This window comes from Mercenaria mercenaria, chromosome 17, assembly GCF_021730395.1.
Source record: "Mercenaria mercenaria strain notata chromosome 17, MADL_Memer_1, whole genome shotgun sequence".
In the NCBI taxonomy this organism is placed as follows: Eukaryota; Metazoa; Mollusca; class Bivalvia; order Venerida; family Veneridae; genus Mercenaria; species Mercenaria mercenaria.
The window spans coordinates 6099673-6171761 of record NC_069377.1 but is presented as its reverse complement, the minus strand read 5'-3'; the positions used below and the strand labels follow the sequence as shown (position 1 = coordinate 6171761).

Sequence of the window (72089 nt, the reverse complement as noted above, 5' to 3'; positions counted from 1 at the left end):
AAGGTAGTTTATATAGTCACTTCGGTTTTGATAAATATGAGTTAATAACCTTAGCATACTTGTGTTTTACAATGTGTTCCTCTGGTTGTCGTTTCGTTTGTATGCGGCTAAAATGGCCTTAGACTAGAGAAACTTTACTAGCACTTTCTTAAAATCAACGAACATGTAGGATGTACAAATTAAAGTTTGGCGCCAATAAACTCGTTTATTATAGTTTTATTTATGGGGTGATTAAATAAGAGAACAACAGTATGTTCCTGGTTCAACGAAAGTTCAGCTTTATAAAACCTTCCAGACTGCTGTGATGTACCAATTTGTACCAGGTAACAAGTACAAATAAGAATCACCTTGAGTGATTCTTGGTATTTTACAAGTACTATTGGTGACTCAGGTTGAGTTTAGTGTTACATGTGTTATGTATTTTTACGTTGCTTTGAACGTATTGCTGACCTTAAACGTATTAAAACATAATTCCGTATTTACTTTCTATCATTTTATTATATATTTTTATGTCATTGCTAATAATTATTAGAAAGTTTTGTCTTTGACTGAAAGGGGAATATCTCAACATTTTTACAGCGTACAAAGCCCTTTATGTATTATTAAAGACGTTTCAACAGGTTATTTCTGCACGGTTTTCACGCAAATGTCCTACAGAACTATGGTGCTCGATGACATCAGGTTTGTTGTTGTTCTGATGAAGTAGTGTAAATGGACAATTTATTACGTAAAAAGATATAGTTTCCTCATTAAGTTATTTTATACGAAATTTCCCACAATAATTTATGATGTTATAGAGGAGAAATAATATTTACGGGGACTTTCTTTTATGTTACTGGTACATGCAGATATCTTTATCTCGCACAATGTGAAATGTAATATTCTTTTCCACAGATTTTTTCCATTGACTGTTTAGTGTAATTACTGTATTTTTTCCTTAAAGAGAGGCAATTCAAAAAAATATAACATAAAAAGAAACATTGCTTCGTGAAGTCATCTTTTTTTGTTTTTGGATGCAGTTTCTTATTTTATCAATTTTAACAAAAATGGTAAAAGTTTGATTATAAAATCATTTAACAAAGCACTTTTTTCATTAGGTGGTGAAGATAAGCTAATTATGTTTTCCCATTGCCTCTGCTGTAATTGTCTATAAATATAATTGACAGCTCTCTTAATAATTTAGAAAGCAATCTACACTTTCTTGAACAGCATTAAAGTGAGAGCGTTCTCCTATTTCAAAATGCATTTACTTCCTGTGCACAGGTTTTTCTCAAACTATCCACTTTAATTTCGGAAAGAAAAATTCCACAGATTTCTTATTATCTTGCTTGATTATAACTATCTTACTTCATTAAACGAATGTAAATTAGCCATATCGTATCTGGAAAAACTGTTATTATTTTATTTCATATTTCTCTTTAAGAACAAACATATTATTTGCAACAAGATGTTCAAATTAACGATAAGCAGATACCAACTTTCAGTGACCCTTGTGTATTTAATATTGGTGCCAATACCTTAATATCTTAATATTTTCACAAAATTTAGCAGAATATTTACAATCATTTATGATGTTGGATTAAATAAAGAACTGCATTTATTTATGGAAAGGGTTCCTTGTCAAAGTCATTGTTAATCAGAATTAAAAACATATTTTTTTGTGTTTGAAATAAAAATCAAATATTCATGAATTAACTGAAAAAAGTGAGAAGCAGTACCTTAGAATTTTCATTTATAAGCATATCCTAAATTTGAATTGTTAACTGGCATTATATCAACAAGACCTTGGTGTAAACATTTCGTTTCTCAGTTCACTAGTTAACGAATGTTCAGAAAAAAATGTAGAAAAAATAAATAACAACAACAACAAAATACAAAATACTAAAAAAAAAAAAAAAAAAAACCAAAAAAAAAAAACAAAAAAAAAAAAACAAAACAAAACAAAAACAACAACACAAAAGCAACAACCCAGCAATAAAAAAGTTCTAAAATAAATCAATTTAGTGATCTAACTACCCAGATCTGCTGGTAAAATAAAAGTACTTGTTTTAATTTTTACTCTGTAATAAAAGAGTAAGGCAAGTCTTCGAGCTTTATTTGAAGGAGAAACCAAAGCTTCTCGGAGCATCATTTCAGGCATGGAAGGATACATAGTTAAGAGCTACAAACTTTCCATAAGACAGTTAGACGCGACCAGAGATTGGTTTAAACTACAGTATCAAGAAGCAAGTGATTCGAAACAAACGAGTTCAAACAACTTTGCTACCTATAGGTCTGTAATTCAAATGATGACGTCAGTTTCCAGCAGTGTAACTGATTAATGCGTGACTAATTAGAAAACGTTAATCAAAAACCCATCAAAATATAAAAGCTGGCTGAAAGACATGTAAAAATAAATGTAAAATTGATTGACAGTATTAACATCAACATGCCAAGTTATATGTGTATTGATTAATATGCAATAAAACATAATGATGTTATATATTATCAGTGGAAATTCAAGTAAATCAAGATGGCACATCATTGAATGTATTTTATTGTTTTTGAACAGGTGTTTTGATTAACAAATCTATAAATCAACGTCATCTTTAAAAAAAAATCCATATGTTATCCTTTGGACGTCGGGCACAACCTACTGACCATTTGCCAACACATCATTCGATATGTGTATTCTGTTATCATCGTAAATAAGTTGCAAGATGCCTCCATGGCCAAGTGGTTCTTAATGACTCATGCAAGAAGAAGGAAACATGAAATTGCTTATTCTTGGAAATCTCTTCGAACAATGTTCTAGCTATATGAAGTTGGCCAAACTTATATATTTTTCAGATATTTGCCTTTTGTTCAAATATGATATAAAACAGAAAAATGGAACATGACAAAAAAGAAAATGTTGCAGGATCGGTTTGTTTGAGACTGTTTGAGCCTGCGCATGGACGGTAATGAAAATTTATGCTTCATAGATTTAGAGAGAGGATCTGAACTTATGGAGCTTGCATATTACAGAAACTACCAAAAGACCACACTACAAAAATTAAAAAGCAGGCACCATATCCAAGAGGTAATAAATTATAATCCAAAGCTATGCAATCTGGAGAAATGGAACAACCCAAGCCGAAATGTTCCAGCTGAAAAATTGAACACTACTACAAATTTAACAAAAATTTCGTGCTAAACGATCTGAAAAGGTCGAATTATTAGAGTTATTATTAGATATACGGACCTTTACAGTCTCGATACTAAAATGTAAAAGGCGGTTACTGGCAAAACTATTTCAACAATATGTTAATACTGCACTTGAAACATTGAATTTACCATAATCTGTTTATAGGATGAATTTTATCTTCGGAGTTAACAGACGGTAGGTGTTTTACAATAAGATTACACCGGTACAAATTCAACATGTGGACATAATATCATTGTGTACACTGCACAAAAAAAGGAAATTTCAAAGGTTTCGGGAAGAAGCTTAATTTGGCAAGAGCCGATATTCGGTAAATTTACTTAAAAGTATTACAGGATGAAAATGTTCAATGTTTTCTGTTTACTACTAATATGACTTGAAGCAAATTACCGTCAAATCGAATAAATGTTGAAAGATATTAATAATTTACTCTTAGCATGTTAAAATTTTAGGAATGATTTGGCGGAGCCAATAAATTCAAGCAAATGGTTGCCTATAACGTTTGAGACTCTCTTCCTAACTACCAGTTCTTTTATATGATAAAACTATTAATTGTATATTTATTGAAAAAAGTCAGGAATGCTTTTGTGGAGGTAATAAATTAAAGCAATTATATGAAGTTTGAGACTCTATATCTAAAATAAGCATTCATAACTACCAATACTTTTATATGATAAAACTATAAACGGTACTTTTAAATATATCGAGTTACAAATATTTATTTGAAGCATAAAATGCAACCAAACAAAATGCGTCGACTGGTTATAAGATGTAAAGAAATATACAACATCCCTATGTCCCTCAGTATTGGCTTAAACGGAGATACATGTACAATATCCAAATAGTAAAGGGATTCCATGATTCCAAAAGAGTTATAGATTTTCCTGGTGAAAATAGAAAATACATTAAGAATTTTGAAAGAAGAAACAAATAGAAACTGTGTCCTGAAAGCAGTTAAGGGAATCAAGTGCAGTTTTAAACTAATAATGACGTCACTGAAATTTATTGCTTGTAAAATGCGGTCATACAATCGCAGCAGAACAGTGTTAGTTCCTGCGCAGACATTATTTTTTGTTAACTTAAAAAACAATATCTGGAATACGTTTAATCAGACTAGTAGGTTACAAGGTAACGAGTGCAAGTGGATTTTATATATCTTCTGGAAGGAAATGTTACATTGAAACTTGCTTTTCATTATGAGTAACTATCAATTTCAGCTTTTTGGCGCTTTCTATGAAATATTTATGTAAAAGGATTCCTTTCATTCATGACATGAAATAAATAGCGGAATGTGAATTTTACAATTATTCGACATTTAATAATGTCAAGGGCGATGTTCTTCGGTTTGATAAATGAAATGGTACATGATTCTATTCTGGTGAAATTACAAGTTGCTAAACCGGTTTCAAAAACCTTACATTTTCAGTGGAATAGGGTCAGCTTTCGATAAGCTCAATCAAAACGAGTCTGCAATTTTCACTGTTTGCATTGTTTTCGGTGCTTCCGAGGGATCTACTTTCCAGATTTTATTTACTTCACAACAGCAGGTGTTAAGTGCTGTGTGGCGGCCGTAAAAAGTCGCCTCGACTTCAATTCAGTGTTGTTATATTTTCTATTGATTTCAACTCATTTAGATTTGAAAATTGAATACTGCTTAAGCCGATGCTAGAGGGCGTGGGCAGTGTTGCATTTTCCATTACTGCTCATGAACAGACTCAATGAAACCGAGTCTGCAATTTTCACTGTTTGCATTGTTCTCGGTGCTTCCGAGGGATCTGCTTTCCAGATTTTATCTTTTATTTCATTATAAGATATACAGATATGCACGGATAACTAATAAGAAAGAAGTTCAAGTCTAAAATTAAATCAGCAGAAATGATGTTATGCTCATTATGATTATTTAAAAGACAAGTGTTGTTCATGTCAGATCCTATGCATTCGTTTATGAAACAATAGAAGTTGGCAATTTTGGCAATATACTTACCTCTAGAAACATTCTAAAAACAGTTTTAGATTTTAAAATATTTGACAGCTCTCATATTAATTTGCCAAAACTACAGATACAAGAAATCAAAACTATGTCACAGATTATCAGAACATATTGGAGTACATAAAAAGTTTGAACCAAATGTATTATCTCTTGTAAACAGGTGTTTATCAATTTAACGGTCAGTTCAATGCAAAACAATTTTCCATAGAGGATTTGGGAGCTTCGTTTTTACCTATTAATATCACTTGATAGACACAAAATCCATTCAAGCATTTTATGTCTTGGATAGTTTTCAGGATGTCATTTCATTATTTTATATTATTTGCATTGCCAGTTTCTAATGTATTTTATTGTGGTTGGTAGATACCAGCTCTATGCATATCTGATGCAACAAAATTTTATCCGAATTTATCAAAAACAATTTTACTTTATTTTGTTTTACAGTCTGAGATTTTCTGACACGATTAGAAAACTGTGTGTTAACTTTTGATTTGAGCGTATTGTTTCAAATCGCAAAATCTTGAAATTGTGAAGAGTCTCTGGTTAAAACATTCCGCGCTTGTACAAGTGATAACGCACCTTAACTATTCGTAAATACTGTCCGTTTTTGGTTCTAAGTCACACAAACACGATGCTATGTATACGGTGACTTTTAAGCCTTAAACTGTGGAGAAAGACTTCAGATGCTCCGTCCGGGTATCTGGGTAGAACCACTGACCTTCCGCAAGGGTAGTCAAACATTGATGATGGGTAAACATGTTATCCCCTTTAGTGTGTGTGTGTTCGGGTTTAACGTCTTTTAAAACAATTTTTCAGTCATATAAACGACGGTGCCTACTTGTAGCAGTGAGCTCAATGCCCATTTTTATAGTGCTGCCTCACTGGAATATCACGCCGTAGACACGTGACATGATATCCCACCCAGACACATTATACTGACACCGGGACTGACCAGTCCTATTACTATCCTCTTAATGCTGAGCGCCAAGCGAGGAAGCTACTAGTACCATTTTTTACGTCTTTGGTATGACGCGGCCAGGGATCGAACCCACGACCTCCCGCCCTCCCGCACTCGAAGCGGGCGTTCTACTACTAGGCTACCGAGGCGGTCTATCCCATTTAGTGACTATATCAAATGACTATAATAAGTTCTTAATGTCTTTTATCTGTTTAGGGATTTTAAAGACCATTCCAAAAATGTACAGGTTTGTGTACATGCTATATGGAATAAAAAGATAAAACAAAAGTAGATTTTAGCGAATAAAATTGCATTAGGCGTTATACGCCACTTAAACACAAACAGTCTAAGGAAGTATTCGATAAATGCCATGAACATGATTCTGTTTCCTGTCCATAGGTACTTCTCAAACTGTCATCTTTGATTCTGAATCGAAGCAAATTAGATCTTATATTTGTACTTCGTTAAATCAGTTTAAAACAAAATTGTGTCCGGAATATTATTTCATTATTATCTTTAACACACCAACTTCAAATGAAACGAGATTCTCGAATGTACGAGAGGCAGATAATGGCTTTCGTTGAACCTTGAGTATTTAATTTTGGTGTCAAAATATAAATCATATTAATATTTTTACAAAGTTAACAGTGGAACAGTTTGTCTACATTTGCAGTCATTTAAAATGTTTGTTTATTTGTATCAATATATTATGGAAACGGACCCCAGCAAAAAATATTGGTTATCTGTTTGTAAACTTGTAAATATGTAAATGTAAACTTGCTTAGAGCTTGTCAATGTAAACGTGCATAGAGTATGCAATTGTAAGCTTGCATAAAGTATGCAACTGTAAACTTATATTGTGCCATTTCATATTTTAGTGTTTGAAATTAACAAATTGCTCAGTGTACAGGAAACGAAGCTGTAAAAGGAAGAAGCAATATAAACAAACGCAATATCTACAGTTCTCAACGACAAGACTGAGCGGGACGCGTCTAAAAAATAAGATATATGCAAGTTGAAAAGGGGCCCTGACATTAGCAAAATGGAACCACGTGCCAAGCACGCATTTAAATTGGAAATTGGTAGCAAATTTTGGAGAAAGTTTCAATCCGCTTAATTCTAAATACTTTTTGGGTTACAAGTATTCCGTTTGGAAGTGAAAACAAGTATTTTCTATTTCCTGTGTCGTTTCCGTACGGATAAAACACGCAAGAAAATTGTATTTGTTTTCATTCGGTTTTTCAGGTTTCAAGGTGTAACGACACAACTCAGATCATAGGATTTTTGTGAGCACTCAATACTTTCCACAAGGCAGCCGGATGACACCCAAGCGGGGCCTCGACTGAATGAATAGACGGTCAAGGGATTCGAAGCAAGCGATTTTTATTTGCAGAGGCCACTCATGCAAAATGTTAATATTGTCACATGTTCGTTGACAGTTATATTAAGGTAACCCTAAAATAAAAAGTCATAAAATGCGGTGCCATCTGCAGAATTGAACAGTATTACAAAACAATCGCTAAAAGTTAGAACCCACCATCATTTGGACATGGGATACTATTCTGCAAGGGGGCGATATTGGTTGGGGGCGAGGGGGGGGGGGGGGGGCAATCTTAAACCGCGAAAGAAGAGTGCATATTTTTCGATGTAAAGCTAGTAATCATTCTGCTGCATATTGAACACATTTTATTTGTTGATTGAAAAAAAAAAGATAATTACTGAAAACCATGACATTTATTTATATAATATCATTATTGACATCACAAACCGAATACGAAACTTTTACCTAAATATTAAAACTAATGTTGCAACTTTACGGAAGTGAAAATTTGGTATGTCATAATGTATTTACATCAGTTCCTCACGTTCGAAGTCTTCTATTTTCAGGGTTTACGGAGCATGTGATATTTAATTTTAGGGTTATCCTATTGTAACTGTACAGCTCATTAAAGTAATGCCCAGGTGTTATTACTGTATTGAAATAACCAGAAAACTCAATTCAATTCATCTTTTTAACATTTGACAGAGATATAGACAAAAAAGAACAAGTTACATGTAGTTAAAATTGTTAGGTATGCAATGTGTAGTATGTTACACCTAACAGTATACCAATACTTCAGCTTAGATAGTGGATCTAAACTTACTGTGTTGGACTGTAAATCGTTTTGTATGTATTTGACAAACTTTGTTCACAAGGTTCTTCCTGCAATAATACAATTATAATTGGGGATTGGCTGGATAATCAGATAAGTCGCACTAAAAGGAAATTATATTGAAATAAGATATGTTTTAAACAACAAGCTTACAAACGTAGGGAATGGTTAACTTGATGATATACGAATTCATAGATTTCTAATTGTTTCTTTTTATCATTTAAATGTTTACGTACTATCAATAAAAATCTGGCATAAAGATTAAAGAAATATTAAAGGTACATATTGACTGACAGTACTAACATATACATGCCAAGTTTTATGATTAATATGCAATAAAACAACGTTACCTTATACATTATCAGAGGCAATCCGAATATATCAAGATAATACAGAAATGAACGTATATTATTCTTTGAACAGGTGTTTCAATTATCAAAATTCTGGTCACTGCAATCTTTTCTTTGGCACATCTATGCCACGTGACCAAGTGAGCAAATCCGATTGCGGATGAATTGTATTGTTATGTCTTAATAAATATAACAAGTAATCTATGCTTAATAAATATGTGGAAAATCCCGTTAAAATACTGCTTTAATTTGTAGATATAACTAGTACATACTGCATGTTACATTAATAGGTATAGTTTTCAGGCGCAATCGAATTAAGACAATCTTATCTCTTGTGACCATTTTCATGCAATAGTTTCTTTCTCGTTTGATGTTCAGCTGTAGTAAGGAACCATTTCAGATGATTTTAATCCCAAATACAGCATTCTTGGAGTAAACCTAAAAGAAATGATCATAGCGAAAGTAGGCATACCGTATTTTGATGACTTGCGAAGAAAGGTGTTGTTTACATCATCTGTTGTAGTCTTGCTCTACCTCCTGAAACTTACATGTATTACTCCTAGTCACAAGTCATTCACATTGTCCTTCAAACATTTGCCACATTTTCCAATTTAGAAATAAATTTTTCATTTCCTTTATGGATCTCTTTCATAATAGCAGACCCTTCAATGTCAAGTTTTTCAAGAACAATTACTTACCAGATTTATACATAACTTATTTTCCAAATGCACCGCGCCGACCATCTTTTTCATCTCTTTTAATTTAAGAAACTTCTTGTTTAATGTAACGTTTGAATGAAATAATATAAGACAGTTGTATAAAGTGCAAATTAATTAAATAAAGACTACACTTTAAATTCTTAAATCAAAGGACTATAATTTCTGAAAATGGCTTTGATAGTTAACTGAATCAAAATTACCTTAGTCATTCCTCTTGCCATTCATTTGCACTTATTTAATGCGATCGAACGGCTGAGAGGCATGTAAAGTGGTGATTCAAATGTCTTATTAATCGTAATAAGAGACAGTATGTGTATAAAAACTAAAATGAATAAGGAAAGTTAATAATTTGTTCTAGACATCAAAACTGCAGTCCTGCATGTTTAAATGTCCCAAACCACCCCGCCCCTCCCCACTCGCCTACTGAAGAGCCCTTGTACACCACTGTCAGACAGAGCTGGTGAGTTCTGGTGCTTTCCAACAAATATCAGTAAACCTGATAAAACATACTGTAAATAATTCATATCTGGTCAAGGGAATAATTGTGTAGTAAACAAGAAACAGCTATGAGTTTCCCGCATCGTAGTGAATAAAATCTGTAAAGAGATCCTTTGGGAGCAAAGAATGCAATCAAGCAGAATAATAGCAGACTCGGTTTGATTGAGACGCAAGAATGTAAAAGCTACACAGATATTTTGTACTAGAAATAAAATAAATTTTAGACAGTATTCAAGAATGCTATAGTAATAAAAATATCCGTAAGGTCCTTACATTAACTCGTAAAGAGAATTATTTTTAAAACAAGTAAATTAAATATGCAATTATATACATGCAAGCATTAGATTCTAATTCTTCTAATTCTTCATTAACTTTGCTTTTATAAACAAGGCAGTCTGAAAGACAGCTAAATCCCCCGCCACTGCTATGGATAGTGAAAGGGTAAACCTTTGATTTTAGCTGTGACCTTGACCTTGAACTGACATGGCTGACTCATGAATTCTGCACAACGTCTTGATGAGGTGATCATTTGACTAAAGTTTCATGAAAATCCTTCAAGGGGTTTAGGAGATACAGAGCTGAAACCTTTGACCTTCAGTTGTGACCTTGACCTTGAGTTGACATGGCTGACTCATGAGTTCTTGATGAGGTGATCATTTGACCCAACTTTGATGAAAATCCTTCGAGGGGTTAAGGAGATACAGAGTGGACACCAAATGGAAGGCTCAAACCTTCGACCCTTAGTTGTGACCTTGACCTTGAGCTGGCATGGTTGACTCATAATTTCTTCACATCTTTCTGATGAGGTAATCACTTGACCCAAGTTTTATAAAATTCCTTCAAGGGATTTAGGAGATATAGAGCGGACACGAAATGGAAGTCTCAAACCTTTGATCTTCAGTTGTGACCTTGACCTTGAGCCGACATGGCTGACTCATAAGTTCTGCACATCGTCTTGATGAGGTTGTGGTTTGACCCAAGTTTGATGAAAATCCTTCAAGGGATTTAGGAGATATAGAGCGGACACAAAATGGAAGGCTCAAACCTTTGACCCTAAGTTGTGACCTTGACCTTGAGCCGGCATGGCTGACTCATGGGTTCTGCACATCTTCTTGATGAGGTGATCATTTGACCCAAGTTTTATAAAATTCCTTCAAGGGATTTAGGAGATATAGAGCGGACACGAAATGGAAGTCTCAAACCTTTGACCTTCAGTTGTGACCTTGACCTTGAGCCGACATGGCTGACTCATAAGTTCTGCACATCGTCTTGATGAGGTTGTGGTTTGACCCAAGTTTGATGAAAATCCTTCAAGGGGTTTAGGAGATATAGAGCGGACACAAAATGGAAGGCTCAAACTTTTGACCCTAAGTTGTGACCTTGACCTTGAGCCGGCATGGCTGACTCATGGGTTCTGCACATCTTCTTGATGAGGTGATCATTTGACCCAAGTTTTATAAAATTCCTTCAAGGGGTTTAGGAGATATAGAGCGGACACAAAATGGCAGGCTCAAACCTTTGACCTTAAGTTGTGACCTTGACCTTGAACCGACAAGGTTGACTCATAGGTTCTACACATCGTCTTGATGAGGTGATCATTTGACCCAAGTTTCATGAAAATTCTTCAAGGGGTTTAGGAGATATGGACCGGACACGATTTTGTTACGGACGGAAGGACGGACGGACGGACGGAAGGACGGACGCAGACCATTCCTATAATCCCTCCGCCACGGCGGGGGATTAATTATTCTTTTACTTAATTAATGAAGTAATGTTAATATTCAATGAAATGTTTAACGTTGACGTAATTGCAACATATGTGCATCTAAAATATGGTGTAGGAAGAGAAAAAAGGGAATTTTTGAGTTCGTAAATATTACTTTAGAAGTTGTTTGATAGACAGTAGGTGTTCACCTATATATGCACTACAGACTTGAATTATGTGAACACATAGCACAAGAAACAAAATTTAAAAGGTTTTAGGAAGTACCTTGTTTTAGAAAGATCTGCGATTTGATAAATTAATTTACCATATCATGAATTTAACTGATTTTGTCAATTACCTGTTAACAAATTTGTCGGATATGCTCAGATAACGCCAAATCTAATAAAGTTTGAAAGAAATATAAAATTAAATACAGAAGTGCTTTTTGTTTTTTTTGAAATTGTGTAACGGAGCCGTGAAATTAAAGCAAAAACCAATGCTATAATGTTTTGTATGAAGTTTGAGACTAAATGTCTCATATAAGTCTTTATCAAATCGGTTCGTTAGTCTTGAGTTCAAGAGCCAGCAAAATAATTCATACATATCAGACAGGGAAGCAAAATATTGAACCTTTTATATTACGAGGTTAGCTTTTTGTAAAACATTTTTAAAGCTTATATTCGACATTAGTGAGACTGACAGGTTTGCGAAGAACAAATACTGGTATACCATCGACCAGTTACGCTAAAATGAAAACATCTTTTATTTAGAAAGAGTTTCTTTGGGTTTATATATTGTAATAGCTGGTTCTCAGCTTGACAATGTATTTGCAATAACTTGATGGGATTCAAAAGCTTTGTTGAGAAATACTGGCGGGTTCATTACCGAAGAGCTGTTAAACCGGTCCAGTGAGACAAGAACAGAACAGTGATGTCTCTTTAATTCTACAAGACTGATTGATCCAGCTGATGACGAGATTTTGAAGCCGATTGTTGACAGGTATTCTCATGATATAGGTAAGTCTCTGGAATAGTTCCTGTGAGCGGACCGACGAAAAAAATTCGACCGGACTGTATGACTTAAACAAGTAAAATGACTAGGACAGTGATGCCCAACTGGCCGTTATTTAGAGTTCTTGAATATAAGTTTGGTGGATCAGATGTACTTGGTTTTTGAGTTTGCTTATTTCATTGTTTTTTGAAAAAGAGATTTTCTTGATATGAACACGTGTGATTTTCTTTTTAGATATGTTGAACGCTTCACGACTGAAGATCTGAACACAAACGAGCTAAAATTAATTGTTATAGATACATGTTACTTTCTATATTTCAGAATATTATAAAGAGTGCTGTATTTTACCGAAATAAAATGTTGAAAAGATAAATAAGTTTTTTTGTGTGTAAAGTTCAAATTCGTATATAGTGTTTGTTCAATGTATGCTCTAGTTTTTGTCCAGACGAATAACATATTTAAGCCAATGGTACATTTAGCCTGGTGCAATGGATTACTTAATTTTTCCCACGTACTCAACGGAATATATGCCCGTCGAATCGGGAATTTTACCATCATCAAAAGTCTATAACACAAACATTTTTATCAATTATAAGCTTAGTAATGTATTAGTATCTTCTTTCTCCGGCTGGTTCTGCAATCTGGTTAGGTCTGTCATTATGAAGTTATCATGCACATGTACTTTTCTTACTTCGAACGAAATAGAAAACTAGAAACTAAATTTTTCAAAACGTAACAGTGTGGTGAGTTAATTTTACCAGGAAAGCAAACTCATCATTGGTTTTCAAATACAAGTCCTACGTATATATATCAAGCCCTAATGCTTTTTGTTCCGATATTAAATAAACAATTAAATAAAATATTATTTTGTATGTCAAAGCAAGACATTGATATAATGGTATATGTCAAGCTATCCAGACGCAAATCAAGATCTTGATAATATACGTAAGAGCTCTAAGTACAGCACATACTGATAAGATCTCTCAAAATTACTCACTTCGATCGTTTCGTCTGTCGTTCTTCTCTGCGTGTATAGCATATGGCAACAGAGAAAACCTGTTTTACAAAATGTATTTGGGCAAGCTCCAGTAACGCAACTTTGAGACGCGTAAAAACTTTGTTGTACTGCATTTTTCATATAGATTTGAACGACAGGCATGCCGCTATCGTGATCTGACAAAGCAAGCCAGATGCCGTGTAACAATAAGCATAAACACTACACACAAAACGTATATGTGCAATTCTATCAAGATCTTAGTTAAAGGTTTTACATTTTGACTCTTTTCCCCTTATGTCAGGAAATTAGACCTTTAAGTAAGATTATGTACTCTATAAATTAGTGAGTTAATTGCTATACTTTCCTTCGGAATGGAAAGAAACGTAAGAACAAGTATTTTATTACATACTCGTTTCTATTCCCCGTTAAGTTATACTGGTACCGGAAACGTCAATATTTTTCCATACACTGACGCCTGAATTTCATATCGGATGCGTGACGTAATTCAGTGTGTTTTGTTGCACTATTTTTTCTATTTTGTGCAGTTTTGTCAATCCTGTTCAGGCTATTGAACAAATTTATGATATTTACATTATATTTATACGTGTAGATGAGTATGTAATAAAAAGGTTATTATCTTTGCATCGGAAAATATGCACTCGTTCTTCAGCGGATAAATATTGCGCTCCTAAAGTCGCGCAATATTTTCGCTGAAGAACTCGTGCATATTTCCCGATACAAAGCTAATAACCTATAAATATTCAGCATTCAGATATCACCGAATGATATTTTGATCAGTAGGTCTGCATAATTTTCATCCTCCCTCACTTGTCCTTTCACTATTCAAGTACATATCTTTGTTTATATATAGGTCGGACTACGATTTCAATAACAGAATTTACTGACTAAATTTGGCAAATTTATGTGCGAACATCCTTTCTATTGAAACGAAGCGCACCAGTGGTGCTCGAATTGCGCGATAACCATGAATGTTATGAAGAGGGATATTAACAACTCTATCTTCTACTCCCTGAATAAGGACACTAGATCTTGTCCCAGAAAAAAAAGTATCAAATCTAATATAGTACGAAATTAAGAAGCTCCTGTGCCTCGTAGTATTTCAATACCTGGTAGTAGGTGGGCAAATAACAACCTTGCGTTTGTTATCGTTCTTTAGTTCTGTTGTTATAGCGGGGGCGAAAGAACGATACAAAAATAAATAAGAAAATATTGTTATAGCGAGAGCGAAAGAACGCTATTTTACTTATGTTTTGCTTTTTCCTTGTTTCGCTCTGTAACCTTATTCTAACCATAACGAGAGAACGAAACAACAGTTTTATGGCGCTATTCCGGTGTATACATAGGTTACATTTTTTCAATTTGTTACACTGCATTTATTATTCTGTTGCCCCAGCCGTAATGGCGGAACGAGACAACGAAACATCTTTGTGTGGACGAAAGAATAAGACAAGGACACAACGAAAGCACTGCAAAATATCGTTTCTTTGTGGCGGGTTATGGGAGGGCGACAGAATGACAGGACGAGATTGTTTGAAATAGCAATGAAGATTGAAAGTGTGACAATATCATGCATATTTTATCATAGCACGAAACGTCATTGCGGCGCGATGAAAGTTACTACGACACAAAATCGGCAAATATTTGGGGGCTGTCAAAAAGAATTAACATATTTCCTTGCCCTCGTGATGTGATTTTATTTCTTCGCACCTGCTCATGAGCGCTTGACAAAATATATTATTAAATGACAAATCACTATTTAAGATACATTATTTTTAAAGCTCGCGCTGCAGGACAAGATATGACACTTAAATATTTTTCATAAAATAATTTATCTTCAACTTCAAAAGCAACTTATCTGTTCAAAGGGAAATCAGGACGTGCACCTAGTACAACTAATGCACATGTGATTGCTTCCCTTGGATATTTACGATTTACAATCAACGATATTTTCTGCAGTTGTACTTCCTTTTTAACAAACGTTGTTGTCTTATTGTGGTTAAAAGACAGGAAAACAATAGGTATTAGGCGTAATGCGCATGTCCTCTTGAGTATTTCCTAGTCAATATTTGAGGTATAGGGTTGCCGTGCCGATATCAAAATACTGAAAACTACGTTAAAGATATTTTATTAGGTAATAGAAATCACACCATAACCGCATTCATCGTATTGCGTCCAAATATCTGTATAATATATGTTAGAAGGGTATACCTATATTTATGGTCTTTTATAGGATCGGCAAAAACAACACACAGTTACATTTACATAAACAATATTTGTGATCCAGGGAGTAAGTTTGAAAAAAAAGTTTCTATAGCTATGGCGTTATCGCGATTGATTCCATCTTTCTATGGCAAGGTCTGTTCGTTATTGCACATACTCATTGGTGTATTGGTATCTATTGTCTTTTTGTAGCATTCTTGAGCTTTGAGAAGGCCAGATAAAACACTTATGAGCCCCTTATCAGTTCTTTTAAAAACTATATCTCTTCGCCGGCTCTTTAGCTGCTCATAAAATAAAAGATAACGGAAAGTAACCTACATATACCTGTCAGCCAGTCAAAACCTTTAGAACATTTGACTGACCAATGATACGATGCAAGTGTAATAATGGTAATTATGCGTAGCTCTGTACGTTAAAAATATTACAGTCAATTATCGCAAACTTTACAGTAACTCTGTTAAAATTGTATTCCATTCACACAGAAAGGACAGCAATATAATTTCCACTAGCATTCAACATACAATACAAATATTCTCCACTTGATTTAACAAAACTTATGACACATAAATGTTATACTCTAATCATTAAGTAACATGACAACTATTGGCGTATATGAAAAAGACCGCTTGTGATCAAAGTCAGGATATGACACTTAAAATTCTCATCGGTAAGTGTTTTACCTTTATTGTTTTGTTTTTGATTGGTTTAGAGTAACATTGACAGCATTTAGATCATACAGTCACTTTTGCAACTTTTCATGGTAGCAGAAGGCCCCACGTGGCCTCGCCCCACTCCCAGGCGTTGTTTCAGGCATTTGCGAGCATTTGGACATAATCACTAAAATTCGCGTTGTAAAGCATATATTGCAACACATTTTTTTCTGCGATTAACCCTTACCATGCTAAATTTCTATTATGGACTGGTCCGTCTTCCAATTTGGGCAGTACCATTTATCATTTGAAGGGTGTTTACTAAAAATTTACAGACTGAATAGCGAACAGTGCAGACCATGATCAGACTGCACGGATGTGCAGGCTGATCTTGGTCTGCACTGGTCGCAAAGGCAGAATCACTTGCCGCCAGCAGGCTAAGGATTAAAAGAAATTCGAATCTGGTGTTGGAGCATATTTGTACCATAAGAACGATATTTTGACGCCCATAGATATTGAAACAAGCACAGAATAAGATGGGTCGGATCTTTACTTTTACTTTCAGTTAACCTTTAAGTAAGATATTTCATTACACATAAAAAGTGTTTAACGTAATTTACATGCCATCGGGTTGATATTAGACTGTTTTATTTTTTCATATTTTTTTTCTAAATGATTTTAATTTATTTCGAATAAGACTGGTTCATGCGTTTATTCTTTTTAATAATGAATGCTAAACATATTTTTTGTAATAACTCTCAACCACATTGCTGTTATTATATGCAGTTTATCAGTTTTATCATTTGATATTGTAATAAAGTAAGAAAAATAACCATTTTAGAGACTTTGATTTTTTTGTTTCCTTAAAATATATCATGACTCAGCAAAATCGCACTTAAACTACCGGACCCGTAATAACATTGGGCAACCTCCCGTTCGTTTACATATTCTCCGTATGTACATTGGGCAACCTCCCGTTCGTTTACATATTCTCCGTATGTACATTGGACAACCTCCCGTTCGTTTACATATTCTCCGTATGTACATTGGGCAACCTCCCATTCGTTTACATATTCTCCGTATGTACATTGGGCAACCTCCCGTTCGTTTACATATTCTCCGTATGTACATTGGGCAACCTCCCGTTCGTTTACATATTCTCCGTATGTGATTTCGGCATTCTTTGCTTATTATGAAAAATAATTTTCTGTTATCGCCGGAGGATGCCGATATTGCATATGGAGAATACGCAGTTACACGGGAATACAAGATCCATTACCTTAATATATAATTTTGTTTATAAAACCATTAGTTTTGAACAAAGTGAAAAAAAAATCAACTGATTTACGGATTTCGATCCAAAAACTAACTACCCAATGTAAACCTGAATAATACATTCAAGATTGGTCAATATCCATTACAAGCTTTATTAATCGTGTCAGATATACTTTTGATTTTGTATATCTATCTGTTACATGTTACAGCGGCCATTGACTACTTTTACTAACGGACTAGTAAATGAAATAGGATTGAAGTGATTTTCTTTAGAATAATAATAAACAATACTGCGATGGGAGACAACGTGGAATTGAAATGGATTATCCTACATATGTTGTCACTTTTATTCCATGATCATTTTTTTATTTGATTTTATAAACAATTGTTCGCTTTGATTCGATAAATACGAACATTATTTGAATTCCTCAAACATTTATTACAAATACGGACGAAAATATCTAAAATCAGAAGAGTTGCTTAAATAGGGGTACATTATGCGAAATGAAAAATTTCATAAAAATTGTCACATATTTGTATGATTGTTTGTGAAATATTCGCAAGAAGTCGTCTCCCATGCACGAATTCTTCACATGTTTGAAGAATTCGTTTCTGTGAAATTTACAGTTCAATAGTAATATATATAAACCAATGACTATAATAGTGTGAGTGCTGCGTTTCAAAGTTAAAGCTGTTCGACACATTACAACGCTCTTCCTTATAGTGTTCTATGTCCATGTTTTGAAAATTTCAAGTGTAAATATCATTGATAACGTTTTACAGCATGCTATGTTTTCCAGTTTATTTATATGTTACACTCTGTTTAAGTTCTTAGCTATTTATTTTTTTCTTCTATCTTCATAAAATCTTATAATGTTCTAAGTCAATGACAACCAACCAGATGTATCTAAATGGAAATGAGACAGCCATTAAAACATACCTAAAATACATTATTTCCTATAACGTCTGTAAAAGTAAAAAAAGAAGCAACAATACGTTAATTAGATGCACAGGCAAGATAATAGGCTGAGTACTTAAAAGAATATTAGTACATTTTTTGAAAGATATAGAACATGTGCACGTTGAAAAGCATATGTAGCAATAATAAATGTTACGTTTTTTACCCGTATGTTCAAATTAAATTTGCAAATTTTCAAATTTGCAAAAACAATTCAATGATACAGAACATAAAGTTTGCAAATAATGACATTATAAAATTATAGTTCAAAACATATAGTAGACAAAATTCAAATGTTTTTGGAAAAATGAAAATTAATTTGACTTTAAAATTCGATTCTTTTCGCTAACACAAAAGTGGTAATAAGAATTCTATGTAGCATTCAGCCGTCGATTTGCGCCTAGCAGACGGTGGTGAAAATTACATATACTCCATCGGGTTTATTTTTCCCTCGTGTCAATCGGTTACTAATAAAAATATAGCCCGCGCGCATTTGCTGGACAATTAGTTTTGATTGATTCTAATAATTCTGGCTCTTTTTATAAAAGAAAAATGGTACCAATTATGAAAATGTTTCAACAAAAGATGCTATCATGAGATTGCTTCGTTTATTTGACTATAATACAAACTATAATTTTATTGATATTGCCCAAAGTAACGTGTCATCCAATTTATAACATAATTGATCTGTTTGGTTTGTGTTAATTATATTTTCATTAATGTACTGAATTTCAACTACATTTATTGTTTTGTATTCTACGTTATGTACGTCATACAGTTTTTATAATAACTTTTCAGATAACGAAGTGATGATGGCCTTCCCGGTTCAATAACGTTCACATTGAAATTTAGTGTAGTTTATACTAATTTATTCTAGCTTGATTGTGATGAAAGCTTCAACCTTATTTGAACCACTCTCGAGTCCACTTCCCGGAAAAACCAGTACTGGTGTCATATGAGAAGGCATGGTCGTTACCCCAGTAGGGCTCGAACCCACGATCCCCGGGTTAAGCGTCCGACACCTTATCCACTAGACCATCGCTCCCCTTTTCGATTCCAGAGTCTGAAATAATGATTTAAATAGGCCTTCCCGGATACTGTAATACAATTAATTTTCTCGTGCGCACATGTGTGTTTGTGTGTGTGTGTGTGTGTGTGTGGTATGTGTATTTTCGTATATTTGATACTTTCACCATTCAACATAAAATGTACATTCATTTTAGTTTCAAAAGTTGAAATACAGGAATTCATATCACTATGAAAAAGCTGTTTTGGCAAAAAAAACCCAGAAATTTCTTTCTCGCGACATTTATTGATTTTAAAATGACTTGAATCATTATGGAAAAACAAACCTGGTATGACAGCTAAGAAGATTTGGCCACTATTCTGCATGCGTAGTCATACCTTTTATCATAACATTTATTATCATGGTACTAATCCCCAATGATAACGTGATTCCCGCCGAAACGCGAGGACGAGTCTAATTCATGATAACTGATGAAATAGCAATTCATAATGCTTGCACATTACTTGACAAGCAAATATTAGTATTTCTTCCATTTTAAATATCCACTTAGTATGTGGCAACATAGATCAGTTGGGTAAAATGCAGACAAGAATTGGATATAAGCGAATCGTTGTGTGGGTTCGAATCCTCATGTGTTTTTTTTTTCAGATGTTTTTGTTTGTTTTTCCTATTAGTTTTCATTTTTGCTTTTTCCTATTCGTTTTATTTTTGCTTCCGTATTTTTGTTTCTTTCTTTGATGGTTTGTTTTTGTATATATGACTTTATATAACACATTTAGTATCTTCAGAGTTTGCATGGCTAAAGTACATGCATTTAATCAACATCATCTTTTATATATACTAAACTATTCTGATCTGCAATGTCGCCTTTAGATACCTCTCTGCCGTGTTGTCACAGAGCTCATGAAGGAATTAAATAAAAATTGACTGTCGATGTTGAGTTTCGAACCTACACGGCAAAAGATCTGTTGAACATGGACAGTATGCTTTACCCCTGAGCTAATTTGTCATTGGTACAAAATATAGAAATATTTAGATTGTAACATGTTAGAAAAATGTTGAATTCCCTATGTTCCATTTTAATTTATTTATAGTCATGTTTGTAAATATCAAGTTATCGTTGGGGCATAGTAGATATTGTCCAATTTATTTGACCTGTCAAAAATGGACCCGGCTTTCATTATATTCTGTTCGAGCCTATATGAAGATTAACATGAAAGCCGGGAACATGTTTTGGCAGGTCAATTAAATTGGACAATATAATCACTTTAAACGGAGTAATATTCAGCATATTCAATGCATTTAATATTTTCAGGCTTTGCTTGTTTAGTGCCCGCCATTCATGCATATTCGTACACCGATGAAGCGAACCTCATCTCAAACCTCACTTCCGGTTATGAAAAGCTGGTTCGACCCACTGGCATGACCAATATTAGCCTAAGCTTCGGTTTAATGTCTATAGCTGAGGTGGTAAGTAGTGGCCTGCATGCAGATTCTCAAAACCCTTTATACGTGTGTGTAGCCTATATGTACATGCAAAGTTTATGTACGCTTAGTAGCTTGTTGTTTGTCCAATTTACTGCACCGTGTGTGAACAGGCAGGGTTATGGATTTTTGTTGTGTGTATTATCCACAATTTATTATTTTTTTCTTTTATGCCATATGCAGGGTGGTAAATGTTATGCTTTATGTATTTATTTCACGTTATTCTTCCAGTGTATGTGTTCTTTTGTGTACAAGCAAGGGTTGATCTATATGTTATTTCTTCACAAAGTTTGTCTCCTTCGTTGGATGTGCTCTCTGTTTGTACAAAGTGCGTATTTGCAGAGGTAATGCGAGAAGCTCTACATATACCCGTGAAGTGAGCTGCATTACTTTCCCAAGCGTTTTTTCAGTGACATCAGCCATGTAAAGTGACCGTTGCATTATTTCTATTATAGAAATAAACAAATGAAGAGAAAGAGCTAAACAAAATATTGAAAACGTTTCACGTTAAATTCCTAGTACTCACCAAAGAAAATCAACAGAATGATATATAAAATGTTAATATTTTTCTACTGTAATTCAAATTTCTTATTCACGTTTTAATAAGATTACTTTACTTTACTAGACATTCAATTAGGTTTTGTTCCCCAGTGCATTTTTTTAATATTCATTTTATATATCTGTTCTCATAATAATGAATTTCATTTGAGTTATTGTCAGAAAACAGGCGTTATACTATTCATTTAAATTCAGTTTGTCTTATTTTGCAATTTAATAAATTTCAGCAAACAAGAACCATTTATTTGTTTACTTTTGTACATATATAGAGAGTGTGCATACCAATGATTGATGTTGAACATTCATTTTGATTTTTATACTTTTTATAAAAACTTTCATATCAACCTACTTCTTCTAACCAACCGGTTATACACGTGATGCATGGTGATTTTACTTCATTTTCATCTTTGTCTTAATAACATTTCACCACTTTTGTGGTTACTAAACAGATACTGTATATTTTATTTTGTACAAAACTAAACAGATACTGTAAATTTTATTTTGTAATGAGCTTGTTTGGGGATGCTCTCTGTTTCCGGGAAATCTACCCTTACCTTTTATTTTTTAGCTAAGTACGTCATATTTTTCTCTCTTTTTTTTCTTCTAGAACACAGTGACACAAGAATTCGCATTGATGGGATTTCTAATAGCGGTAAGTTTGAATTACAGTAATCGATAGCTTGTCAACCATCAACGGTAAGGTTTCAAAATCTGCACTTCCTTTTATAATACCAGCACCGTTTTTTCAATCATCTTCAGAAGAGTGATAATAGATTAGCCAAGAAAGGCCTGTCCAAGTTATTTCTATGTATGTAAAGAAAAATTCAGCAATGGGCTGTACTTCTTAGTGCATTTTAAAAATTCTAAATATGCATGCGTTTTTCTAGGAATGGACAGATTCGAGACTGACATGGACCCCTTCTGACTATGGCAACACGTAAAAATTCTAAATCTGCATGCGTTTTCTAGGAATTGACGGATCCGAGATTGACATGGACCCCTTCTGACTATGGCAACACGTAAAAATTCTAAATCTGCATGCGTTTTCTAGGAATGGACAGATTCGAGACTGACATGGACCCCTTCTGACTATGGCAACACGTAAAAATTCTAAATCTGCATGCGTTTTCTAATAATGGACAGATTCGAGACTGACATGGACCCCTTCTGACTATGGCAACACGTAAAAATTCTAAATCTGTATGCGTTTTCTAGGAATGGACAGTTTCGAGACTGACATGGACCCCTTCTGACTATGGCAACATGTAAAAATTCTAAATCTGCATGCGTTTTCTAGGAATGGACAGATTCGAGACTGACATGGACCCCTTCTGACTATAGCAACACGTAAAAATTCTAAATCTGCATGCCTTTTCTAGGAATGGACAGATCCGAGACTGACATGGACCCCTTCTGACTATGGCAACACGTCAGGTACTCTTTTAAGGACCGTTGATATCTGGGCACCACCTATACTTATCAACAATGCGTAAGTGCACCAACTCGTTTTCTACATGCTTTTATTGAACTGTCTAGATAATTTTATGGTTTACAACCCAGCTGATAGAATATATCTTTAGACAGAGCTTATTTGTACTCGTTCTTGGGATATAGGTGACCATGCCGACGTTGGTTCTATATATGCTAACTAAACTGGGCGGTATTTAAACATATTTTATAATTGTTTTTTATTAGTCATTGATATATAATGATATTCTTCCATATCATTCCAGTGCCGATTCGACACATGTAATAGATGAACAACATAATATCGAAAGTAAATGCAATGATATTCATTTCAAAATGAATTAATGTTGTAATCTTTAAACATCATTCTGTATTTTGAAATGATAATTACTGATGAAACATGTAGACCAGAAAACAAATGATATAGATGAAAACAATATTAACGAAAAAACACTAATCTGAATAACCTCTATTATACATGTGTTCAGATCTAATCAATTACATGACTGTCTTAACTTTTCATCTCTGTACTTTATTTTTCTACTGGCAGGCGATCCAGTTCCTTTTGTCTGTTGTTTGTACAGTTCTTGGCAAAATAAAGGAAACGGTCATCAATAACTGTTGACTTTACTAATGGTGGATGTTTACAAAATGCGCGTGAGAATCCAAATGACATATTGCGTCCCTATTCTTTCTTTTTTGGTAAAATACCGATTTCTCGCTTGCTTGTTTTTTTTTTGTATAATGGAATTGTATACTGAGGTCAAACGTATTATGCTAAATTTTGTTCTGGCATCAGTTACATGTTATTACAATGATTTTGATTATTTTGCAAAGTGGCATCAAAAATATCGATTTTCCAGAAATTGTTTCGTAGACTTCCCGCCGAGAACATCTATTTTGCATGACAGAAGACATATCTGTTTACTTCCAACAAGGGTTATGTATGGATTTTCAACCTCGAAAATAGTGGGTTCTTATTAATGAAAAAGACGAAACCGCGAATATATCTAAACATCACATATTCCTTTGGTTATCTTAGCAAGTGTCAATGGTTTACTAATTAATAATCATATATTAGTAATTATGCATTTTTTGTAACTTTAAGTAATGAATGTTTCATTAGTTATATGTTGTAACGGATACTCTATATTAGCCGCGCCATGAGAAAACCAACATAGTGTCTTTGCGACCAACATGGATCCAGACCAGGCTGCGCATCCATGCTGTTCGCTTTCAAAGCCTATAGCAATTAGAGAAACCGTTAGCGAACAGCACGGATCCTGACCAGGCTGCGTGGATGCGCAGGCTGGTCTGGATCCATGCTGGTCGCAAAGCCACTATGCTGGTTTTCTCATGGTGCGGCTCATATGTATAAGTATTAGACAGTAAGCGGAAGCATTCGTTACGTGCTACTAATGCCAGCAGTTACAAGAATTTAACCTTAGGGCCTTCGTGGTTGGCTGATTGAGGCCGATGACTTTGAATCACTTGTTACTTACAGCCATGGATTCTAAAATCCACTTGGTGTATTAAATTCTTTCATGTGATTAAGCCATCCATCAGGCTTGAGTGAAGTCGGTGAATTAACACAGGTGCCAGCCAATGCTCGAAATTATGCCTGGAGATAGTGGTGTTTTCCTCCACTATCAAAATTCCGCGATATGACCTATTATTGCGTCAGTGTGATGTTACTGCAACTACTGACAGCAACTGTAGTTGTACTTAGTCTACAAACATCACATCTAATTCAATCCGGATGAGTATAGGGTTTTAATCCCATTTACAACCTGTGTCTATGTCGCAATGCAAAAGAATCAAAATATATCAATTCATCATTTACATTTAAGTTCGTTCGGACAACTTTACAATAAATTATCTACATGACTAATATCAAGACTATCATAGCAATGATGGATTTCAGCGATTTCTTACAGAAAAGCTGTAAAAATGTCCGAAAAGGGTACTGAACCGAATAGGTTCGATTAAAAGTAATACGAATGTCATCCTTTTAATAAATGACAATTCCCACATTGAAAGTAGATGCATTTATAATTTTATGTTATTTTCGATCTGACTCCGTTTTTGTAGTGTATTATGTGTGCCAGTGCGAAGTGGGTAATATGTAACGTATCTTCCTACTACAATGAAGATATTCAAATGTAATATTTGGCCATCATCAGATTGTCTCTGTAGTTAAGTTGTTATTGTCAATGACATGTAAACCTGAACGGACAACTTAAAATACTTTTCAGTACTCTACATTTTCATCACTTTTGTTACCTTTGGAATGCAAGTAAAAACAAAAATTATACAAGTCTGTATTATATTTCATTTCCAATTTGATAATCGTATGTCAGTACACTATTCAATTATCATGTTCAGAGCTGCTGCAAAGCGATAAATTAATGCGATCTTAAAATTATACAAATATTTCTTTTGTTTAAATCTATAATGTATTAACACATTATTCTTTGTTATTTTCAGTGCTGATGCAATACGAGTTATAAATGATGATTCTAACCTAGAAAGCATATATTCTCATATATTCCATGACGGGTCAGTAAAGTGGCTCCACCCCGTCTATGTTATCGCTTCATGCGATATCAATATTGCCAAATACCCATTTGATTCACAGTCATGTAATATAATAGTAAGTATGATTTCAAAGGTATGAAGGTTGAGTTACTTTTACTTGTAAGTAATTGTTATTTGGCAATTATTTTATCTTTTGGGCAACGTTATCCACCTTTCTAGTTGTATATGAATTATAATTAGAGCATCGTCTAAATACCATAAAATTGTAATAGTTTTTGAACAATCAAACTTAAGCCTTGAAAATAGCTGGGACGTGTTTTGGTAATCATGTCCCGTCCATTAAAATGGGGATGTGGCCGGAGGAAGTATATAATGCTACTGTTTGTTTTGCGTGAATTCATATGTGTGTGTTCATATGGCCAAGTATGTCGTGCATTCTTGGAATTTATAAAAAACTTTGTACCAATGACCACTTTGTTGCGCACAAGATATAGACTCTAGTTTAAATCAAGATCACACTGACAAGTAAAATATCTTGCGTCATGTCTGATCAAAAATAATTGTGTTCATTTATAGATAATCAAATAGCTTGGCACAAATATTTACACTAACAATGTCTTTAAGTGCAAGTCCCAGACATCTGCCTCAAAGTCAATTTCACACTAAGATGTCAAAGACTTTATGTATTTTTCCAATCTGGTCTATAACATTGTACACTTCGACTGATATTCAAATTAATTTTTTGCACAAACATATAGACACAGACTCATAAGCTAATGGTCAAGGTCACACTGAGACTTAAAAGATTGTAAAATACTATGTCATTTTTCTTGTCTAGTCTATAACTTGAAAGGAAATTACCTCGCTGCAAATATTCAGCATAAAAGACTACGTGCTATTTACAAGACTTAGACATTATATGTCAGATATCTAAGGTATATTTTCTTAATTTTCTTAATTTTCTTAATTTGTTCGGTTCTTATCCATTATAACAATGAGGCATGTCCCTTGCAAGGTCTTACTGTAAGTCTAAATTTTCTGTTGCCAAAGATTCATTGGCTCCAAGCACACATGCATTTTTGGAATGGAGTTGTATACAATTATATTTTGTAGCGGGTAAACCATCCTCACCTATCCCATCCCCATCTCTCAACAACAAAAATCTATGCTTCCAGAATGTTATGTAATTTAAGAACATGAATATCTATATCAGGTGGACAAATTGGTTTACAAGAAAAAAATGGAACGCTTGATTCCTGAAATTATTATAATTGATATTAAACATGTAGTTTCGATGTAAATCTTAATACTTTAGTTAGCTGTAAAACATCGAAAATTAGTGTCAAATCGCTAGGGAACTAACTGTATTAGTATTTACACAATTTAACTGGTATTTTCTTTCTATATACTATATATCAGCAAAGTGTTCTAAATGTTAGATTTTTGTCTGACAATAATTAACTCGAAAACTCTGTGGCTTCTTAGTCTACTGTACATACTATTTGCTAACAGTGATTCGCTATACTACTTTGTACATACAATGTATCAATTTTTGAATGAAAGGCCAAATTACCAGAACTTAGGGAAATGAAGTTTGATTTATGTATACAGCCTACTTTCGTTAAACCTGATATAATCAAAGAAATACCGGCAAATCAGGCAATCTAAAATCATTTTCATATATATCTACTTTCACTTTCATTTGACAGAGTAACAAAATAAATGAGTGTTTAATCTCTTCTATGAGTAAATAATTCACGTATCTCATTTAAGTAAATATTAATATGTTATAAACTATAAAGGCACTTGACTGACATATTTCTAATTGTATGTCTGTGTCTAGATCTCCTCGACATATTTCTAATTGTATGTCTATGTCTAGATCTCCTCGTGGATGTTCTCCGATGTTGAAATTTTCATCACCTGCAGCTCTGATACAATCAATAGAGACCTGTATTCTGAGAATGGGGAATGGGATATCATCTCAACGTCTGCTACAGATATAACAAGGTAGGAGCAGCATAATAATTTCATTTAACATTTATTCCGGGAATTGGGAATAACATATATATGACGTAAGTGTGTACACCTGACATGAAAAGCCTTAAATACGGTGATGTGATATATGTGATAAAGGTTTAAACCCGAATTTTGTTTTCAACAGTATCTCCATTATTTGGTGGTTTTACCTGACAAACGTTCTTCTGTACAGGAAATGACTTGACCTCTTCAAGTATATGAAGTCTCCCCGAAATGAATCGGAAGAGGAAGACGTATGACAATACCTGAAGAAAAAGAAAGTATCGGCAAAATAAAAAAATTGAAAATATTTCAAATTAAGGGACGCCCGTATCGGCAAAATCAACAATTTTGGATTTTTTTTTTTAATTAAGGGACGTCAGTATCGGCAAAATAAAAACTTTTGGATTTTATTTTTAAATTTAAGAACGCTAACATTTTCAAACGTGATAGAAAGCTTCATCGAATGTCAACGTTTAAAAGTCTAAAAATAGAGACGGGTTTAAAAATTGCTTGTGTAATCTCAACTTATGTGCATTACACCAAACCAAACTTCTTTATAATATGGCATATAATTCAAATAGGAAAGCGAAAAACGTGTATTTGTTTCTTTATTTGTTAAGCACTCATTCTTTCTGCGTCTTGGGTTGTTGCACTTTCCAATACCTATCATCAACAATCAAAACGAGTCTGCTATTATTTTATTGGTTGCATTCTATGCTTCCAAGGGATGTTCTTACAGATTTAATTTATTTATACACAGATGTCTTTCACTCTCATAACTATGTATGTGTGTGTATTTTGTTTGGTTTCCAGAACATTGATGGGATTTCCTATGTCTGCGGTGTCATTTTCAGTAGATGTTGAGAGAAAATACAACTACTACATAATGAATATGATATTGCCCATAGTCCTGATAGCATTTCTGGGACCCTTCGTGTTTCTTCTACAAATTGAAAGCGGGGAACAAAATGGTTACTCTTTGACCGTCTTGCTGTCCATGTCCGTTGTTATGACCACAGTATCAGCTATGATTCCACCAACCGCTAACCATGTGTGCATTCTTAGTATGTATATGATACTTTATACAAATTCTAAGTATAGTTTAAACGTGCTTTTTTGGAGACTTAAAAATTATGTATAAAGTGTTTGCAATATTTGTTAAAATATCTGTTCAGTCACCGATAGGGTAACGTTCAGTCATAAGATGAAAATGTTTTAATTAAGAGGCTTTAAATCTATTTAAAAGGTGTTTGCAGTATTCATTAACAATAAATATTCAGTTAAGCAGGCAGCTAAGCTTCAACCGTCAGTTAAAACGTGTCATAGTAGAGGCTTCATTTTCACTATTAATTAAAATGATCATTCAGCAGGGAACAAGGCTTGTATTTACACATTGTTTGCAATATTTACCAGCTAGGTCGCGAGTTTTCCAAGTTAATGATGTTTACTTCTAGAATGCTTCCTCCAAGGCAGGAACATGTCAAGACTATAATTATATTTTTTGTAAAAGTAAAGTCATATTATATTAACTAAAATATTGTATTGTATACATGTCACATGTTGTGTAAATTTGAAATGTAATTTGTTGCAAACATTATTTGAATATTAATTGGACTATTTTAAAAGCCTAAGATAATTTAGAAATGTTCTAAGATTATGAAATATATACATTGCTTTTAACTAAAACTTTGAATTCTTACGTTATATTGCTCTATATCACATGTACATTTTATATGAAAATGGAAGTCTATACAGATTATGCAGATTTTCATCCCAACTTTGCTAAAATATTTTGTCAGTAAATCCCCTTCCCAAGAAAAGGGTAGCGAAGACATTTATTTAATGAAAAACATTCACATGAACATATGTTTCTTTTTCGAAAATATGATAAAAGCTGTATGAAAGCAGTATTATGTGCGTGTTGTAGGTGTGTATTTGCTGACCACATATGTGTTGTGTGCTATCGAAACATTAATGGTGGTACTCATGACTAGAGTGCATAACTATACGGAGAGGGGGTATAAACCTGGCAGGAATACCCAGAGAATAGTTGATGTTATTGCAAAAGCCACGTGCTACAGGTAACTTCTATGTAAAAGAAATCAAATTAACCTAACGATACAATTGGCATGCTTGCATCAATTAACTCGTGCGAAGATTATCTTAAACATAATGTAGTTTCGTGTGTTGCCCCTGTTTGAATGATATTTACGGTAATAAGATACGCATAACATTTAATATATTTACAACATTGTCAAGCTAAGAATATGTGAGGTAAAGTTTAAAATAATGTTCGACTTTATAAACCAAAAATTTCATGGCAGACATAGCAAATTGAAATAGGTGAAAAATGAAATTGTAATTGTCAAGCTAGAATTGCATACTTTACAATTGTCATATATCACTTTGATGATAATCTTGTTTTTTTAAGATGCATTGTATACCATTTCGTCTAGATAGTACCATTATGCCAGGACAGTGACTAGGTATAAAAGCTTAGAATGGAAAACTACGGTCTGTACAAAACTTTAATACTTTACAAATATTATTTACAATTAAAGGAATGACACTTTTTAGGTATGACATGGACATATCAAACGTTAATGTGTTGACGCATTTTAAGTTACAAAAATGTATAATTGCAGGCGTGCGGGTGAAGAAAGAAAAAGCAACAAAGTAGGTAGCACAGTGAGTTTTGTGGAGGTAGATGGTGAAGATAACTCATGGACCAAAGAAAAGATAACACCAAGTGACAGAGAAAGAGATGACAGTAAAAGAAGAGAATATTCGTTTCAGGAATGCGTTTACGCCCTAAATTTCTTCAACTTTGTTTTGTTCTCGGTAGCTAACAGTTTCACCACCATGATTTTTATGTTTTTGTTATCATCTTAGATTGTGCTTGCTGAAGTCCGCATTCAGTTGTAAGCAAATTTACTCAAGAACTGGTGGTCAATAGTTGATTGCAGTTTTGGCCAAATGCGGATTTCATTCATGCCTGCTTTAAATTCCCGGTCTTTCCGCGAATATAAGCGATAATGGAACCAGCGTGAACAGCATTTAATGTATTGTATATGACTGTACTTATTTGATTTATTGCCAAGGAACGACTGATGTTTGGATGTATGGAGGACGTTTGTATACGATCTGTAATGAGGCTACGAACATAAACTGTACTCATTTCCTCTTATACTTTTATTAGTTTATTTGTAAATTCGAAATCGTTTTAGTTCAACAGTTTCAGTTGTTTTGAAATTTGGATTACTGTTCTACAAAGGAGTGAGGGGCGGTGGTAGGAGCGGAGGCTGGAGCGCTTCAATATTATAGTGTATCATTGTTTTCGAGAAAATAAGATTATATTTGAATGTAATTGTAAACAAAGTTTCAAAAAACAAGGTAAACGATTTTAAAAATATCTTCATAAAAAAGTATAAAAGTTTGTATTTTATCCTATAAGTGTTTTATTCCTCTATGGTTTGATGGTTAAGGTTTATATCTGTACTTTGTTAATATAAATAGCAGTTTGATTTTTATTCGTAATCTCTTGATTTTTGAATTTTATTCTGTAAAAACTTTTTGAACATGTATAGCGGTCAGCTGTGTAAAGAAGCTAGTCAGCTAATTTCCTAAATTGTATGCGTTCTAATTTCAACTTGTCTCTGTGTTCTTACTACTGTCGGCAGAAATAATTAAAAACGTTAAAATAAAAGTTTACATGAATTACAAATTTAGATAATATTTATAAACAAGTACATTTTATGCAAAACATCAAAGTCCACGCAAACAACTTCTGATTTTACTTTAGAAATAAATCATTTACAACTGCTTTCGGTATAAACAGTTGCACAGAATATTCATAGTGTCGATAAATGTTTCTACATATTAGTTATTCAAACCATTCTAAATCGTAGCATGGATAGTGCGGAATGCACATTAGATGCACTGACATGTTATCAGGTTAATAATATGAACACCCAGCTTCATATGGTGTTTTTATCTGCATGATAGGGTAGGCACCTTTGCACTTATGGCTCATTTACAGAAGTCTGATATGTGTTGCTGTCAGTGAAAGGTTCCAAACTAGTTTATAAAACATTCCCTTGTCAACTGGATCTAATAGATGTCCTATTTCTTGCACTACTCAAAATATTTATCAAGTTAAACAGAATGTACAGATGACCTTTTTAGAGGTTTACCACATGCTCTCTTTAATGTGGTGTGTAATGGTTTTTTTGAAATTTTATTCTTTAAAATATTTAAAGGTTTTTATCCTTTTTCTGCATAAATAATGTATACATTTATAAACCTATAAATTTTTGAAAGGTCTTTTAAATGTCTGTACAGATCAATTGAATACATACTTGGTTATAGTGCTGATGACTAAAAGACTGGTAAAAAGGACATTATAAAAAATAACACATATTTTATATATATATACATATAAACGTTTTTACGAGTTGTTCACCTTTCCCAAATGTTTTACTGCTTCTTATTCACTGTTCCCTGCTTTGGGAAACCATGTTTAGGATTTTTTTTTTCAATTTTATGACCAGTCTTCTGTCACTGCAAGTACATTTTTGTATAATGATATTAAAAGAATCAAAATTCTGTAACATGAGTCCCTTTGAGAAAGGAACGTAGTATAAAATGAAAAAAAAAAAAGGTTTGAGTACAGGTGATCACCCCTTGTTGAGAGCCTTTTCTAAAACTGAAAATAGGTAATACATTTTATTTCTTAACTGACTTTGAGTATAATATAGAAATTACAAATATCTTTCAATATTTCATAATATCTGTTTAAAAAGGGATAAAAACCTTTGCAAACTTCAGCGAGCAGAATTTTACAAAGAGTTGTACGTCGCCTTAAGGAGTCTTTGAAGGAAAACTTAGACCAATTAAATGTGATGACTGTTTCGTTACATGTTCAGCAATATTCTCCTTGAATAAAAGTTTTTGTTTGTTTTGTTTTGTTTTTGTTTAATTCAGAATTATACCGACACAATTAAGATCACATGGCGACGTTTTCAGCTTTTCATGATGGAGGAAGACACCAGGCGCTCTTCCAGACATTGTTTTAGGCTTGAACGTGCACCTTGGTAGAAAGAACGGCCTTCCGTAAGCCAGATGGCTTCATCACATGAAGAATACTACACAAAATTCCTTATGTAACAACATTATTGTGAGATGTTTTCTACTTAAATTAAAACGGCCATAAAGGCTCGGCAAATATTTTACACACAAAAAAAAAATCCCCAACAACATTACATTACATGACTCTCGATAGCAACTATGTGCATCGGTATGAACGTAGTGAGTAAATTCTGATGTGCAAACCATGTTGTTTTCCATGAAAGTATGTCTTTGTGCATATTTTTTATTTGTTTATGAATACATGACTGTACTGTTTACAGAAGTCCACACACAGCCGATTTTTCTGCAATTCAGACAAAATTCAGAGCGCTTCTATTCCAGAAAGGGGATACAAGGTATTTATCCAATTTAACATGTTCATCCGTGGTTGCTTTCCTTGGATATGGAACATTTATTAGCTTAGTTTACCTGTACAATGTTGTCTTAGTCCAACGTATTGAAATTTATTCTCAATTAACCATTATTGTGTCTGATTTCTGCCATTTCGTTAGTTCGTTCTGTCGCATCGGCTCAACGACAAACATCGTTATGGCGCCCCTCTTAACGTCGCCCTGACAAACGTCACCCCGCCAATGATCATTAAAATGTAAATAAACACTGTTAAATTTACTTGCCGGCAAAAACAAAAAGTGAAAAAAAAAAAAGAAACAAATTTTACAGTGCTTATATTTACTCCTCTATCATATTGCTGTCTTTCTAACATTCCCCCATACACCCGCTGATTGAATCTCCCTTCAACATCCCAACACCCCCAATTTTCTAAACACTCACTTACTATGTCATAAATGGTTCGGAATCCTTAGTATTTCTCCTGCTACCTCCAACCAGTTTGTTTTTTACATTCCTTACGCTTCGTTTTATCATAATACAAATGTATATTATTTTAATATATTGGTACACATTTGCGAATAGGTGAGCGTTCTGTCCATCCGACATATCTTGTTGTTAGTTATTGCCATTAATACACTTATCTCTGCAATAGTTGTAAAACTCGGGTATTTGTTTTCGTTCAAATGTCGAAAGGTCAGTCGGAATTTGATAACAACGTGTTTGTCTCTAATATCATATCACTTCAGTAAACCAACAAGCAATTAACAAATAACAAAATATCTCTACAGTTGTTGCATAGATTATTGATTGGCCTCTGGAATTTTACTTATCACGCACCCTTTCCCTTATATAATTTATAGACCAAGAACAAAAGATAATAAACGGTCAAAGTTTAAATCGTGGGTTTTGCATTAATATTTATTTGTCCTTTCAGATATTTTAAAATAAAGTACGTCAATTTATTGTATTCTAATTTGGTGATCAAAAGTTCTAGACTGTTATATCACGTGTGGATTAGCAAATGAGCCGCACCATGAGAAAACCAACATAGTACATTTGCGACCAGCATGGATCTAGACCAGCCTGCGGATCCATGCTGGTCGCAAATGCACTATGCTGGTTTTCTCATGGTGCGGCGCAAATGAAGTCCGATTAATGTGATATTCTTGGAATAAAAAATGGAAATACGATGAGGTACAACGATAATTTAAGCTGGATTATTTCACGTATGTTATCAGTTTTGTTAGATCTTCTAAACCACAACGATGAGGTACACTCTTAATTTGTGGTGAATTATTTCATGTAATAATGTTATCATTCTTGTTAGATCTTCTTTAAAATAAAAACCACAATAAAGGCAGTGAGGTAAAGGCAAAGATTTAAAACCTCATGGAGCCAGTACATATTGTACATAGATGTGTGCTGAACTGTATCAAAGTGCACAGTCTGAAAAAATAACTGAGTATCATTTTCTGAAGAAAGTTATATGAGGCGAACAAATTTGCTCCAACTCCGCTAAAACTTTATTGTAGGCTTAAGTGACTAGGTACATTTTATATCCTGCAAACCACGCACTTTTTACCTCCAGGGATGATGAAAGCATGCAAAATTACTACAGTGGTCAGTTTGAATATATGTAAAGATCAAATCAAATAATACGTTGGGGAAAGATATACATTTTTAAAACTGAAATTTATCAACAAACACAAATTATTTTAAAAAGTTAAACCCACAGAATTTTAAAAGGTAAAATATGTTAAGAAAGCTACTGCTGGAAAGAGAACAGTATCTGCTACCTATATATATGCGTCATAGCATGGAAAAATAAGAAGAATACACTATTTCAGGACTGTTAGATGCATGATTGTTACCCTGTAAAGCACGTAACATAGGTTGATTACTAAAAAGAACATTGAAAATTTACTAAAATTAAGCTTTTAAATAAATGTAGATATGCTTATACTGATTCTGAACTATCTGGATGCAATACATCTTCTTCAGTAAAAATTAAAAACGTGTATTATTTGGTACATGTGTCTGATTCTAAACACAAAAAAGAATCATCGATAAAAAGGTCACACATTTATTTCAAGGGAAGGATAAATGGAGTTGTCTTTCTGCATGTTGACTAATTATGGCAAGCATTTGTACCAAAATAAAAATCATCTGTCGAAGGGTTTGAACAGATATAGAGGGGTTTGAACAGATATGGAGCAGACATGAAATGTTGTCTTTAAAATATTTGATGTTACCATATGAATACAACTTGGCCGATGTGGGTTCGAGTCTCACTCGGGGCATTGAATTCTTCATGTGAGGAAGCCATCCAGCTGGCTTACGGAAGGTCGGTGGTTCTACCCAGGTGCCCGCTCGTGATGAAATAATGCACGTAGGGGCACCTGGAGTCTTCCTCCACCATTAAAGCTGGAAAGTCGCCATATGACCTATAATTGTGTGTGTGCGACGTTAAACCCAACAAAAAATGAATACAACACGGTTTCATGTTAACTGAAATATATTGGATGTTGTCCGTCAAAGGGACGATGCAATAGATGCAATAAATATGTTGAAACTATTGTTCCGCAGTGCTAATTAAATGGATTTGGTGAGTGTAGTCAGGATTTTAGAATTCGTAGTGCAGCTTTCGAGTTTGATTAATTTCGAGTCATGATCAAGTGGTGATTCGACTGTTTTGGTATCAATTGCTAAATTCAGTTACTTCAAGGAAAACGCTGTTATCTATTGAACAATATGGTACATATATCCATTGGACGGATGCAAAACTGTCAATCGTTAATGTTTACATAAAACAGACTGTCCAATCGGGACAGTCAAATACGATTGAAATAATTTACACAATAGACCATATGCGTTTTGTTTGTGATACCGCTTGTGAGCACTTGACCTTGGTATGAATAGAATAACAATAGAGGGAGGAGTTAAATGAAATTTATCGAGAAAAACTTGAACTGTCCATGGTGTACGAAGTATAAAATTTCAAAACCAAAATTCACTTGAATTAACCTGAACTTAAACCTAAAGCCACAGTAGGTGTTTGTAGATCAGAATTTGTTTACAAAATCACAAACAAGTAATAAAAATCCTCGTGCTTCAGACTTACAATATTCATTAGTAAGTGGTTTACTATGAAATTTAAACCTTATATTAAAAGGACAACCGTAAGAAAGTCGGGGAAGGGGTTGTAGCTGGCAGAAAATGTCAGTGAATATCCTAGTCTCAGTTTAGAAATAAATTAACGACCTGCCCTCAGTTTCAAAGTAAACAACTGGTCTTACATCAGAACATTCAAGGATATTCCCTACAAATTAAAAAAAAAGTTCTGGGATCGCTCGCAATAATTATTCCATCATTTTTAATATCGTACACATTCCCAATCAAACGTCAGTTCATAATCTGACTTTTATTAAAGCAAGGACATTCTATACTATTCAAACATGTTTTACTCGCTTCCTTTGAAACCCTTTGGTCATTTAGACAATTTTTATAGCTGACATCTGTTTTATAGGTCGGCCACGTTTCTTGAGCCGTGCCTAATTTATGCAGGACAATTGGTTCGCCAAAAAAGGGTAGGAACGTATATGTAATACATAGTAAAGCGGTATAAGTTATCGATGAATGTGAACGAATGCATGACCCAAAGGATATGGCGTTGGCTTAACAAACTTGATTTTCGAGGTTCGAGCCTTTGTTAGTTCACTTTGTTTTAATCGTTTGTTCCAATAAACATTGCTGGAGAAAATTGTGCAGTTCATTGAATCGATAAGTTGATGATTGATGTGTTAGCTAGTCAAAAATACTTGCCTGTTAGTCTTAGTTACCGTGTAATGGCTTCAACACGTTACAAATATAGTGATGATGCTCGCAAAATCATCAAAAATGTTCATTCATTTTGCGTCGAGGAGAAGACAAATAATGCGTTGAAGATCCCATTAACTCAAAGACTTACACAGCTGAAGGGTCGTCAACAGACACAGCAAGTGAAATTGAAATTTTGTGACATAAATTGAAATAAAAGTAGCAAAATATATCAAAAATATAGAAACAATGAAAAAAGTCAAACATTATTATTAAAATATATAAAATGTATTTTTTTTTTAAAAAAGCGTCTTCAATGATTCTTGACTAAAATAAAATAAAAATAATGTATACTAGAGACAAAATACGTCCGTAATCTGGGTTTGAACTCGCACCTCACGGTTTGTAATCATTACGCTCTACCAATTGCGCCAGCGATATAATCAAGTTCTTGGTAAACAAAACATACATATCAACTTACTCTATAGATATTTTTCAGCCAAGTATGGACCGAATATCGATATAACCCTAAAAGTGAATCATTCCGTCACAGCTCAAAACACGCGGTCGAACTATACTCACGAACAGTTGGTCATAATTTGTGACCCTATTGAGTACTCGACTACTTCAGAATAGTTACCGGTAGATGCCTAGCTGGTATGCATACCCTGTTGTTTCATATCATGCATACAATATGTCTTCACTGATGTTCTTATTCGTTTATGAATACATGCGCTGTTACAGTAGCCCCCATCCCGCCCCCTGTCGATATGATCATTGCCGTTCAATAACAATAACTTTTCTTCAGTTCAGCAAGGGGAGATCAGGAGGTTTTAACCATCGCATCTTATTCATCCATAATGGCTTCCCTTTGATATTGAAAAGGTAGCCAAACTGCAAGATTTTCTACAATGTTTACGCGAAACGAAAAATTGAGAAAATATAGCTGATCCTCGATGGAAGATAAATTATAAATCATACAATATACATTGGTCGAAAAACGCGTTTTCAGAGATGGGAAATGCGCTTGTATTTTTCTCGTTCATGCATCTTTATTATACTACAGGAGTAGGTTATAACGTTAACAATGTTTCTGGTCATGTGCCGGTGTTTTTACGAAAATGAATGTAAAAAGTATATAATCATTATCTGCTCATTATCATGATTATATAGATCACACTTAATACAAGAACACCATCTGTAAGTATTTGAAAAAGGCAAGAAAAGTGTTATGGTTCTTCGTCTCTTACTCACCCATTGGTGATGATCTATAAAGTTTTAAAGCTATAGTATTCAAGAAAAATAAGCCTTAACAAAGCAATAACTAAGAAATATCATTTTTCAGGTAGGAAAGGCGGTCATAAATCTGATAAAATTCAAGAACGAATGATGAATCTGGACCTACATACTTTATGGTTTTAAACAGATGTTCGAAGTTTAAAAGCTTTAGCTTTTAAAGCATTCATGAAAAATGAACCTTAACAGAAATTTACCAAGGAATTCTAATTTCTAAGTACAAAAAGGGCCACAACTTTGACAAAATGCGTATCAGAGTTATGGCTCTTCATCCATATACTCATCTTATAATGATAAATCAGTTTGCAAAGTTTCAAAGCTATTGCTCTTACATTTAGAAATAAAAAAAAACTAAACAAAAAATTAAGCCAAGACATGCCATTTTTCCAAGTGAAAAAGACCACAATTCTGTGCAAGGTTTAACGAAAATCATTGAATCCAAGTACTTCGGCAAAGGTAGAAAACATGACATCATTTCGTAAGCATATTTCATAAAACGGAGTATGAATAAAAAAAAAGTGAAACCGATTATTACAATTATTTGATATAGTGACAACGCAAGTTTTTATTAAATAAAAGAAATCTTATCATGGTTATTTTGATATGATATTTATTTTACTGACAAACATTTATAAAATGATCTATGACGTATCGGGAAATCCCATTTATAAAGCGTTCAATTAGAACAGAAAGACATACTGCTGCTGTCCTTGAACTCGTATCACTTCAACAAGCCTTAAAAACAATAAACAAATAACAAAAAAGATCTTTCTATAGTTTTTGCATAACTCTCTGAATGGCCATTGGAATTAAGCTTATCACGCGCTATTTCACTATTATGCTTTATTGGTCAAGATCAAAAGACATTAAGCGGTCATAGTTTAAATCGTGATTTTTTAAAATTAACCCCTATTTATCCTGTCGGATTTATTTAAACATAATAAGACAATCTAATGTATTTTTAATTTGGCGACCAAACAGTCATAGACTATTTTCACCTGTGGAATAGCAAATGAAATACAAGTGATGTGATCATTTTTGAAACGAAGATAAAAAAGAACAAGAAAAAGAACGAAAAAGAACCAAAAGCAATACAATGAGACACAACACTTTCAGCAGGATTATTTTACGTATGTTGCCTTTTTTAAGATCTTTAGAATCAAAAGACCGGTTCGATGAGGTACAACGTTAAATTGAGATGGATTATTTTACGTATGTTATCTATTTTGTTTGATCTTCTTTAGAATTTAAATCCAATACGAGGTACAACGTTAATCTCAGATGGAATATTTGCGTAATTACGTTATTTATTTTGTTAGATCAAGCTGAAACTATGAAAACAGGGTGTAAGTTTTGTTTATAAGACGTTACGTTTTTGCAGGTGGCTATTCCTATTCGACTAGGTAAGGCAATAGCTTATGCGGATATTAGAGTCTTCTGTAGGAACAGCAGCTCACATTAAGGACTCGAGAGTCAACAATTCTTTTATTATACTAAATTTTGCAGTACCAAACACTAGGATTCAGCATTTATGACATCACAGACGAGCATAATATAACCATATGTAATATCACGTTTTTGACGTTATTTAACTTGACGTCGTGACTGCTATTTTCATTAATGATTATTCACTTGATGAAATGTAATAAGGTCAAAAATTGAAATTTATTCACTTTGTATACTAGAGTCGGTGTACCCGGTTTCGCAAACATTTCCTAAGAATACCTTCCTATTTAGCTAAAAATGATTAAATTTGAATTTACCTCTATATGTTTTAATAAACACACTTATTTCGGTTTGAAACACGCTACTTTCACTTCCAAATACAATGACGTCATACCTCTTAGTGTACTTGATTCGGATAACATATTTTGACCAGTTGTTATATATTAGTGTACCCGGTTTCGCACACCCTTCTATTTATAGAATTCAGTGATAACAATGCAGTTACCCAACAGAGAAATATTAATTAACTTTTTAACCATTTATCTAATTCAATTTAAACATGTATTTTCCAATAAAACATCTGAAAGTGAAATTTAAAAGCAGTTATGAAAGTGAAAGCTAGGTACCAAACACTGTTTTCACTTCTAAAAGCAGAAAAGGCTAAAACAACTGAATACATGAAACAAAAATAAAACAACAGAAGCTGTTGAATCACAAAAGACCCCCACAAGTCTAATTATTCGATTAAGTTATCTGTTTTGATGAAAACGTAAAGCAAACAGTCAAGTTGAAGCCATTTTGCAGGTTGGGAGAACTTTAATAACTGTTGAAATATTTTTCAGTTAGGTAAGGTAGTAGGTAAATACTTACATGTATGATGGAATATTGATTTTTCAATTTATTTTGCACCTTGTTGATTGCATAGTCATTATTATCATGAAATTTAATATTTTTCAGCTGACCTACTGGCCTCCATTGATATTGTTATTGTTTTCGTCTGCACTTGCCAGAACGAGGCTCCAGTGGGGAAGGACCCCTTGTGTCAAATTATATAGGGAATAACTCAGTTTCGTGAAATAATAACAAAGAATTGTTGAATTTTCTTGTTTATTCTGACAAAGTACATGAATTTGCTGGGTGTGCGAAACCGCGTACAGTGCGAAACCGGGTACACTGATTTTACATTTGGAATTAACCAGGATTTGTTAGGTTAAGACAGAATTCAATAACAGAAACCATTTTTCTGAGTTAGACCTCACATAACGCAAGAATAGCCCTTGAAACTGTTGAATATGATACATGTTCAGTGTTAAAGGCGACAAGAATAAGTTTGATTATAGATAATAACAAAAGAATTATATATATAAAACAGATTTTAGTGATAAATAATAATGTAATAGACTTTCGAATACTCAACAACGTTCACGGTGTAAAAATTAGATTTTGTTTGTTTCCAATTCTAAAATTCGAGAAGTTTTATAATAAATCTACAATGATAAATTTAAACTTTTCTTATCTAGTGGTACATGTTTGGCAAATAATCCATGTTAATTAAGCTAGGTATATTTGGCCATCGTTTACATGAATAATCATAACCCTGTTCATACCTTTATAGTCTAGAACTTGAAAAATAATGTTCAGGTCATTGAATATTATTTTTACCTGTTTCCATGTTGAAACTTTTAATTTCAGTCGCTGCTGGCATACTGCAAGGCATTAATGCGTATACGTACACGGATACATCAAATATCATCTCAAACCTCACTTCGGGATATGACACGCTGGTTCGACCTGATGGCATGACCAACATTAGCCTAAGCTTCGGTTTATTGTCTATAGGTGAAGTGGTAAGTAGTATTCTACATGTTGTACTTCAAATAGAGAATAACAGGCTACTGTCTTTTGATATCAATGTTATCAGGTCTCGGTTGATATGGACTGGAAGGGGTGAGGGAACCGAACCCCTTCCTCCCATATTAGCCGAGACCTGATAACATTGATATCAAAGACAGTAGCCTGTTATTCTATTTATCATGAAACTCACACAAACTGCATAGAACAACATATGTCTTCATCTCTTATTTAGTAAAAAATGTCTACTGAAGCAAAAAATTAAATTTATATTTAAAAATTTACGGATTAGAAAATTCATCCGCCCCTGAAACATCTGAACGAAACAATACGGCAGTCATATTGAATTCAACTCCGACAAAGTTTATTGACTTTCTGATATTCTTTTTAAAAAATAACAATGAAATAGAAACTCTAACCTGCATAAAAAATCAAAAATCATCCGCTTGAATAAACCAGAACATGCTCTATTTCCATATTATGAAACATTTGACTCAGACAAGTACATGTCCAAAGCGCTAAAAAGTTTCACTTCCCTTTCCAGACTCAGGTCAGAGTCTCTGAGATACTTTAAAGTTTTTAAAATCACTAAATTTACACTGATCCAAGAATTATAATTAACTGTTCAAAGAATAATCATTAACACAAATACTTCTGCTAATACTTTATAAAATGTGCACGCCCTAAATAAGGCATAAATCAAGAATAAGTATATCATACATTGTCAAGTCACCCTCAAGTGTATTGTAAACCTTTCAAAGAATCGATCCATGTAAACATTGTTATGTCATGATGAACGTTTCACAATGACGTCATTCGGTGCTATTGTCTGTGTGATAAAATTAGAGACAACCATATTCGAGGAAATTTGTTGATATTACAGAATCTATTTAGAAAAAAAGTTGTGCAACATCGAAACTGGACTCTGTAATAAAATACAATCTGGAATGATTGTAAAAACTAGTCCGTCAATATGGGAGGGGCTTAATTTTGATTTCAGGTCAATGACCTGATAACAAAATAAAATATCAGGCAAGTGATATCAGGCACTTTGCATAGTAGTTGCATGATAAAACCCTTTTATATGCCATATGGGTACTTGCAAGGGGCGATGAATGGCGAAGCAGAGCTATATAATTACTAACAGTGCGACTGATAACGATTAAAGTGCACAATCCAACGAGAAGTGATATTTGTAATCATTGTTATACTATATTTTATCAGTTCAAATCATTCACTGTGATTGACAGATCTGTAGCGTTGCCGGTTTGATTGTATATTGTGTATCAATTACTATTTACTATTTTAAAAAAAAACTGGGATGAAAGTTACAGTAGCGCTTTGTCCTGTATAGTAGAATCCTTAATAGTACACATTTATTTATACAGCGTAACTTGACAAAAATGTTGTAACGTAATGCAGCTAAATTGAATGATGGACAAGTCCATTTTAGAAATATAGCAGGGTAATGGTTAATGAATCTGATAAAATATCTTATTCAAATGCTATCAAGCTACTAATATTTTATTTATTTGTTCATTGTAAAATTTAGATTTATTATTTTATAAAAACAAGTTAGATAAGTGATTTATTTCGCCTTTTTTTTAACTTTAAGTTTTTTTTCAAATTTACATATTTTCCGTCATTTTCCTTTTGAAATAAATAAGTTTTCGAAAATGTATGAAACAGTACATAATCAAAATTAAAGCCAATAGTATTGTAAGGGAGTACAGGAGTATCCTTTCATTTCAATTTGTTAAACAATTTGAATTAAAAAATAAAATGTGAGAACATACCAATGAGCTGTGGTTAACATTCATTCTTTGTTATGTTCAAATATTTTTTTCCAAATTTACTGATTATGTACATGTTACAAAGGGATAATGACACTACTGCCTAACTTAGCTATTTTCGTATTTATCGTTATAAACATTCATTACTGCTGTGAATTCAATTTCTGATAATCTTATTTTTTCAGCTCACTTTCTCTTTTTTCCCTTTTCTTACAGAACACAGTCACCCAGGAATTTGCTTTGATGGGATTTTTTATAGCTGTAAGTATAAAGTGGTCTGCTCGAAAAAAAGTGTCAACCTCCTTGTAAGAAGAGGTCATGGTATTCAATCCCTAGCTTCAATTTATGACAGTCACACTAAGTCTTATAGTTTTTATGGTGCGTAATTGACAGTAGTTCAACATTTCAATATTTAGCATAACCAGAAGAAGTAAAACTGTTCATTATTTCTTAACATGAAAATCGTGAGGCTTTATTGTTTCTCAATGGAATTTCAAATGGGAGACGATGAGATGATAACTGATAGTTTTGACATGGAGTTTCTTATATTTTAGGCAAACACAATCACCTACAAATGCATGTAACTAATAACTATATTTTGCCAATCGGTAGTACAGAAACACTACTGCAAAACAAAACATTTTGAGTATCCAAAAGCAAGAAATTCAAACTTTATCATAATTATTTCGGGTTTGACAATTTTTATTCAATATGAAATGGTCTGTAGCTACTTACACTAACCCTTATCATGCTGGAAACGATTGATTCTGCCTTTGCGACAAGTGTAGATCATGATCAGCCTGCAAATCCGTGCATTCTGATCATGATCTGCACCGTTCGCCATTCAGTCAGTTTTGTTTTCTGTAAGCACCCCTTTTAAACAGTTAATGGTACTGTCTAAATTGAAAGATGGACGAGTTCATTATAGAAATTGGCAGGGTAAAGGCTAATAACAGTACGAAGCAAAATCATTAGAGAATTTAGTTGAATAGTTTTGCGGCAAAACAAATGCTGTGCACATATAATTTCTCAATGTGTAATCTATAACTTAACAATAGTCATGTAGAGTTTATCTATAAATCAAACGAAAATGATCTTATACTTATGTAGTGTATGTGAAAATGGTACTCTTGTACGTATTTTCCAGGAATGGAATGATCCAAGACTAACATGGACCCCGTCTGATTATGGCAACACATACAACGCTATGATGAGAACCATCGATATCTGGGCACCACCTATGCTTGTAAACAATGCGTAAGTGCACACATTTATTGTCTGTGAGATACTGTTATGAAAAATTCTAGACAAATAGGCGTACAAGGTGCAGATTAAGAAAGTAAAAACCCAACAATTTTTTATAACATCACAGAACAATATTTTCGGATTCTCAATCAACAATAGGCGACCATGTCAACGTTAATTTCATGTTATGTTCAAACATATAATGGATATGTCTTTGAAATTTGTTTTTGTGTAAGATGTGATTTTATTCCTATTTAGATAGTACACGATGGCTCGAACAAAACAAACGACTTGCAGGTGTTATTCTTAATGCTAATAGTTTTGTTTTGTAAATAACTCGGGATGTGAATTGCAGTATAACAAAACAAATAACACAAGCATGCTGGGGTGATAAAGGATATGGACGGATCCAAAACTGTCAATCATTAATGTTTATATAAAACAGACTGTCCAATCGGGACTGTCATATACGATTAACTTAGTTTACACAATAGACCACGTGCGTTTTGTTCGTGGTCTTGACCTTGGTATGAATAGAATAACAATAGAGGGAGGAGTTAAATGAAATTCATCGACAAAAAACTGGAACTGTCAATTGTCAATCTGAGAAAAATAATAACACCATGGGTCCTTTATACACTTCTCAGGTTGACAATATCCCATGCAACAACACCCTCGCCGGCATGTGTAAATTATATAATATTACATTTTATCCCATTTTGTAACACTTCATCTATATAATTCTGTCTTTGTACTTTGTGTTATAATTTCCAGTGCTTATGATGTGTGGATAATAAAGGACAACTCAACGATTGAAAGTTAATATTGTAATGTCACTTTGGGAAATTATCATGGCATATTTATACTTTTTCTTTACCATTTGTCATAGCTGATTGATGATGATTATGAAATTATAAAACCCTTTGCCCAACATATTACCTTTGAATTTAATCTTTATTCTTTATCATTGTCAGTGCTGCTGCAATACATTTATTGGATGACGATTTTTAACTTACACAACACATTGTCAAATATATTTCTAATGAATTTGACGATCATACGTCACACTTCATTCTTTATCATTTCATTGTAGCTGATAAGATACGACTAATAGATGACGATCTTAAAAATACAGTCCCGTGTCAAGTATATTTCTATTGAATTGGCACACTTCATTATTTATCATTGTCAGTACTGATGCGATACATTTATTGGATGACGATCTTTAAGTTATACAACCTTGTGTCTTATATATACTGAATGCGATGATCGTACGCCAGACTTCATTCTTTTTCATTTTCAGGGCTGATGCGAATTTTCATATGTATTTTATACTGGACTTGTACGGTGGCTCCAGCCCGTCAATGTTGTAGCGTCGTGCGATATCAACATCGCAAAATACCCGTTTGATTCACAAACGTGTAACATAATAGTAAGTATGTGTTTTTTTTGAACCAAGGAATGACACAGTAAGGAATTAAAGAAGCGTGTAACTTGAATCGTTAGCATTATTTTGTTAGTAAATGTAACTGAAATTGGTCAATTATCATAGCATTTTATGTGTAATTGCAATAAAACATAAAACCAAATTTCAAAGAGTTAGACCGTATTATCTTGAAAACGGCAAACCTGTAAAGTTATTGCAAGTACGGTGATAATATTGATCTTTCTTGTATTATACTACCATTTTAGACAATATAAATAACAATTTCCTATCGGTTAGGAAAATGGCTATCTTACAACAAAAACTGAAGGCTCTGAACATTACTTTATTTTTAGCTCACCAGAGCCAAAGGCTCAGGGTGAGCTATTCTGATCAGTCACCGTCCGGCGTCCGTCGTCCGTCGTCCGTTGTCCGTCGTCCGTAAACTTTTACTTTAAACGACATCTTCTCATAAACCACCAGGCCAATTTCATCCAAACTTCACAGGAATGTTCCTTGGGTGAAGCTCTACAAAAAAATGTTCAAAGAATTGAATTCCATACAGAACTCTGGTTGCCATGGCAACAGAAAGGAAAAACTTTAAAAATCTTCTTCTCAAAAATCAGAAGCCTAGAGCTTAGATATTTGGTTTGAGGTATTGCCTAGTGGATCTCTACCAAATTTGTTCAAATCATGACCCGGGGGTCAGAATTGACCCCGCCCCAGGGGTCACTTGATTTTATATAGGAAAATCTTAAAAAAATCTTCTTCTCAAAAGCCAGAAGCCCTAGAGCTTAGATATTTGACACGTAGCATTGCCTAGTGGACCTCTACTAAATTTGTTCAAATCATGACCCCAGGATCAAAATTGACTCCGCCCCAGGGGTCACTTGATTTTACATAGGAAAATCTTCAAAAATTTCTAAAAATAAACCAGAAGGCCTAGATCTTAGATATTTGACGTGTAGCATTGCCTAGTAGACTTCTACAAAATTTGTTCAAATCATGATCTCCGGGGTCAACTTGACCCCGCCCCATGGGGTTACTTGATTGTACATTAAAAAATCTTCAAAATGTTCTAAAAGTAAACCAGAAGGCCTAGAGCTTAGATACTTCACATGTAGCATTGCCTAGTGTATCTCTATAAAATTTGTACAAATCATGACCCCCGGGGTCAAAATTGACCCCACCCCAGGGTTCACTTGATTTTACATAGGAAAATCTTCAAAAATTTTCTAAAAATAAACCAGAAGGCCTACAGCTTAGATATTTCATGTGTAGCATTGCCTAGAAGACCTCTACAAAATTTGTTCAAATCTTGACCCCCGGGGTCAAAATTGACCCAGCCCTAGGGGTCACTTGATTTTACATAGGAAAATCTTCAAAAAAATTCTAAAAATAAACCAGAAAGCCTAGATCTTAGATATTTGACGTGTAGCATTGCCTAGTAGATTTCTACAAAATCTGTTCAAATCATGACCGAGATCAAATTGACCCCGCCCCAGGGGTTACTTGATTGTACATAGAAAAATCTTCAAAATTTTCTAAAAATAAACCAGAAGTCCTCAGATATTTGACATGTAGCATTGCCTAGTGGACCTCTACAAAAGTTGTTCAAATCTTGACCCCCATGGTCAAATTGACCCAGGGGTTACTTGATTGTACGTAGGGAAATCTTCATAAATTTGCTAAAAATAAACCAGAAGGCCTAGATCTTAGATATTTGATATGTTACATTGCCTAGTAGACTTCTACAAACTTTGTTCAAATCATAGCCCCCGGGGTAAAATTCGCCCCACCTCAGGGGTTACTTGATTGTACATCGGAAAATCTTCCAAAAAATTTCTAAAAATCATCAGTTTGACATTTGAAACATGTAGCTCATATTACTCTGGTGAGCGATCCAGGGTCATCATGGCCCTCTTGATAGATTTACATCTCTCCATTCATGATGGTATTATACGTACAAAAATACGATAAGAGAGATGGCCTAAATTTTGATATTGTCAATCTGCCTCATCTTAATGGAGATGTATCCCGTGCCACATGTTAAGATTTGACAGAGCCTGTGGTCATGTTTAAGATTTCAATCTACATAATATTGCTTTTACCCGGAAGCTTCTTCAGCAGTGCTACCATTATCATAATTTTTGTCAATCGTTTGTTAAACCTATTACCGCAATTTGGAATAAGTCATTAAGTTCAAAAGTAATTTAATGTCTCTTCTTCGGCAAAGTATTTCACAACCAGTTTTTTATGAATATTTGATTTACAAACGTAATGAAATTCTCGGACATAGTCTGACCATTATTATTAAAAATATGAACTTTTTTTATTGGAAGAGACTATGACTATATTGTTCTGAGGCACAATACAAATTTAGTGTTCAGTGTTCCATGGGTTTTGATTTACATATCTTCACATGAGTATATTTTGTGTTTTACAATGTGTTCTTGTGGTTTCTGTTTCGTTTGTTAGGAATGCACCTGGCGGGTAGCAATTTTATTTACACTGTATTGTCAATTAGGAACATGTAAGGGCTTAAAGAGTAGGTTTAGTGCCAGTAAACTAGTTTAAACTACCCAGTAGTTGTTTTTACCATTGACAACCTACTGTGTTCCTTCTTCATGTGTATCTTGTGTCTGTTTATTACTATTACTTTTTTCAGCCACTGTGTGCATGTGTACAGTTGCACATACTCATATTTCTATGTGACTTTTCCCGGTGGACTTTCGTCCTTGTTTTCTATTCCAAATAAAAATTGGCAGCACCCTTAAATTTAGTTTCTATACAAATCTTAGGATAACAAATACATTATTTTATTGCGTAAAAACATAACAAGTTACTGAAAACATCACAAAGTATTGCGAGAATAAAATGATATACTAGTATTTCCTCGTTTAAATACATGTATATATTGGATGTGTTCTATGTCTAGATGTCCTCGTGGATGTTCTCCGATCAGCAAATTTACATATACAATACCGACAATGTCATCAATTTAGACCTTTATTCTGAGAATGGGGAATGGGATATCACCTCAACATCAGCTGCTGAATTAAAAAGGTAAGAGTAACATAACAAGTAGATGCCTCTATTCTGAGAATCGGGAATGGGGCATCACCTCAACGTCAGATTCTAGATTAATGAGAATGGGGAATTAACTTTCACCTCAATGTCAGATTTTGGATAAATGAAAAAGGGAATTTAGAAAACATGTATGGATAACATCATCGGTAGAGACTTCAACATAAACTTCTGATATATATATGTAACGTATTACTAAAGTAATTGAGATTAGGGAAGTGATGTCAATGTCTTCTTCTAAAATATAGGGCTTAAAGATATCAAATGATACTACTCGTCCAATGATTGTGTCATGATGCAAGTGGACTTACTGATTGACATAGGGTAAAACAAGTGAACAGTATGAAAGTTTTGTTGTTGTTGTTGTTATATTAAGTAATTCAATATGGATGCATTCTTTTGAATGAACAGCGATGGTCACAGTAATGCACCAGATATAAAATTGTAATAATTAAAACCTTATTTAACCGATTCACTTCCGTTGTATAATTATCCTAAATTGATGGTGAAACAAATTCTTCTAACAAATATTTATGGCGAGAAACAATAGTCTCTACTTGGGCCTCAGGATGAGATTTGTCGTTTGTGTAATTTAGTTTGAAACGTGTTTTATTGCGCATTAAAATATTACAGTCCTTTTCTACCTGCATACTGTAATTAAAGAAACGTTATGGATAGATGCCTTTATTGTGAGAACATATCAGCGTCTACTACTTATAGTTTGTGGCCGCTTTGGTGGCAGAGCGCCCGCTTCGTGTGCGGCAGGTCGTAGGTTCGTTCCCTGGCCGGATCAAAGACGTGAAAAATGCTACCAATAGCTTCCTCACTTGACACTCAGCATTAAGAGGATAGTCCTAGGACTGGTCAACCCCCATGTCAGTAGGGTGAACACCACTAAATCCGGCTGTTCTTTATTTCTTATAAAATCCACTTACTACATAACGTTATTGTGACATTTTCTAGTGATCATCATAGATTTATATTCCCATAAACAACTATAACGCTATTAAGGAAAGGGGTGTTTACTCTTATATAAGATAGTTACAGTTCATTAAATACAACCGTCTGAATTACACAGTCATTTTTATGCAGCATGTAATATTAGCATACAGGTTCGAAACAATGCTATCAATACATACTGAAATAAAACACGTAGCTATTGAGAAAGGGCTTGAGCAAGGGAAGAAAGATTATGACCACTTATATTTGAACTAAATGTACTAGACCTTGTAGGTATACATTTGATTGGGCGACCTATTACATGACTGGATGGGGTATCATGTCACGCGCTTGCAGCGTGATATTCCAGTCAGGCAGGACCATTTACTTAGACATTGTGCTTCCTGCTGCAAATAGACACCGTTGGTTATAAGACTGAAAAATTGTAGAAAAAAGACAGACACTAAACCCGAACACACACCCGAACACACACACAAACGCACGCACGCACGCACGCACGCCCACACGCACACTATTAGTTAAAATTTAAGTTTGTTTGATATTGGAATTAACACAGTTAATCTGACAACTGTTCCTAGATTCCGTTCCAATGTGACTTGTTCTCTACAAAAACAACGAGTTAATCTGGTTCTGTTCCATTAGTGACTTGTTCTCCAGCAAAAACAACTCAGTTTATCGGCAGTTCCTGGATTCTGCAATAGTGACTTGTTAATTGAAGAAAACTGAAAACATATTAACAGGAACCAAAAAAGGAGGGCGAATGATTTAAAGCATATTGTGTTCTGTCAGATCGTCAAGGTAACGCCAGCGTCTGCTTACATAAAGAATTTGAAGGAGAGAGTTTCAAATAAGCTTTCAGCTTCCTACTCAATCCTGTATGCTTTTTTTTGATATATATATATATATACATGTTGTAAATTTTGTGATTAATGAAATATTGTTTAAACCAAAGAATTTGAAATGACCTTAATCAGAAATGTTTGCATTTTTTCTAAAATGTTACTCATTCATGTGGATTGCATGCCCAATTTAAGTTAGAAGCTTTCAAATGCATAAAGAGCCTTTAGAAGCACAGAAAGCAACCAAGCAAAATAGTAGCAAACTCGGTTTGATCGAGTCTGTTAAAGAGTGGTAACGGACAGTTCAACACCCTTTTAAAATTGAGTCTGGTTAGGCATATGCTTTCGAAACCATATGCAGTCTCAGCTTGAAATGCATTTCACTTATATAGCATTGATGTCTTTTTTTTGTGGTTTCCAGAACACTGCATGGATTTCCTATGTCTGCGGTGTCATTTACAGTAGAGGTTGAGAGAAAATACAACTACTACGTATTGAATATGATATTGCCTGTAATCATACTGGCTTTCCTGGGACCGTTTGTGTTTCTTCTACAAATTGAAAGCGGGGAACAAAATGGCTACTCCTTGACCGTCTTGCTGTCTATGTCTGTAGTCATGACCACAGTATCTGATAACATTCCACCAACGGCAAACAACGTTTGTATTCTAAGTATGTATATAATTATTTTAAACAAATAAAAACAAAGTCTGTAATATGACATTCAAACCTATTTATGTATACTAATCAAAATGCTTTGTCCAACTCGAACAAAAATGTACATTTATTATTCTATGGAGGTCCCGCTTTCGATATAATACGATATACAAACCTAGACTTTAGACGGACCTTCAATCATGTCGGTCATGCAAAACTTACTCTTCCTATTCCTGAGAGTGGGTGTGGTCTTTTAACTAAGGTTTATTGTAGACTTCGATGTCATGCAAATCTGATGTTGGTTTTAAATCTGACGAAATTATGGTGGACTTTAGTAGGAGTCCTATCAGATGAGCCATACAAATTATTTTGTGCGCTTTAAACAGAGGTCTTATTGTTTATTTTAGAAAAACCTCATATCAAATTGTCAAGTAAATACTTTTGTATATGTCCGTCTGTCAGATGGGGGCATGCAATATTTTGGTTGTCGGTTTGCTGTTGAAACTGAGATGATTTTTGGCGGCTGGTAAGACCTTCTATCTGTACTGTTTTGGTCTAGCAAAAGACAAGATTAGGGAGCGTAATGAAATCCTCTATCAAATATCAGATATGAATATGACATAATTAGTATGAAGTGTGACAGATCTGCCGCATTTACCAAGCCATGGGCCATCAAAGTTTAATTTCTTAATATATCGACTATTCTGAAAATGTTTATTGCCATAACTCCCTTGTCGCGAAGTAGGGTCACAACCATTTCTTGAATGAAACGAAACGTTTCTTTTTTTTCTTTTTTTCAGAAAATAAAATCTTTATTAAGGTGTGCAAATGTCGGTTTGTATTTATTACAGGTGTGTATTTGTTGACAACATATGTTTTGTGTGCTCTCGAAACCTTGATAGTGGTCATCATGACAAGGATGCATAACTATACTGAGAAAGGATATGAACCTGGCTGGAGAACCCAGAGAGTTGTAAATGTTATTGCAAAAGCTACATGTTATAGGTAAATATTTTGGAAAGTATATTAATGGATGTGGCTTTCACAAATATCTACACGCCCGTATCTATAAACTTGCAAAAATAACGTGAAAGGAAAGAAGTGGCATGTGTGCCCGTGTTTAAATAATATTTAATGTATTAAGTCAATATGATATTCACCACAGGCGTTTTTGCCGTAGTTTCATGTTAAAAAAAAAGATATCAGGTCATATTTATATTATTGCAAGAATTTTATAATGATTGTTTTTATGATAAATGTAAACTAGAACGAAAGGGAGCGGAGGTCTGGTAGTTAAGGTGTCGGCCACTCAGTCCGGGGGTCGTGGTTTCAAGCTCTACTAGTGCCACGATCTCGCCTTCTCATAAGACACCAGTACTGGTTTTTCCAACATGCGAATTCGAGATTGATTAAGCTAAGCCTGAAGCTTGCATCACATTCGAGCAAAAATAAATTAGTATACTCAATACAAGAATGGCTCGTTCAGACTAACAGGCGAACATTTATATTAAAACATTTAATAAAATGTGGGTATTATGAAATATACCTGTGGTACAAACGCACTGACAAAAGCTTTTATCAACCTATCCTAATGAATAACCCAAAAATGATAGGTAAGGGTAGATTTCTCGGAAGCACATAGCACCACAAACACAGCCACAGAACCACGCATTTGCAAAGTGGGGCCACATCAAAAAGAAGCCATAACGGAAAAATATCATAGACGGGTTGCTCAAAATTCCAACAAGTGCATTTTAACTTTTTGCAAAATATAGAAAATGGGGGAGGAATGGGTAGGGAGTAGAAAGGCGGGTTTGAAGGGGAACGTATTACCATGCACGTAAGGCATCTGACACAATTGAAAAAAAAAGATTATTTTTTCTTAACAAATAATTATGTATATAGCGTTTATTTCCACTGACGTTAAACTATACCATTTCAAAACATAGTCAAACATCTAACATATTTTTGATCAACCCTCAAATTGACACAACTCACTTGGTGGGCAGTCTTTTTTCATTAGAGTGACTATTGAATACCACCGTTATATAGACTTTTATTTTCGACAAGGTGTTAACATTCCGTCAACTATATTGCAATAAAGGTTAAGGAGTTACAAATAAAAGCAATTTCAAGCAAGTTTCCAAAACAAAAAATGTAACTAATAGGAGGTGTAAATAACATGCAATGAACAAATATATGCATACAGAATGAACCAAACTAAAAGTAATTGTTTCACCACAGGCGGTCAGGTGAAGAAAGAACAAGCATTAAGATAGGAAGTAAAGTCGGTATTGTCGAAATCGAAGATGAAAAGAAAACGTGGGCCAACGGGAAAGAGTCACCAAGAGACGAAGAAAGAGATGACAACGACAGAAGACAATATTCGTATCAAGAATGCGTGTATGTTATCAATTTCTTCAACTTTGTGGTATTCTCCATAGTTAACAGTCTTACCATGCTTATTTTTATGTGTTTGTTATCATTTTAGACTGAGCATTCTGTAAACTGGATATTTTTGAAACATTTAAGCGCATGATTGATATTGTAATCCATAGTTGTTTTCACTTTCGGACAAGTCTGTTTTAAACCACCGAAATTCTCAAGACGCTATTCGCCAGAATATATGTTAAGATAGAACCAGCGCGAATATGATTTTATCTACTGGCATTTGTGTATTTACTGATTTTGGTTTATAATTAAGGAACATCTAGCGTTGAGATACGTGATGTGTTTCAAAAAAAGATTTTGAAAGGAAAATTGTGTACATTTGTACCAACTGGAAATGATGCTACGAACATTAACTGTATTTATGTCTTTTTTTTTGTTTCTGAACAATTGCCTCCAGATAAGATTTATGACATTTAAAAAAATACACACAACATTTTGGCCAATACCTACAAAATAACTGTGAAAACAGAGTGAATCGTAAACTTCTAGGGAGCATGTATTCATGTCTGGTTCATATAGCCAGTAGAATACGTAGGCTAGCTACGTATGCATTTGTTATGCAGTAGAGGTTGGTGAAAAATAGAATTAGTTCAACTATACTTGTTATTATTCGGGCTGACCAAATGTTACAACAAAGTGTGTGAACAGATTATTATGCTTCACAGAAGCCATGTTTGAAATAGTTTTGTTGACTGGGTAAATTGGATATTTTGTTTCATGCACAATTTTTAAATTTCACATAATTACAATCTCTGAGCTGAAATTTTATGATGTATTGGACCGGCATGCACACATAATAGATAATTAGATTTAAAGCAAGTGATAATTGTACAGATTTTCGGATAGATACGTTATTAAGCTAATTTTATTTTGACCGAGTTTTAATAAAGTAAACCAGCTATTATAGTGCAAGACTGTACATTGAAAACACCGTGATATTCTGAAATATTTTATTGCTTTCTTAATTGTCAGAATTTTGCGTAATCATTGTAATTAGAATAAATAATACAAAATAAATCAGTAGTTTTCGTGGTTTATGCTATCTAAGCACGAAGTTCTCAGGAAGAGTTGTTGTGATCGCCCGAAGTTCAATCAAGTACAACTAAATGCTTCGATAAAAAAGACCCACTCGATCTTATAAATGGAACTTTATTGTTCTTAAGAAATATTAACTTGGACCTGGTTCAAATGCAACCATTGTCTAATGTATTTGTCCTTTTATCGCCTTTCTGTTTGTTTAACACAGTTGTCCTCAATCGACCATAGAAATGTGCAATGAGCCATGTTAATCTTTTTCAGATGTGACTTTATATATACACCTAAAACAATTTAAGGAAAATCATGTTATCATTGATGCCGCTAAAATTCGATTCCATTCAAGATCATGACATCCACATGATGCCCCCCTGGTTCAAAATAAACATCCAAAAGCTAATACAAAACAGACTTGATAAAAAAACACGAAAGAATCGTATAAGGATTTATGTTGGTCTTATTTTATTTTAGGAAGAGGTCCAGTAATGTTTGTTTAATGCTTAGAAAGGTGCCTATAAATTTGTTTATATTATAACTCGTAAATTCTGCTTATATCGCTGGTCGGTAACTGATCTCGTGGAATGCAATAGTAAGTGGTATTCATCGTAAGAAATGATATTCCACTTAACAACTTTGTTTTCCATGTATACCATATTTGTTTTGTTTATATTATTTAAAGTTAGGACTGGTTTAAGTACAGTATTACAGCAATCCATTCTTTGTATTATTCTCAATCCTCTGAGAAAATTGCGTGACGAAAAGTCAGTATAGGTGTGTTGATTTTTGTAAATAAATGAAATCTGTGGGAAGATAATTTGGATGAATCTATAGAATGCCGCAACTAAGCAACATAATTGCGGACTCGGTTTGTCTGTTTGTGAGAGGTGACGAATGTGAGAGAGATGGATGTGTAACAACCCTTATACTCCTAGCACCGGCTTAAATGGAATTCGGTTATTGTAAAATTAAATGTACTCTATGGTTCCAAAGGACTAGAAGATAATATTATAACAACACTGAGTCGGAGTATGCGGATGATGAAATATTTAACCTTTTTACAGTGTAGTCATAAAATAGATCACTTATTGTATGATAATATTTGTAAATATCCAGGTCTACGGACCTCATCATCTTGCAAAACCAGTTTCATGTACCAAATACAATAAAACACATCAAGAAAGTCTAGAATTCTAACAAAAATGGAGTCTGCTTTGATAATGTCTACAGATGTTTTGTTTGGTTGGACTTTTCGCTGTTTATCAACGGTGTTTCAGTCATGTACGTAACGGCGGGCAGTAAACCTAACAAGGTTCATGGATACAAGACCAGTACTATCCTTTTCTCCGCAAGTTTTTTTTTTTTTGATTTAATGTCGCACCGACACATGATAGGTCATATGGCGACTTTCCAGCTTTTTAATAGTGGAGGAAGACCCCAGGTGCCCTTCCGTGCATTATTTCATCACGAGCGGGCACCCTGGTAGAACCACCGACCTGCAAGTAGCGGTCATTATTCTCCACATGAATCAAAGATGAAGTAGAAATGATTTCAGGCACAAAAGCCCTGGGAGATCATAGGCTTCGCCTGGAAATCTAATTCACGATTCCGCGATCCGTAGATCTGCAAACTCCCTATTGAGCTAAGGAGGAGGACAACTACAGATGTTTTAACCTAGAAAAACATATTCTGTCACTTGCGCTTAATCTTACTTATTGTTATTTAAATTCTTATTCTGCTTCATGTGACAATAGCATGTCGCAGAAAACTTCATTCCGAGTTCTAGTTTTTAGTTTGATAAAGATCATAATCCATTACAAAGGTTCGAATAATACGGATTAACACAAAGCGGATTTAATTAAAATATCGGGTATGACGATATACTTTGGAAGGTCATTACACTAATTCGTGACCAACTATCAATAATGCCATATACAAGACCAGATATTAACATTAAATCCGTGAAGAGGTCAAAATGTAAGACAAACTATCGGTCAGTTTACATAAACGTCCAGTTATTGTCATAATAAAAGACTGAAGGTTATGTTAATGGCCTTTTTGTCGGTCTAATATATATATGTACTTGAACGGGCGTTGTATGATTGCAAGCAAAGATGTATCAAACAGTCAAACAATGTTTAAGGTAATAAAATGTCGACTTACTGCAAAAGTTATCAAAATGCACACTCGTACGAATTACTTCACATACAGAGGACAATAACAGCCATATAGACGAGAATACAATACAATAACTGTGGTCTTTAATATAACGAATAGTATAATGAATAGTTTTTAGTCTATTTTACTTTAAAGACAATGAACGACCTAGTTTCTTAAAACAGAAAAGAGATATAAAATCATGCATTTAACAGTTAGCTTCCCCTATAAGCATTTTGATCCTCTGCATTATTGGAGGCTCCTGTATAGTTTCTAACATAACCAAAGTATATACATAAATAAAATTAGTGCAAATGATATTTTCACACCCAGAATGATGTGTAAATAAAACTAGATAGAAAAACTGTGGCCAGTTTTAAATATGCAAATATTTTCCAATATCAAACCATAGTTAAAATATACTATACACATTGATACATGTACGTTAACTTTCATATAAAGGAAAAGAATGTTAATGTATCTGAAAATTTAATATACCCAACAAGACTGATAGAAATACAAAAAATATTGATAAATAACTGTAGACCAAGTTATGTCTTAGATAGATTCATTTTGGGGTACCACTGTTTGCAGTTAATTACAGCATAAGTCATGTTTTGTTTATAAGCCGATCGAAACTAGAGAAATATGTTTGTGCATCTGAGGGTCCCTCTGTTTACTCGAAGTTAAAAAAGCAAACGAGACAATTCTTTGATTACCATATACTGCTTACTTGGATACCATCATACTTTTAAGACGTTAGCGCATTTATTTAAAACTCATCCCACCCTAAAAAAAACTAGTTTTGTCAGAAAGATCTTAAATGCATTTGCAATGTCATTTTATACTTCGATATTAATAAAAAAAATCATACTTCTATCATTAAAATACATAAGAATTTAAATGCGTTAGATAAGTAAGCGTTTCATAACATTTAAATTACATGAACTGTGACCTTGAAATGACATTTAGGATACGACAGTCCTAAAATAGTTCCGCAGTTGACCCATTTATAAAGATTAGCATAGCTGTCAAGCATTAACCAACTTTGACGTCATAGATAACTTTTTTCCCGATATGTGGGCAGACTTAAACAAATATTTAAGTCAGCTCAAATATTACAGTTAATGATTATTTAATTAATCTTATCAGCGATAGGATTTAATGTTTAAACATATTTAGGGTGTAAAGGAAAATAACGTAAATATTTGTGAAAATACACTGACTTGATCTTTGACCACGTTTTACCTTTGAGAAGTACTAGAAGGTAACATACCTCCTTTAATCTCGTTTTGGTCTTAAGGATCACTTGTATTCTATTATTAGAGCATTAATAACAAAAATTGCCACCAGAGGTAACAATTTCCTCTGATTTTGGCATCCTTATTTCCTAAAGAATGTTACATCAATATTCTAAAAAGCTGTTTCTTCCAGTCCATTTATCTCTTCTTAAATGTCGTACATAAACACGTATATGATTATATAATAGAACATAAAATGCTCACATCTTATGTATAAAACTTCATTATAAAACATGAAATGAACTACTTACACTTTATCAGTCATGTTTTATCTTAGTGTAGCTAATTTTATGTTTACAACAATAAGTGCAACACTAGCCAATGGCAAAGAAATGCGTCGTTTTTGTGATATATATCGTCAACTTACATAGAGATGATATTTTTGAAAATTAGTTTTCCTGTTACCTATCAAGAACATCGGCTTGTCAAAGAAGAATTATCAGGAGTTCCACAGATATCAATTATAGGTGGGTGGAGTGCCTGTAAAGACATTTCTATTGTTTGTCTAATGTTTACCTTTATTATATAATATGAAATAAGGCACTGCCACAATCGGGAATCGATCCGACGTCAACTTATCCCATAACATTTGAAAAGAACTGGGAAGGACATGATTGTTATTCGATAGTAAATGCCTCATTCGGTATATCGCATGTTACCGTAGGGGCATAGATCCCGATGTTCGTCCCATCGCGTAGGATCGATTCCCTATCAATTCGAAGGTAGATTTTGGAACAGAAACAACACCACCAATATTTGTACTGCTGTGCAAGACGTTGCGGTTCTAACAAGTTATGTAGACGCTTATTAGCTACAAGGAAAGTACGTATTCTTAAAAAAAATCCAAAGTCAGACGCTCTGTGCACGAGCCGGAAGGACACATTTTTTAATTCGATAGGATATATCTCATTCGGTGTATCGCATGTTACCATCGTAAGATCGATTCCCTAATAACCACTTCTCTTTTTAATGTAGTCATAGCAATACAATGCATGATAAATCAAAGTCTACAGACCTGATCAACATACAAAATCAGTTCAATACACTACATTTTACATATTAGCCGCGTCATGAGATTACCAACATAGTGCGCTTCTTTAGTTCCAATAGGCTTTGAAAGAGAACAGCATGGACCCCGACTAGACTGCGCGGATGCTGGTCGCGGCACGGCTCAATAATCATTAATAGTCACTTTAAGAAAGTTTGACATTCAATCGAAGCAACAGAAGTGTTTGTTATGCAAGCATTATCCTTTATGGAATGACTACAGATATTAACCTATTCTGTCAACCGTTGCTTTATACGTGTACTTAATATGATTAATTGTTTTATAAGTATTTAAAAATAGCATTCCACAGAAAACGTAATTCATAGCCTAACTTTTAGCCTGATAAGTATCATAATCCATTCTCAAATGTTTGAATAATACGGATTATCACAAAGCCGCTTTTATATAATTAAAATTTCATGCGTGACAAAATACTTTTGAAGATCATTTCATTGATCCCTGAAAAGGTTAAAATATAAGACTTTCAATCATGTTATATAAACGTCCAGTTATTGACCATCATAAAATACTGAAGGGTTTAAGCTAATGCACTGTTTGTTGGTTGTTCATATACACAAACTTGGCTCGATCCCCGGCCGCGTCATACTAAAGACGTAAAAAAATGGTACTAGCAGCTTCCTCGCTTGGCGCTCAGCATTAAGGGGATAGTGCTAGGACTGGTCAGCCCGGTGTCAGTATAATGTGACTGGGTGGGGTATCATGCCACGTGTCTACGGCGTGATATTCCAGTGAGACAGCACTATAAAGTTGGGCATTGTGCTCACTGCTACAAGTAGACACCGTCGTTTATATAACTAAAAATTGTTGAAAAAGACGTTAAACCCCGAACACACACACACACACAAACTTGGAGGGTCGTTGCTCGATTGCCATCAAAGTGTATCAAACAGCTAAAATTGATAAGCGGATAAGAAGACTTAATGCTTTTATAATTATTGATATGCGAAATCGTACGAATTTCATTTCAGTTCTATGGGGGCCATCAAAAAGGCCATACGTACGAGAATAGAAAATAATATGTGTTGTCTTTCAAATAAAGTGCATTAGAATGAATGGTGTCAATTTTATATTTACTCAAGGTTGCTTCTTTGAAAGTCAACAAACTGCGTAAATTTTCAAAAAAAAAGTTACGAGATATAAAAGCTTGAAAACTGCCAGCATGCAAAATTCACTTCTCTAACTACATTTTAACCCTCTACATTTATTGATGTCCCGGATGATTGAAATTATGCATTTGAAAAAAAAAAATACACACAGAATTAAGCACTGAAATGTTGCAGTGTATTAACAGAACTAAACGGAAAGACTCTAACTAGTTTTAAATATGCTATTATCTTTCTATATCAAGGTGTAATAACAATATACTGTAATTATATACTCTAATGTTCTGATATATAAAACACTGTTATTATACAAATGTATATAAAATTCAAATATATATATACCAAGATTGATAAAAAATAAATAACTTGTAGTTCAAGTCTCAGATAGACTATACATTCATGACTGGGGTACCACTGTCTACAGTTCATTACAACATAAGTTGTCGTTAGTGCCATGATTATCTATGTCCGATCGTGCATTATGAGCGGATCGGAAATAGAGTAATATGTTTGTGCATCTGAGGGTATTACACTTTTATGATATTGCTTATGTTACATTCAAAAACTTCTGTTGTCAATGGTATAAATTGTATAAATGACAAATGAGACAATTCTATGAATACTACATACTACTGACTTACAGACCATCTTAAGGTAGGCGGAATATTTGAAGAATTAAAAAAAAAAATTGCTTGAAGAAACTCAGTGTTAAAAGTATGCAATTATAAATCTGGAAAATAAAATTGCTAAACTCCGTATTTGGTCAATAAAAATGGATCGCATTTTGTATATAGCAATATGTTTGTGACAGCTCATAGATTCAATAAATTCTAGAAGAAGTTCATTTTGAAAATTAATGTTGAGTGCAACTTAGTGAATTAATGTTGGTTTCAATGAGTATGGTTATGACAGGTAATGATCAGTGCAACCTAGCATCGGCGTAAGTGGAATTTAGTTTTATTGGGTATGCTATAGTTCGATTTTATTGTAAATGCTATAGTTCGATTTTATTTGGAATGCTATAGTTCGATTTTATTTTGAATATTGAATATCTAACACATGTATGCATTTTGTAGAATCTACATTGCTGATTGACAAGCGTTTATTGTCTAAAAAGTTGTCTTGAAATAATGAAACGCTACAATATTAAATTTTGGAAATATATTTCAGAAAAAAAGATAACACGCTGTTTCTTGTGTACGGTGTGCTAATTTAGATATCCTACGGACATGATAAATATTTTATACAATTGGTAAATATCATTTAGTTAAGGTATTTTGTCTGTTTTTTCAAAATTAACAAATTGTTTGCTATACGTATATCAGCGCTTGAAACAGAGACCAAAAGCAAACATCCAGATAAACAAGCCACGGAACTGGGATTTATCTAAACACATCGCATGTTTCTTGGTTAATAAATGGAATTGCGCCTAGAGAAAATGTATCTAGTTTGCATCGGCGCTATATATTATTGTAACTGACATTGGATAGTGTTTCGGAAATTGCTTTTACACTGTTATAAGATTTTTTAAAAGTTGATATGTATTTATATATTTATCAATGTTAAATCACTGTAAATAATAATTCAATTCTGATATCATATATCATATATCATCGTATTTTCTAAATTCCGTTTGGCATGGTCGGTTTCAAAGTGATTATACCTTAACAAAATCTCTGTAACCGGAGCAAGAACAATGTTCAACTTGTCTGGATTAACTTTTATTTTAACATATTTTTGCATTACTTCGAGCCTTTTAGGATCTCTTGAAGAGGAGCCAAAGTGCTTTTCACGGTTTGACTATGAATATAAAGTCGTTCAAAAACTAGCTGAACTGGAAAATAAACAAAAAGAACAGCAACAGACAATAGAAAAACTCACAAACAAATGTTCAAGTAAGTACCACTTTATGTTTCTTTAACTTTCTTAGATTATTGACAAATACTGTATACATTTTTTCACATAAAATAATTTTCGAAAGCGAAAGTTCTAGCTATTATTTATCAAAGACAGTTATATCTTGTAGTCATTTGGTATTTTGAAAATGCTGGTTTAATTTTACAAGAGCCTTAATAATGTGTAGTGAGCTAGAACCCACTGTAAGAATTATTCTTACAGACATTTAGTAGTATAATAGTACATTTTCTTAAATAAAAACATCTCACTTTCTTGAATTTTAACTTAATTCTGCCATTTTCTACCCAGAAGAAACATATTTCTCGCTTGATCCTCGTTATGTGCAACTATTCTTTCGCCCCTCTCCTTGCTGTCTAGTCCATATAACAGTTATTGTGCGTCATTTTATTTAACATTCAAAAATGTTTAAATATTTCCTAGAAGCTAGTTTTGGACTGGTTTTTACAACAAGATCTGGAGATGAAAAGAGACAACGAGCCTGAAAAATTCCATTTGAATATTACAGAAACGTCATTACAGAGGTCAATTATCTTTGCTGACTTATAAATTATAATTATAGCTGTGCATATGTTATGTAATACGCATATTAACAGCAGACGTAAGTGCCATGAAAAGAAACCTGACTATCATGGACGATGTAAAGCACAGGCAATGTTTGATCTGTTAATTTGGAGAACTGTGATTACAAAATCGATCAAAATATAAAGATATGAAAGGAAAGGTTTTTAGACAATTACTGGTGACAGTATGACAAACATATCAATTCGTTAACAGGATCTAAGACATATCTTTTAAAAAGACGATGGTCAGTGCAATTTGTTGCAATTTCAAGATTTTTGTCATACATATTTGTGCTAAGAAATAAAAAAATAAATGAAAATTCATACGTTCTATTAAAATATTCCCGTTTTTCCACACCTAACTGCTCCTTTTATGAAAGTTTATACTATTTTTGTTTCCGTGGAAACAACTTTTAGGAGAATTTAGTAAAAGAAACGCATATTCCTCCGTCATTTTGGTGTAAAGCAGTAAAAAATATAGATTCTTCTTGTTACCTCAAAAAGGAATGTGTATTTTAAACATAAAGTACTGACAAGAAATTCGTAATAATTTAAACAGCGACAAATGAAAATGTTCGGAAATGTTTGAGTAAATATTTATCCGACGTCCATATAGTTAATAGTTTTTAAGCGATACTCTCCCCTGTACGACGACTTCTCATAGTTTATATAATCTCAGAAGTAAAATATACTTACAGTTGAAGCAAATTTAAGCATCTGGTTTCTGATATGTACATTAATGACAATAAAGTAACTGTATGGATTTCAAACAACATATTCTATAAACTATCAAATAATTCTTCGGTGAATATGTGTGTGTGTTTTTGTTTTCTCTTTTTGCTTCGGGAGAAGACGTCATTTTTAGCGTAAGCGAGTTTTAACAGACACAAACATATTAGAATAAACAAACTTACTTGTTTATATGACGGTGTATTTCCAATTTGACCAAGCAGTATCCCGGTTAGCCGTGTTTTACTCAAAGATAAGACATGCAGAAGTGCGTTTATGGATGATGAAAATGTGCATTAATAGCAAAAGATTTTGTCACTGTCTTCATCGAGTTAAATGAAATGTTGGTCTATATAATCATTAAAGTTACAAAATTTAATGAGCTACCTTCAAAATAGTTTTTTTCTAAACTATTTTATTTCAAGTAGGCATAATATATCAAAAATACATATGTTCATTAGAATATTGCTATGCAACATCAGCCAACTCCACTGGCATTACTAAATCTCAGAATAAATTCCTTATCCCAGGTGTAATGACCACATCATTTTCTGATATTTTTAAAACTATTGTTTCTTCAGGTAGTCAGTAAATAGGCCAATATGAGAGGTTGATGCTGTTACATTATAATTTGTCGTAATTTATTCTAAGACATAGAACAGACTGTGTTACTAGGAAAACAACGACAATAAGCTCGCCCAACTTATCTCAAGAGAGAGATCACAAATCTACGGATCACGGGGTTGTGAGTTCGATTATTCAGAACAGAATTAGTTAAAACTTGGTCTAGAAGATAGTAAATACTTTTTACAATAAATGCATATGTAAAAACTGATTAAATATAGTTTACCAAAAGCTAGGTAATACCTGGTTCTGTTTGGTCCCGTGGTAAAAACTGTTTTGTTCTCTCAAGAAACTGGGATGTGACACAATTACATTTAATCAGGAATGTTATCTGTGACAGTCTTATACTGACTAATGTAACCTTTATTTCAGGCGGTGCTGATACTGCGAATGAGGTTGCCTTCTCCGCATACCTTACAGGTGATATGACATCTGTTCAAAGTTATCGCATTATCATCTTCAATGAAGTCCAGATCAACATCGGTGAGGCATATAACGGCAAAACTGGAATATTTGTTTGTAGGACTCCTGGTGTCTATGTCTTTTTCTGGGTCACAACAAATAAAGACCGTACTTACATGAATACTGATCTAGTAGTTAATGGTGATGAGTGTAGCCAGGCCTTTTCAGATTCTGGAGGTCAAAACGATTATTCTGTAGCATCAAATGTCGTTATCACGGAGCTGAAATTTGGGGATCAGGTTTGGATACGCAGTGGCGCCTGGCACAATGGCAACTTGGCTGGCGAACGCAGAACGTCCTTCTCCGGCTGGATGTTGTACAGACGTTAAGTCGGGTAGTTTTGTTATTTAGCAAGACACATCAGCAAAATTATATCCTTTCCTGAAGGAAATTAGTTTAATGAGACATTGCCTTAGTTTAAGATAAAAAACGACTATTTACACATAATATACTCATGATTTTGAATGTCTTCTTTTTCAGTATTTGACTCCCGTATTCACATGATAAGGACTAAAGTGATAGGAATGGTTTTATTTGTTAAATTGTAAATCTGACATTATGTTTCGGGGAGGCTGTGTTTTTTGTACGTGGCATTCCCTGTTTGATATTTGTCTTTGTTTTTTATAATGCATTGTACGGAGGATAGCTGGACTTTAAATTAAAGTTGTAAATATTAAACATTCAGGCAAAACTGTTTGAAACACCCTTGCTCTCTTTTGTTTGCTTCAACAGCCTCTATCCTGCGATATGTAAGAAACATTGCATTGATAATTCTGTGAGGGGGCTTAGGGTACATAGTGAATATTTGACTAAAGAAACAAAACCCTCTACTTTCCTCTTATTTGTATAAGTTATATCAGAATTTAATTAGAGAAGTATGATACAACTGGTTTGCGATGACAATATTATATGAAACTGAGCTTGTAGAATTTCATATGGTGTTTGCTTCAATGTTTAATTAACGAAATCATTACGCAGATACCATGTTATGTATAAATTGCACGCATAGTTTATTTTAGTTTACATCAAATACTTTTGTATGAGTTTTTATGTATGATACTTGTTTATTATAAAAAATTATATGAAATATAAGGAAACAAAACTGTTGCCTAGCAGGAAAAAAATGACCCCTGCCGGAAGGGGCATCCGTCATAGATCTTGCCTTAGGAACCACATTTTTATATTGACACTAAGTAAAGAACCTGCATTTTCTTTTTTGCGAAATAAAATCGGAAAGTCAAGTTTCATTAAGTATTTCTTCTACTTTGAAAGTTCACGAAAGGCATTTTATGAATGACGGATGGACAGATAGATGGACGAAATGACAAATGAAGGGACAAAGTAAAATGATGTGCATATATTACATATTCCTTGCTATCTTTTCCCCAGGTTTTAAAAAATCAATGTCTTGTTATTTTAACATTTTTGATAGAATCCCCGACCTCCCCGCTGCCCTACCCAACAGACAAAAAAGTGGTATAAAGGATTTTGAGGACTTTATTTTGTTCGATTGATGGCGTCAAGTTTAACTTTGTTCAAATTGTTCACGACTACATTATTATGACTGATTTTGTGTTTAAAGCTGCATGAATTTTGAATAGTATCAAAGTTTTTTTCATCATTTTACTTATCAAAAGGTTGATTTAGGTCATTTTAAGCAATCTCTTAGCACGAATCTTCTCATGTTGTACAACAAAACATTGTCATGCAGTACAACAACAACAACAGGAAATTGAAAATACGAGCTATCTTGATTTTTTATGATAAATTTTGTTTTCTCTCCAAATTTCCGAAATATTTGCGTATTTTGATATGTATTCTTGTATCAGTGCTTGCAACAGCGTTGAAGAACAAAACTTCATCGTGAACTATCCATGGTATTGAGATTTTTCTGATAAATGGTATATCAACACATTTCTCCGGAAACCTGCTGATAGCAAATAAAGTTTCTCGGCTAATAAACTTGTCACGAATGAAAAGGGATATCGATATTTTAGAATATTTTTTCACAAAAAGTTGATATATCTTTATCAATGTTTACATCATAAAAACGATAATATAATTAACAATTCATATATAAACGAGCTTCACTATTATATGTTATGATTTCGTTCAAGACATTCTACTGATTGCTTTTGTAAATTAATAAACCAACATACTTATTAACAGAAACATGAGCGAGAAACAATACATATTTCTGCATTACTTCGAGCGTTTTCTTTTTTTGATCTCTTGAAGACGAACCCCAGTGCCCCTCAAGATTTCACTATGAATTTAAAGTTGTTCATAAACTGGCTGGAGCTGGAAAATAAACTGAAAGAGCAAGTGTTACAGCAGATGATAGAAAACCTTCAACATAAATGTGCTGGTAAGTATTATTCTATGTTTTTTTAAAAAATATTTTCCTTTTCTTAGATTTTTTTCCTTCAACTTTATTGTTCGTAAAACGGAACTTTTGGTTATCAGATATTTTTCAGAGGTATTTCAGAAATACGTTTTCAAATATACAAGAATTGTATTAATGAAATGTTAAAATGAAAATAATTTCTTGAAAAAATATTGATACATAATATCAAATTCGTTTTTTGTGCGTTTGTTTGGTTTTAAGTCGCAATTAACCAATAATAAAAACACATCTTAGCATGATGCAATCATCGACTGAGTATCACTGAAGAAGTGAAGAATATGATATGTTGTGACTTGTGGCTAGTGTGTTTAAGTGTAAAAGAACTGCAATATATGAAACGAAGAAATGTTTATAAAAGAAAAAGTTTTAGAACAATTAAGCAACAATGCGATGAGCGCATTATATCTATAATCAATGATAATTGCAAACAAATGGAAACACCAGCTTTACTAATTATGTCTCACTCAGACGTTAGTTAATTCAGGTATTAACTAACCAAAAGCTTAGCTAATTCAAAACGTTATACATGACAATACGAGGTTCTCCAAAATTTGCTAACGTAAAGGCCTGAAATTTATACAGTCAATGAGCAGTGGTCTAGTGGTTCAGGTGTCGGCTGCTCAACCAGGAGACGTGGTATCGCGCCACCCTGTGGTAACGACCACGCCTTCTTAAATGACACCAGTACTAGTTGTTCCAGAAAGCGGACTCGTGAACGGTTAAAATAAGCTGAAAGCTTGCATCACAGTCGAGCTAAAAGCTATGTATAAAGTAAACTATGAAATGTGACATTGTTTACTAGTATATTCTAACGAAGATGATTTTTATGAATTATATAATAATAAGTAATTATTACAACATTATTTCAGGTGATGCCGTTTCTGAGAACCAGGATACCTTACAGGCGACATGACTTCTGTTCCAAACCATTGCATTATCATCTTCAATGAAGTCCAAACCAATATCGGTGTCTTCAATGAAGTCCAAACCAATATCGGTGATGCTTATAACGGTAAAACTGGAATATTTGTTTGCAGAATTCCTGGAATCTATGTCTTTTACTGGGTAACAACCAATAAAGACAAAACTTAAATGGATTCGGAACTAGTAGTTAATGGTGAAGAGCGGAGTCAGGCTTTCTCAGATTCTGGACATCATAATGATTACTCGGTGGTATCAAATATCGTTACCACGGAGCTGAAGTTTAGGGATCAGGTTTGGATACGCAGTGGCACCTGGCACAATGGCAACTTGGTTGGTGAAGGCAGAACGTCTTTCTCTGGCTGGATTTTGTACATGCGTTAAGAGTTAGCTCCATAATTCGATACAAGAATTTCGAAGATCACCAAATGTCGAAAAAGCTTGCCAATGACACATGCATGGGTTGTTATTTGCGGGTTCTTTAAAACTAGAACAGTTTATTTTTAAGTTAGAAATGAAAATAACATTGTCCTAAAAGTGAAGGTTGCAATGGTTGCCATTTGTGGTTGTTTGTGTTATTTGTTTTTTTATCTATCATGTTTCCGTATGCAGCTAATACATTTATACAAGATCAAATAGGAATTAAAGACAATAAACTGACATTTTAGGGTTAACGTGACAGAATGGGAATTGTAACATTACAATCAGCGCTCAATGGCTAAATAGTGGGACCCAGTCTGGCAGGAAATTTGATCAAACTTTTTAATTTTACTGACAATATTGGACATTGTGAAAATTAAATAGATGAGTACATTTAGACAGGAGATCAATTATGTTAAATAATAAAACAAATGTGCAAAGAAATAATATATATGAAAATTCATACATTCTGTTAAAATATTCCCGTTTGTCCAAACCTGTTTTAAGTAACTGCTCCTTTTATGCAAGATAGTTGTAATGATCAATATGATATGATGTATAATATATTTGCAATTTGGTATTGTTGGTATTAATATAAAAACAATATCTAGAAAACCAAACTTCTTTGGGTATTTAACAACAAATACAACGTATGGGAATTTATCCCACGTCAATATAGTTAAAAGTTTTTAAGCGATACTCTCCCTTGTACGACGACTACACATAGTTTCTATTATTTCAAAAATAAATTATACTTACAGATGAAGAAAATTTAAGCATCTGGTTTCTGATATTTACATTAAAGACAACACAGTAACTGTATGGATTAATCAAAGTACTGAAAGTACAGAAAGGCTGGCTACCACAAAACACTGGATGAAATCTGTGCGGGAAAGATGTTTGCAAAATCTTAGATATTATGGGTTTTCCATATCAAACTAAGGCGAGCATAGGGTATTGATGTGATGAACCATCTTGATTAACTTGTGATGGTAGTGTAAAGATATTACAGACTACAGATGGTGAAAAAAATACATTGTGTTTGCTTCATTGGGGATAACATAATTAGTGAGACAAACGGCACATAAATGCTCACTTGGGAATCTGAAGCCACAAAAATTAATATCTTACAAAAAAGTCAGGTTCCGAGAATGTAATCCAATCAAACCACATAGGATAATGAACGAAATTCATAGTTTATTCGAGAAACGTAGTTCGTCAAATGTAAACCATGGTTTAACGGTCGATATATTAGTATTAAAAATCAACCATGAATTTCGGGTGTGAACCTGCGTTTACGAATCTTGAACCCCTGTATACGAACGTGAGCCTAGGTCTATGATCTTGAACCATAGTTTACAAACATGACGTGTATGGAAATCATCCAATAATTACATGAACTCAGGTTCACAGTCGAAAAACTAGGATTAACGATGGATAAACTAGGTTTTTCAAACTTAAAAGCATGTAAACCTATTCTTTCGAGCGAAAACAAAGGATAACGTCGTAAACCATTTCACACTCGTAAACATAAGTCCACGTTTGTAAACCCAAGTTAAACTTCAATCGAGAAACCTAGTTTATCTATGGTTTAGGCCTGTTGTCCTATGTTTTCGCTCGAAAATATATGTTCGTATTCGATAATCCTAGTTTTTTGACCAAGAATGTAATTATTGGATTATTGGATTGCCGCAAACCATTGTTTACGGGCGTGAACCTATGTTTACGACCATGAACTTGGGTTTACGAGATGAACCATAGTTTACGAACGTGAACAAAACTATGATTTTTGGTCGTAATCATATGTTCACGAGCGTGAACCTATGTTTACGGTCGTAAACCCATTATTATTATGTTCACGTCCGTAAACTATGGTTTACTCTCGTGAACCCTGGATTACGCCCGTAAACATAGGTTCACACTCGTGAACTTAGATTAACGACCGAAATTCATAATTCATAAAAAACTAGTTTAAACCTGGGTTCACGGGCATAAACTATGGTCAACGCCCGTTATCTTATGTTTCGCTCGAAAATAATTTATGGGTAAGTATTCGAAAAACTTGTTTTAGGTTCGAACAACCTACTTTATCGGTTGTTAATACTAGTTTTTCGATCATGAAACTGGGTTCACGTTATTATTGGGCAATTGGCGTGCCATTAAAGTTTATATATGTTTATAAAGAAGCAATAATGAACATTGAGGGACATGATATCAGATAAAGTATAAAGGTAACAAACACAACATCTATACTTCGATATGCAAAGCCCCACTCTCCCCCCTCACCCACACACCCACACAAACACATCATGTATGAATGTTTGAACACTGATCAGATGGGGTGATTTTCTTGTCGGTATGAGGGAAACCCGCTACAAACCGGACTGTTAATGATTATGGTCTAGTCCTGTTCCTTCCCTAATACGATGATTAGGAAAATTGACGGACCCGTAATAGTGTACCTCCTTTTTTGAAGAGTATTCCATTCCTACCATAACACTTTCACCTTTTTCAGGAAGGCGTAGGTTCAAGCCCACTAGGACCAAACTTTGTTCATTATATTTCTTTTTTCAAGTAAGATAAACTGTTTTTTATTTGTGTTTTTTTCAATAATTATTATCATTGATTTGTCGTACAAAAGCGGACATTTTCATTTGATTAGCCATTTCTTGCTGTTTAAAATGAATTTAACCTGAAGGGTGAATGTTTAGACATCTTTGAAAATACTTTGTTACATTTTGTAAAAGTTCTTGGTTTTGCATTTATTCTTTAGTTTACAAAGTTTGGAAGAACTGTAGGTAGGTTTTACTTCTGCCCTATGGTTCTTTTTGAATGCAGACAGCAAGGCTATAATTTCTAAAGAGTTGGAGCTTAATTTCTGTCCGATTATATTCTCTTACTCGAGACTCCCAAGAAAAATTGTTATCGACAAATTTATCTTGTGTTTTACAATATTATTGTTACGCAAAACTTTGAGGTTTCATTTAGAAAAATATGAGGTAAAATGACTTGTCTGCGATCGTTTTGCGCAATGGCTATCACTTTGAAATTTGTGTCTGTTTCAGCTGGAGGAAAAAACATAATTTATACAAGATTAACAAATAAAAAAACAATCAAACAACAACGACACGGTAAAAGTCGTTTAAATATGCAACACAGTGTTAACTTCAGGACCACACTAGGTAACCCGATATGTTCGGCGCAGGATGCTATGTTCGGCGCAGGATCGATACCTAGATTTGAAAACTTTAGTGGTGTT

At 33.7% G+C, this 72089-nt stretch overlaps 2 protein-coding genes and 1 long non-coding RNA gene across 3 annotated transcripts; all 3 read left to right on the top strand.

Moving 5' to 3' along the window:
- Positions 1-30453: 30453 nt before the first annotated feature.
- On the top strand, positions 30454-44724 carry LOC128550280 (uncharacterized). Its single transcript, XR_008368193.1, has 4 exons — positions 30454-31179; positions 41515-41669; positions 43683-43727; positions 44614-44724. It is a non-coding gene; the product is annotated as an uncharacterized LOC128550280 (long non-coding RNA).
- Positions 44725-46031: 1307 nt separating this feature from the next.
- On the top strand, positions 46032-55134 carry LOC123536880 (CHRNA7-FAM7A fusion protein-like). The gene is made up of 5 exons (XM_045320372.2): positions 46032-46143; positions 49073-49200; positions 51442-51692; positions 52529-52682; positions 53922-55134. Exons 2-5 carry the CDS (start codon positions 49073-49075, stop codon positions 54166-54168), a joined length of 780 nt encoding a protein of 259 aa, XP_045176307.2. The 5' UTR covers positions 46032-46143; the 3' UTR covers positions 54169-55134.
- A 7096-nt stretch (positions 55135-62230) lies between these two features.
- LOC123535984 (complement C1q-like protein 4) lies at positions 62231-65625 on the top strand. The gene is made up of 2 exons (XM_053527589.1): positions 62231-62685; positions 64993-65625. The coding sequence occupies exons 1-2, from the start codon at positions 62487-62489 to the stop codon at positions 65409-65411; spliced, it is 618 nt and encodes a 205-aa protein (XP_053383564.1). The 5' UTR covers positions 62231-62486; the 3' UTR covers positions 65412-65625.
- The last annotated feature ends 6464 nt before the right edge of the window (positions 65626-72089 follow it).

Bases quoted from the DNA above. Each gene is read 5' to 3' on its own strand.
- LOC123536880 (XM_045320372.2), top strand. From the start codon at position 49,073: ATGTCCTCGTGGATGTTCTCCGATCAGCAAATTTACATATACAATACC. The intron at 49,201-51,441 runs GTAAGAGTAACA...TGTGGTTTCCAG, and splicing joins TCAGCTGCTGAATTAAAAAG to AACACTGCATGGATTTCCTA. The intron at 51,693-52,528 runs GTATGTATATAA...TATTTATTACAG, and splicing joins AAACAACGTTTGTATTCTAA to GTGTGTATTTGTTGACAACA.
- LOC123535984 (XM_053527589.1), top strand. From the start codon at position 62,487: ATGTTCAACTTGTCTGGATTAACTTTTATTTTAACATATTTTTGCATT. The intron at 62,686-64,992 runs GTAAGTACCACT...CCTTTATTTCAG, and splicing joins ACTCACAAACAAATGTTCAA to GCGGTGCTGATACTGCGAAT.